Source organism: Ictidomys tridecemlineatus, chromosome 15 (genome assembly GCF_052094955.1).
Source record: "Ictidomys tridecemlineatus isolate mIctTri1 chromosome 15, mIctTri1.hap1, whole genome shotgun sequence".
Lineage (NCBI taxonomy): Eukaryota > Metazoa > Chordata > Mammalia > Rodentia > Sciuridae > Ictidomys > Ictidomys tridecemlineatus.
Window position 1 is genome coordinate 3,593,436 of NC_135491.1, and position 72,089 is coordinate 3,665,524.

At 45.4% G+C, this 72,089-nt stretch overlaps 2 protein-coding genes and 2 pseudogenes across 3 annotated transcripts; 2 read left to right on the forward strand and 2 right to left on the reverse strand.

Annotated features, from left to right (window-relative positions):
- The first annotated feature begins 9,158 nt into the window (after window positions 1–9,158).
- LOC101971988 (uncharacterized) lies at window positions 9,159–24,618 on the forward strand. Its single transcript, XM_078033040.1, is given in 5 exon segments — window positions 9,159–9,283; window positions 19,622–19,748; window positions 21,005–21,133; window positions 21,679–23,675; window positions 23,678–24,618. Coding segments are annotated over 4 exon segments (2,193 nt in total). The 5' UTR covers window positions 9,159–9,283; window positions 19,622–19,714; the 3' UTR covers window positions 23,711–24,618.
- Window positions 24,619–30,076: 5,458 nt separating this feature from the next.
- LOC101969371 (uncharacterized) lies at window positions 30,077–40,944 on the reverse strand (annotated as a pseudogene). The gene is made up of 4 exons (XR_013431151.1): window positions 37,262–40,944; window positions 34,689–34,815; window positions 34,142–34,273; window positions 30,077–33,612 (listed from the first exon to the last, which is right to left on the reverse strand). The product of XR_013431151.1 is annotated as an uncharacterized LOC101969371 (transcript).
- Window positions 40,945–49,747: 8,803 nt separating this feature from the next.
- Window positions 49,748–50,851, forward strand: LOC144371005 (vomeronasal type-1 receptor 4-like; annotated as a pseudogene).
- An 11,219-nt stretch (window positions 50,852–62,070) lies between these two features.
- Window positions 62,071–72,019, reverse strand: LOC106145614 (uncharacterized). Its single transcript, XM_078033055.1, has 4 exons — window positions 68,362–72,019; window positions 65,504–65,630; window positions 64,970–65,101; window positions 62,071–64,437 (listed from the first exon to the last, which is right to left on the reverse strand). Exons 1-4 carry the CDS (start codon window positions 68,374–68,376, stop codon window positions 63,380–63,382), a joined length of 1,332 nt encoding a protein of 443 aa, XP_077889181.1. The 5' UTR covers window positions 68,377–72,019; the 3' UTR covers window positions 62,071–63,379.
- Window positions 72,020–72,089: the final 70 nt, after the last annotated feature.

Here is a 72,089-nt window from a genome sequence, read left to right on the forward strand (position 1 = left end):
AATGATTGGGTTGTTAGAGTCTTAACCCAATCAGTGATTTAATCCCCTGATAGGGATTAGCTGAGTGGTGACTAAAGTGGTGGGGTGTGGCTGGAGGAGGTGGAAATTGGGACGTAGCTTTGGGTATATACTTGTATCTGGCTAGAGGATTCTTTCTGCTTCCTGATCACCACAGAAGCTGCTTCCCTCTGCCATACTCTCCCACCACGGTATTCAGCCTCTCCTCAAGCCCTGAGGGATGGAGTCAGCCTTCTATGGACTAGGTCCTCTGAAACTTTCCCTCTACAATTGTGCCGGTCGGGTCTTTTTATTCACAGCAGCAAAATAGCAGACTAAACCAAGGAGCGGGGAAAATGAGATGTATTTACAAAATGCCTCAGCACTCTAATAGGAAGCCATGTTTCGGCACTACTGCTGCAGAGAGGGGGAGAGATGAGGAATACATATGGTCCAGATTGGTGGCACATACCTGTAATCCCAGCAACTTGGAGGCTGAGGCAAGAGACCAGTTCAGGTCCAGCCTGGTGACTTAGCAGGTCCCTGTCTCCAAATAGAAGGGGCTGGGGATGTAGCTCAGTGAAAGAACATCCCTGGGTTAAATCTCCAGTACTACAAAAAAGAAAAGAAAGAAAAGCAAGAGAAATGCATACATAGGTTGAATATCCCTTTACTGACTTGAGACTAGATTATTTCAGACTTTGAGTTTTATTTTAAATTTGGAATATTTGCATATATATAATGAAATTATCTTGGGGACAAATGTGTACACTTGAAGGGTTAAACAGTTTGTTCTCTACTTTCCAGGTTGACTTCTAAAGACTGTTGATTGAGGAAGCGGTCCTGGAGGGAAGAAAGAGGAGTCAGGCACCGCTCTTTCTCAGGTTAAGTCACACTCCTTTCCTCCTGACATCACTTTCAGCTTGCTGATCTCCTCTCGGACTCTGCGATCTCTTGCTGGACTTCAACTCCAATTACCTAATGGAAGTGAATTACAAGACATTGAGTTGGTGTGGGGGACCCACACATCTAGTATCAGAAGTGTTTTATGTTGGCTAAAAATGTAGTAACAGAAAATACCTAACACAGGCAATAGGCCCAAACCACCACCCACCTCCTGGCTCTGCCCCTGTCTTGGAGCCTTCTTCTCACCAGGATCCAGACAATGGATGCTGAAGGAGCAGGAAAACACAAGCAGCACAGGCTGCATGGACCAGAGGTGGGGCAGGGTGTGACTGGAGTGTGACAGGAGCTGGGGGGGTCACAGGAGCCTCCATGGAGCGGATGATGTCAGAACAAAGACCTGAGGTGTTGGCCACTTGCAGCCCAGGGGCCACAGAGTGCTAGGAGGGGAACAGGACCCAGTGAAGGCCATGAGGCTGAAGCTGTAATGCCAGATTCATGGAATCCTAATAGACCTCTAGGAGCCGAATTCGATGCAATCACACAACAGTCTTTATTGCCAGCTCAAGCCTGGACTCACAACCGTTCCCAACACAGCGGTCCCAGGGAGCGAGTTCCAGTCCTTTGTTCAGTGAGATTTTATAGGTTTTGGGGGGAGACTCTATCACAATATCACACAGCAAATCATTTCACACCTCGGGAAAGTCAAACAACAACTCTTCACATTAATTAGCACATTCACTGGCGGGAACAAGTTGGGTAAGGGTGATTGGTTAGTACAAGAGGGGGGTTCCTTTGAACTGATTGGTTTAGGCCACGTGGGGTGTACGTGCTGAACTATGTGGTTTCCCAACATGTTATCAACCACCATAAATTACTGGGGATTTATCTGCCATCCCAGGTATTTTCCCTGACTCATGCTGATTGGTGGTTGCTAGGGGTTGCTATGGGTCCTCACCTAGCCTGCCTGAGTCAGGGACACCTGGTTCTGCAGATCTCTCCTGTTTACAGACAAATAACTCAGCCTATGAGTGCTCTGTGGGTTTTTCCCAGGACAAGGGTCACGCCCCCTTCCTTGCACAGGCTTTGCTCTGAGGTAGAGGCTGGTTTCTCCAAAATAGAGTCACATCAGTTTCTCAGAGCAACCTCATGCCAAGAAAGGAAAGAGTCCTGCATGGCTGGAGGTGAGCGAGCATAGGACACAGCAGGAGACAGGGCAGAGGCCCTGGGAAGCAGAGGAGGTAGAACTGAATTTTTACCACATTTTTTTCTCCATACCTCAAAAAAATTCTGGAAACCATGTATTCCCTCCTTTATTAAAGTAAACATCAATATTTTTTGTTTGTTTACCCTAAAACCCTCACAAACAAAGAAAACTGTATTGTCTTTGCAGCTGGAACCTGAAAAATGTACCTATTGCATACTGAAATGAATTGTTAATTAATATCTTTTGAAATAAAGCCATGGGGTATGTAATTTTTCAATTAGTTAAAATTTTCTTTTGATCAACATCAAGATGTTTAAAGGATATTGTATATGTGCATCTTAATAATAAATATGAGTGTAAAAGGAGAGACTTAATTCCTATTTTGAAAATAAGAGAAAAGGAGGGTGTGGTGGCATGTTTCAGGAGGTTGACACAAGAGGATCACAAATTCAAGGCTAGCTGGGTCAATTCATGGACATCCAGAGCAACTTGGAAAGATCCTATCTTAAAATAACAAATAAAAAGAGATGGGGATATAAATAGTGGTACCTCACACCTGGATTCAATCCCCAGTATCTAAATAAATAATGAATAAATAAAAAAGAGAAGAGATTTACTTTCCTCCCTCTGTTGGTCAGAATATTTACCTTTGACAGCTTGTAAATGTGTCTGCTTTCTTTTTCTCCTGAAATGTTTCTCATATATATATATATATATATATATATATATATATATATATATATAGCAGTTGTTGATGGACTTTCATTTTATTTACTCATAAAGTGGTGCTGAGAATTGAACCCAGTGCCTCACACATGGCAGGCAATTGTGCTACTGCTGAGCCCCAGCCCCATCCCCAGTCCCGTCTTAAAATGTGTTTTTAAAACTTGAATAACATTTTTTGGCAACATGGTGGTACAAACCTATAATACCCGAGACTCACGAGGCTGAGGCAGGAGGATCACAAAATCAAAGCTAGCCTGGGCAATTTGGTGATACCCAGAGCAACTTAGCAAGACTTATTTCAAAATAAAAATTGAAAAGGACTGGGAATGTAGCACAATGCTAAAATGCCCTTGGGTTCAATACCCAGTACCAAAACAAACAACAACCTAATGCTTTTGTAGCCTAATGGCCCTTGATTGTCTTTCAGAAGTACTTAAGAGCTCTGCTTTTGCAGTGCAAACAAGGGAGAGAGTTTGCATATCCCTGCATTTTGGGGGTTATTTGATCCAGCTGGAATGAGCCCCTGCTCCAAGGTATAAAACTACACCAGTCAAAAAGGTGTGACTTTGGATTTTTATTGGCTTTTTAAATGTGTGTCTCTACATAAACTAATTAGGTAACAGGTGGCTGCCAACATTACCAAATAAATCAGAATAAAACAACTGTGTTTTGTAGAGTCCTGTATGCTATTACTAAAGACTAATTAGTGTTTATGTGAAAACTAGTATGGAATGGTTTGTACAAAGGGTGAGTTTTCTTTCTCTCTTTTGAATCCCTTAGCAGATTACATTTTATTGCCCGTCACCTACTGATATAACATTTATTCATTAGTAAAGTGTTTGCTTTCTCTACACCCTTTGTAGTTGTTATTGTTTAAATTATATTTTCCTAAAATTCTTGAAATGAAATAAAGAGTATTTTTGTCTGTTTTTGCAGCCTCCTCTTTTAAGGTCTGACAGGACACCCCATTTGGCCAGGGGTCACCCTTCAACTAGGGCAGAGCAATCCTTGCTATGACAGTATCCCATCAACATAAATGCACAGGAGAACTGGCAGGATGAATAATTATGCACAAGAAGAGCAAAACTAAACAAAAAATTGCTGGGCACACACCTATAATTCCAGCAAGTTCATAGCCAGCCTCAGCAATTTAGTGATACCCTAAGCAATTTAGGGAGACCCTGTCTCAAAATTTAAAAATAAATAAATATGGCAGGGATTGTGGCTAAATGGTTAAGTGCCCCTAGGTTCTATTCCTGGTACTGAGAAACTGATGTTGTAAGGGACCGGCGAAAAGTCGGAAGAAGAGACCACAAGAGACTGACTTCATGCAAAACACACAAGGGGATTTTTTAATTTAGGATCCAATTCAGCGCGCTGAGACTCTAGGCCCACTCAAGAATCGAGAGCAGCCCAGAGCCCAGAGCAGGGGTTGAACAATGCTTAAGTACACCTTTTGGGGAGGAGGGGGCGGGGGCTTTGCATACATCACAGTCTCCTTTAACAAATCACCTTACACCGCGGGAAAATCAAACAATCATTCTTAGACTTGATTAGTACATTTATTGGCGGGAACAGGGCTGGCTGGAGTGATAGGTCTTTCCTAAGGAGGGGGTTACATTTAAACTGATTGGTTCGGACCCTGAATATCTACGTGAGGAATTGCACAGGACTCCAGGCCATAATTCAACTAAATGGCCAGTGGGGCCTTGTCCTAACTGCCTCAGGAATTTAACCCATGCTTTGCAGTTTAGAAACGTTACCCTTTCAATGTGACTCCATTTTTGAGAAACCAGATGCCAGATGACCCCCAAGTAGTTTATGGTGGTTGCTAATATGTTGGGAAACCATGTAGTTTAGCACATACACCCCTCATGGCCTAAACAAATCAGTTCAAAGGAATCCCCCTCTTGTACTAACCAATCACCCATCTCCAACTTGTTCCCACCAGTGAATGTGCTATCAATGTTAAGAGTTGTTGATTTTCCCGCAGTATGGAATGATTTGCTGTGTGATGTTGTGATGCATAGAGTATCCCCCCAAAACCTATCAAATCTCACTGAACAAAGGACCGGGACTCACTCCCTGGGACGGCTGCATCGGGAACAATTGTGAGTCCAGGCTGGAGTTTGCAATAAAGACTCTTGTGTGCTTGGCTCCTGGAGGTCTATTGGGGTCCCATGAATCTGGCATAATAGTGCCACCTGTCTGCCCTCAGCACCAGGGACAAGCCTTTCCCAAATTCCCCAGGTCCTGACTGTAACTCAAGGCCAGGGAATCTATGGAAAGGCAGGGGGTAGCTGAGAGTCCCTACATATGCAAGCATCTGCCTCTTGGCCCTTCTCGAGAGGTCCCCGAAAACCTCCCCATGGTTCAATATGACCTTCCTTGAATAGAGTGCCCCAGACATCAGGAAGAAGCTTCAGTGGGTGGAGCGAACAATTGACATAAACCTTACAGTTAGTTGATATTACCTTTCAAGTATATAAAGTCCTGGAGGAACAGAAACTATCTGACTTGATCACAAGAACTGGGGTTTGAGAGGAAGCTTTTGGAACTGGAATTAGACAGGCACACAGGCAATGGTTGAATCCAGAGGCTTCCTTCAGAGCCCTTCCTTCACCCTTCTCAAGATAACCTGCCCCTGCTCCAACCTATTGCTAAGGAAACCGGTCTCAGAGATTGTCCCTCCCAATAGGGAGTTGTTGATTACACCCCAACTTGGCCCCTCTAACCTATATGCTTCTTGCCTTTTGGCCATCCCATTGGAGCATCTCCTAAGCCTAGTCACATACACAGGAAGGAGAGAGGGAGAGGAAGAGAGCAGGAGAACAAAGGAAGCCTAGGACATATAAAAAGGCAAAACACTCTCGCGTCTTGGGATACCAGGATACCAGCTGTGATCCCCTTCTCTGGTGGGAGAAGTCTATGTTACCCCTTTTTAAATAAGCCTTGCTTTATATGCTTGCCTCAGGGTGCTTCTCTAATTATACTTCAATAAGTGAAGAAGCAGGACTTATCACTTTCACAGTGCCTCAGTTTCCCAAAAGGTTCCAATCCTGTGACACCTCCACTGAAAATCAGTTCATGCCTGTGTATTTTTAAATGTGAGGACTTCATCGATCCGATGACTGCTACCCTAAGATAAAAGTCCAGCAAGAGTCTCTGGGCACAATCCACAGTGGGAACTCATTTAAAGTTGATGGTATTGTTATCTTGTTACCAGACTTACTTCCTTTTGTTCAGATACCCTACTTAGGTATACTTTATATATTCCCAAATTCCCCAGGCCCCTTCCCAAATGGTACCCACATCTGCCCCCCTCACCTGCTAACCAGAAGTTTCTGCTTTGACAGTATCAAAACAGAAAAATGTTTTGATTTTGTCATGTCTCTTCTTTTTCTTCCCTTGTGAAAATGTAATTTATGTGAATGTGACTATTTTTTATATACAATCTGGTAATTTTCCACTTTTATGAAATGTATCTTGTCATTATGATTGCTTCTTCTTCCCCTCCCCCACCCCTTTTGTGGTTTTTAGCTTTATAAGCCTGTCCTTACCCTCAATTAGGGTCAATGGGTGGCAAGAGGTTTAGATCTCTGCATCTCAGCCGCCAGCAATAAAGCTTCCTGTCCCACCATAAGACTGACCCAGTGATTTATTACTAATGCGCCACAACAGTATCCTGATAAAGATAAGAATGACTATTTAGGCTTAACAACATCCTGTGCTCCAAACCCTTGAATGCAACCTAGGAAAAGCAAGGTTAAGGCATAGCTTTTTGTGTATGCCAGATTGTCTGATCTCTCCCCTGAGATAAGATTTGTGGTATAATACTTAAATAATCTCACTGAAAAACAGCTACCCCTGCATTTACAAGTGCCATTGGAAAATACCCTCCTTTGCCAACACAAAGTGTTTTGCCATTCTGCTGACGGCCTGCTTAAAAAAAGTGATTAAGAAGCTAGGGGGCGCTGGGGTTGTGGCTCAGTGATAGAGCGCTTGCTTAGCATCTGTGGGGCCCTGGATTGGATCCTCAGCACCCCGTAAAATTAAGGTATTGTGTCCAACTACAACTAAAAAATAAATATTAAAAAAAAAAAGCAGGAGTTAGGGGATGTGATTTAGCAGGACAGCTCTTGCCTAACAGTGTAGAAGGCCCAGGGTTCAATGTCCCCACACCATAAAAAATAAAAATAAAGGGGGGAGGAGAAAGAACAAAATAGCACCATCTTTTAAATACATCAAATTCAATGATACTTTAAATATTAAGATGAACGAGTAGGGAAAACGTACGACTTACTTTCAACCTTTGAATTTATTTCATGCCTCTGTGCATTGCTGTGTTATGCTCGAATTCGGGACCCCCAAAAGACCACCAGAGACCCAAGATTGATGTAAGCAGCAAAGAGGTGTTTACTGCGAGCTAGCTCAGTCCTCCGCGTGCACACAGCAACTGGCGACGCTGAGAGGCCCTGAGCCCAGGGTTTGCAGCAGTTTTATACACTCTTTGGAGAAGGCAGGGACCTCACATACATCATAGCATCTCGTAGCAAATCATCACACACTGCAGGAAAATCAAATAACAACTCTAAAACATGATTAGCACATTCACTGACGGGAACAAGTTGAGGAGGGGTGATTAGTCAATACAAAAGGGGTATTCATTTGAACTGATTGGTTTAAGCCAAGAGGGGTGTACGTACTGAACTACATGGTTTCCCATCATGTTATCAACCACTATAAACTACTGGGGGGTCATCTGACATCCCAGGCATTTCCCTGTCTCAGGCTGATGGGTGGCTGCTAGGGGGTTGCTATGGATCCCCACCTAGCCTGACTGAGTCAGGGACACCTGGTGCAGCAGATCTCTCCTGTTATTTGTAGATAAACACCTTAGCAGGGTGGGAATGTGCCTAGGAGTGCTCTGTGGGTCTTTCCAAGGACAAAGGTGATGTCCCTTCCTTGGACAGGCTTTGCTCTGAGGTAGAGGCTGGTTTTTCAGCTGGTTTTATGCAACATATTTTATTTAGACTTAATAAGGCCAAGGTAAAATATTGCTAGAGACTTATGAGTATATTTGAAACATTATCTATTGACTAGATGACATCAACCTTGATATTCTGACAAACAACAAAAACAAACAACAACAATAACAAAAACAGACCAATGTGACTTTCCTTGTGCTTCAGGATTAAGCGAACTGAGCTACCAGGCAGAGTTGGCCCCATGTCTTTCCCTTGTTCACCCTTTACAAAGTTTTCTTTATTTCAGTATTTTATTGTTATTGTTCTGTCCTTGTGGTTGTTTTGCTGTAGTGAGGCTTGAACCCGGGTGCACTTCTACCACTGAGCCACTTACTCGGCTCTTTTTTAAAATTTTGAGACAGGGTCTTGCTCAATTGCGGTGCACATCAAATTTGCTGAGGCTGATCTTGAATTTGCAATCCTCCTGCCTCAGACTCCAGAGACACTGGGATTAAAGGTATGTGACAGTACCCGGGTTTCTGTTTGGGTTTTTTTGTTGTTGTTGTTTTGTTTTTTAAGTGACTTAAATTCTAAACCTGGGAATTACGGAGATCCAGTGGCCGCTCCTAGGTAATCCTGCCCCCTCACCCGCCCGCGAGATCTGTATGCAGACCTCAGTTTCCTCAGCCTCCGGGGGAGGTCAGGCTTCCAACGCCCAGGAGAAGGGCAGTGATTTTAGAAACATGCACAAAAGAGCCCAGTGCGGTGGTGCACGCCTCTCACCCCAGGGGTTCCCGGAGGCTGAGGCAGGAGGACTGTGAGTTCAAAGCCAGTCTCAGCATTGGTGAGGCTCTAAGCAACTCAGTGACTCCCTGTCTCCAAAGACCACAAGACCTGCCTGGCCAGGTCCCTGCTTCAGGCTGCCCCAGACCAGGCGCGCCCTCCCGCTCGCCCCGCCCCCTGCCCGTCACGCCCACCCCGCCCCCTGCCCGTCACGCCCGCCCCGCCCCCTGCCCCTCACGCCCGCCCCGCCCCCTGCCCCTCACGCCCGCCCCGCCCCCTGCCCCTCACGCCCGCCCCGCCCCCTGCCCCTCACGCCCGCCCCGCCCCCTGCCCCTCACGCCCGCCCCGCCCCCTGCCCCTCACGCCCGCCCCAGGTGCGGTCCCCAGGGCCTCCCACAGGCCCCTTCTTCCGCGTCAGGCTCCGCCCATCGCCGCGGTCTCAGGCACCGCCTCCCGCCAGCCACGCCTCCTATGCGCCACGCCCACCCGCCATGGCGGCCTCCCCGGCCCCGCCCCTCCGTCAAGCCCCGCCCACCAACGCGGCCCCGCCCCGCCTGACTCGCGGATCCACTGGCGATTCCTGACCACGGCTCGGCCCTGCCCGTCACGTCCCGGTCCCGCCCACGCTTCCTCCCGGCTGCGCGCGGGGCCCCCGGCAGACCCGGAAGCGGATCGCGGAGTGAAGGTCACAGCTTGCCTCGTGAGTTCCCTTGCTCTATGATCTCTGCGCTTCACGGTCCCCTGCGCGCCCGTGGCCGGGACGCGGGGCCCAGCAGACCTCTGCGTCCCCGCACCGCGCCCTCCACCCCGAGTCAGTCCCATCTCTGCGGGAGAACCGGGTCGGCCTGAAGCCCGGCGCGGGTCCCACAGGTGTCCAGCCCCGCCGCGTGGACGCTCCGCTTGGCGCCGCTCCCTCCCGCCGACGGTGGCCTTCCCAGCTCGCGGGTCCTCGGCGCTGCCCACCCAGCCCGCCCTGCGCGCTTCTCCGCAGATCCTCCTGGCCACTGAGGTCTACAGCCCAGCCTGTGCCAAGCCGGGCCTGTCCTCCCCTGACCAGACCCTGCCAGTCCTTCTCACCGGGCCCTGTCCTCACCTGACTCTGTCCCCTTCCCCAGGCCCTGCCCTCACCCAGCCCTATCTTCCTGGCCCTGTCCTCCTCCCCCGAACCTGTCCTCCTTAGCCAGATGACTCCCCTGCAGGTCTTCCCTCCATAGTTACCCTGCACTCTGGAGGAGGCGACCTGGGCCTGTGTGGTGACTTCCAGGATTCTCATACCCCAGATTCCCAGGGAATATGTGCTCCTTTGGAGGTGGGCAGAGGGCTCAGAAGAAAGAGATGGACCAGAAATGAGAGCAAAGGGACCCTTAACACAGATGGCAAGGGATTGCAGAGAGAGGGCATAAGAGTGAAAGAAGAAGCCATAAAGCAGCAGAGAGAAGAAATCTAGAATCACAATCTCCACAGAGGTGAAGGACAGCCACTCAGGGAAAAATAAAACCTGGAGGGACCTCTGGCAGAGCCTGGGAGGAGAGAACAGATAATCTGCATGGCAGAGGGGAACTGTGGTACTGGGACAAGAAGAGGGGTAACCTGACAAGGGGAGCCCAGGGAGGAGCACTTCAGGAAGGGATGTGGGTGTTCAGAGCATGGGGACAGGGGCCTGCAGCAGGCAGGCCAGAGGGAGAGAGTGGATGGGGAAGAAAGAGGCAGACATCTGTGGAGATTGGGGACAAAGACTGGGCAGAAAGACTGACTGGAGGTGAAGGGAGTTGCAGGAATGGGGAAGATCAGATGGAGGGAAGGAATAGAGGGAAGAAGGCGAGAAACCAGGAGAGGAGAGGGAAGCAAAGTACGCAGGACCCAGGATGGGGGAAGAAATGAGAGTGGAGGTGAGAATGGAGATGATGAGAGGGAGGGAGGGAAGCAGCAATGAAGATGGGGACCCGGGTGCAGATGGTGACTTGATTAGATGGGCATGGTGAAGCTGAAGTGTAATGATTTCTATGTTTATAATTCAACAAATTAAAATTTGTGCTTAAATTATGTCTTTACATGAGGATAACAATTGCAAAACTGTCTGGATTTGTCTATTTTAAAACTATTGGTACAAATTACTTCCATATTCAGCCAGAAGGCAGGGTCATGACCCATTCAGTTTGGGGTCGTCTCTTCTGTTTTCCTGGGATAGTGTAGTGTGGGTGAGTGTGAGATAACGAAGAAAAACCAGAATTCCTACTCGGGACAACAGGAGGCTCTCAAGGTCAAGGCCCCGACGACAATGTAGGCAGACTGTCTGAAAATTTATAAAAGGGTTGCGGGTTGGGGGTAGCTCAGTGGTAGAGCACACGTCAATTCAATTCCCAGTACCATAAAATATGTGGGGATTTCTTCCCATTCATAAGCAGTTCTCCTTAAGACAACAACTTAGTGTTCTATAATTTAACTGAGATCTGGCTTTCACTGCCTGGAGATAGGATCAGATGCCACCATTTGAAGGTTCAGTATAGAAGCACTGCCCCCCAGTTTAGATGCCAGTCGCGTGATCAGGTTGGAACTTGGACTTTAGTCAACTGGATATACATCCTGGATTCCCATGACCCCTGCTAAGCTTCTATTACTTTTCTAGTTCAACACCCAGTGTGCAGGGAACACTTGATAAAGTTTATCCACTTGTTATAAGGGATACAGATGAACAGCCAGATAGGCTCCGTGTAGTCTTCAACGTTTTTCAGGTAGGGTGGCCTTGTACTTCCTGGGGCTTAGGTGAACATCTCTGCCTATATCTACAATATAGAAGATACTACAGTGTGTTTTAAGTTATAAAATAAAGAATAAACTGTTTGTTTACCTAAGACAGGTGAGGAAATGGATTTTAAACTTCATTTAGGTGTGGAGTAGAAATGTCAGACCTCAGTCCTACCTGCTCTGCTTCCCCAGGGCCTCTGCCCTCATCTCCTGCTGTGTCCTCTGCTTGCTCACTTTCAGCCACATGGCCTCTTTCCTTTCCCTGGCTGGAAGTTGCTCCAGCCTCAGGGCCTTCACTGGGTCCTGTCCCTCTACCTAGCCCTCTACCTGGCCCCTGGGCTGCAGGTGGCCAACACCTCAGGTCTTTGTTCTGACATCACTTGCTCCATGGAGACTCCTGTGACCCCCAGCTCCAGTCACACTCCAGCCACACCCTGCCCCACCTCTGGTCCATGCAGCCTGTGCTGCCTGTGTTTTCCTGCTCCTTTAGCATCCATTGTCTGGATCCTGGTGAGAACAAGGCTCCAAGAGGGGCAGAGCCAGAAGGTGGGTGGTGGGCTGGGCCTGCCCCTCCAGGAGGTGCTCAATGCTGGCTTCCCATGGGTGCTGAGGCATTTTGCAAGCAGTCTGTCCACCTACTGGACATCCCATTGATGGGGTGAGGCTGGTACACAGCCTTAATAAGTAAGGTTGATTCTCTACTGTGTGCAGCATTGAGTACTCAGTCCTTTTATTATTTATTTATTTGTTTATTATGGTGCTGGGGATTGAACATAGGGGCACTTAACCACTTAGGCACATCACATCCCCAGCCCTTTTTATTTTGATACAGGTTCTTGCTAAATTGTTTAGGGCCTCACTATGTTGCTGAATCCTCCTTCCTTAGCCTCCCAAGTCACTGGGATTACAGGCATTCACCACCACATCCAGAGCTGTTTACCTGGCTCTGTGTCCTCCATCCTGAGGGCTGAGATCAGCCTGAGATCCCAGGAGAGGTGAGGGGTGCTATGCTGTGGTTCAGTTTGGTGAGAGCCAGGCTGTGCCCTGAAGGAGCCTAGTGCTGCCCAGCTCCCCACTGCTGCAATCTGTGTGTGGCCTTCACTAGGAGGGAGACCAGGCCCAAAGAAAGGAGTGAGATGTCTCCTCTGGGCCTTCTTCCAGGGGTGTATTGTGCCTGGGTCAGCCTGGAAGGGTGGGCAGCCAGGGACCGTCTTCTCACATGCAGGGGTCCACCTGTGTGTGTGGCTGTAGCACAGGAACGGTGTGATGATTCTGAGCCCTAAACAGTCCGTTTCCTCCTTCCAGGACTGACTTGTAAAGACTCGTGTTACCTGAGGAGACAGCCCTGAAGAGAAGGAGGAAAGGAAAGGAGTCAGGAATGGCTGTCACTGAGGTACAGTGATCTCTCAGGTGGTCCCGAGTCCCCTGTGCAGTGCTGGGCCTGGGAGCTGCTGGCCTCACGTGACTCTGCAGCCTCCTGCCTGTCAGGTGTGCCTGCATCCCCTGGGCCTCCCTTCCCCATCCTCTGCGCTTAGATTCCATCCCACTGAGACCTGGTGGCAGGGAACCCATGAGGAGGCACCACTGTTGTATTCCTGGGAAGGATTTCAAGCCTGGCAGGGTTGAGGGCCTGTGAGGGCTTGTGTGTCAGTCCTGTTGGGCAGCAGGGATCATTAGGGCATAGCTGGATACACTGTCAGCTGCCTCTCGATGTGGGTGAAAAAAGCTGCACTTTGAAATCACATATTAATGCACACAGATGCTTTTAAATGCCAGAAAAGGAGAACTATAAAGGGAAATATGCACTGCTTAATATATCGCTTTTATAGATAATGCAGTGAGACAGTGTTTTGGATTCCAAAATCTCAGTGACTGGGAATAGAAAGATAGTGAGACAGTGATCAAAGATGTTCTACAGTGTCCCCCTTGGAACTGTGGATTGAACAAAGGGGTACTGAACCTCTGAGCTATATTCCCAGTGCTCTCCATACAGGGTCTCACTAGGCTACCCACAGTGGCCTCAAAATTGCAATCCTCCTTCCTCAGCATCCCAAGTAGCTGGGATCACCAACGTGTACCACTGTGCCTGGTGAAGCTTTCTTTTTTCTTTTTCTTTTTTTTTTTTTTTTGTACCAGGGATTGAACTCGGGGAACTCAAATCACTGAACCACATTCCCCAGCCCTTTTTTTACTTGGAGACAGTGTCTTACTAAATTCCTTAGGGCCTTGTTAAGTTGCTAAGAATGGCTTTGAACTTGCCATCCTCCCATCTCAGCCTGAGAGCTGCTGGGATTATAGGTGTGTGCCACTATACCTGTCTTATCTCTCAATCTTATTTATTTCTTCAGTCATTTGTTTGTGGGGTCAGACCCAGGGCCTTGTGCCTGCCAGACAAGCACTTTTAAAACTAACCTACATCCCAGGCTCCCTGATTCAGCTTAAAGTTGCTGATCGTATATATCAGAAGAGGTTCATGTGCAGTTTCTGGATCCCCCCCTCTGTTATCTTTTTATTTTCAGATTTGTGTTGGTTCTCCTCTACACAATATAATTAGGTGTTTTCACTCTTGACAGCGTCCTTTGTTGTACAACAGTGTTTCAGCTGTAAGTCATTACATTTGCCAGTACTTTTGATGCTGTATCCAAGAAATCATAGCTAACTTTACTGTCCTGTGGTTCCCTCTGTGCCTGGTCCTTGAGTGTTTGTGCCAGGAGAGGTGTTGGCTCTGAGGTGTTTTCAGAATCTGTGGACCTGGTCCCGTGCGTTTTGTCCTCTCTGTCAGTGTCATGTGTTGTGCAGTTGACCTTATTAGTTGCTCCACCCTTGTTCCTAGAAATGAATCTCACCTGTCACAGTGTCTAATCCTTTCAGTGTCCTATACATTTAGATTTGCCAGTTTTTTGTTGAGGAATTTTTCATCAGTATTCATTGGAGTTGTTGATCTGTGGTGTTTTTTTCCTTCTCTTTGCCTGAGTTTGACATCAGAATAATGGTGGTCGCATAGAACAATGATTTTTTTTTCGCTTGTTTTTAGTTCCCCCTTTTGCCTTTGATTCATTGACTGATTAAGCAAATGTTATTTAGCTGGGCACAGTGGTGCATGCTGGTATTCCCAATGACACAGGAGGCTGAGGAAGGAGGATGATTTGTGGGTGATTTGTGAGATTCTATCTCAAAAAGAAAAAGGAAAAAAAAAAAAGGTTGGGGAGGTAGCTCAGTGGTAGAATACCCCTGGGACATCCACATAAGAAGTTTTTTTTTTTTTTGAGAGAGAGAGAATTTTTAATATTTATTTTTTAGCTCTTGGCGGACACAACATCTTTGTTGGTATGTGGTGCTGAGGATCGAACCCGGGCTGCACGCATGCCAGGCGAGCGCGCTACCGCTTGAGCCACATCCCCAGCCCCAAGAAGTTATTTAATTTGCATTTATATTTGTGGATTTTCATTTTTCTTGTGCTACTAATTTCTGCATTTATTCTAGATAGAGAAGAAAATTTGAATGGTTGCAAGATGCAAGATGATACTTTTTGCTTGGAGATTGAACCCAGGACCCTGCTCATGTCACCCTGTATCTTGAAGCTTATTGGCTGTATATATCTGTATCTCAGATATCTTGGAAATAGTTGGCCATCATTGTTGTCACATAGGTTCTCCACCTCTCTCTCTCCTCCTCTTCTGGAGTACATATGGGGGTATCCTGTGAGTCCCTTGGGACCTCTCCTTTTTTAATTTTTGAAATGGGGTCTTGCTAAGTTGTTGAGGCTGGCCTCAAGCTTTCTAATCCTCCTGCCTTAGCCTCCCAAGCAGCTGGGCTTATAGGTGTATGCCTTCACACTCTGCCCTTCTTCATTGTCATTCTTTCTTGCTCTGCTTTTCCCTATAGGTTGGTTGGTTGGTTGGTTTTGGTACCAGGGATTGAATCCAAGAGCGCTTAACCCCCGAGTCACATGCCTAACTCTTTCTTTTTATTTTATTTTGAGACAAGGTCTCACTAAGTTGCTTATGGCCTCACCAAGTTGCTGAGACTGACTTTGAACCCAGCTTCATAGTTTCTGTTAATATTCTCATTTTATCCATTTATTGGTTTTCTGATTTTGTGTTTCTGCTTTTATTTCGTTGGAGCACTGTTATAACTCTCAGAATTAATTCTTTGGTCGTTTACATATCTCCAATTTTTTAGTGTCTGTTTGTGGCTATTTAATTTTCTGCTTATGGGGGCCATGTTTTCTTTCTGTTTGTGTAGCTGGTGGTCTTGTGTCTGGCTTCCTTGAGGGAAGTGGTCTGTGCTAGAGGCGGGGGATCTGTCATCTCTGAGCTTTTGTTGCAGTCTTGTAGGAGAAGCTTTGCAGTTTCTACCCAGGGCTCTCCTGTTGCCTCCTGCTGTTCTGTGCCCTCTCTGGTGTCTCAGTCAGCCATCCTCTGGATTTCCACCTTGTCTCCACCAGGGACACTCTAGACATGGTTAATGGGGACTCTCTGTCTTCGTGCCTTTCCCTACCTGATGCCTGTCTCTATTGCTTAGGTTCCTGGAAGGTAGAACACAGTCTTTCAGGCAGTTCCCCCCAAAGTTATGTTAGGTGGATGCTTCCCTGCCCCAGGAGAAATTGAGAGGGTCAAGGCTTCAGTAGGCAGGGACCACAAACTGTCTGTCTGGCCCTGCAGTGAGAATCCCAGCCTCTTACGTGGTTCACCACTGAATCCATGTGGCTTTTAGATCCTTGTTGGTCTATGTCACCATGAGGGAGATCCTGGAAGTCTTGTTTTTTTTTTTTAAATTCTTTTTAGATACACATGACAGTAGAGTGTATATTTTGACATATCATGCAGATATGGAGTGTAACTTCCCTTTCTTGTGGTTGTACTTGATGTGGAGTTTTACACTGGTCACGTATTCATATATGAACATAGGAAAGTGATGTCCGATTCATTCTACTGTCTTTCCCATTCTCATCCCACCTCCTTTCCCTTTGTCTAATCCAGTGAACTACTATTTTTCCCTCCCTCTCATTGTGTGTAAGCATCTGCATATTAGAACATTTGCTTTGGGGGATTAGCTTATTTTACTTAGCATGATAGCCTCTAGGTCCATCTGTTTACTGGCAAATGCCATAATTTCCTTCTTCTTTATGACTGGTATATTCATATATACCACAGCTTATTTATCCATTCACTGTTGAAGGGCACCTAGGTTGGTACCATAGCTTGGCTATTGTGACTTGAGCTGCTATAAACATTAACACGGCCATGTCACTGTAGTATGCTCACTTTAAGTCCTTTGGGTAAATCTTTTAATTTGGTGCTCTGGTATCTTTGCCGAAGGAGGTGCAGGATGTTTTGTATGTGCACATGTGTGTTAATAAGGGCTACTAAGGAAGGAAGTCTGTTTTCCACTGTTACCAGCTCCTGCAGTACAGTATTTCTGTGTTGCAGTCATGTCATCTGTTCTAACAGATCCAGATCTCTGCTATCTTCTTTACCTCTCTTGTTTCCACCTTTTTCCTCTTTATGGCCCATGCTCATGCAGCCTGCCTGATAGTGACGAGACAAAGCCCTGGCTGCTAGTCCATCGCTTCTCTGCCTTTATTTGGAGGAAATGCTGATTGTGCTGTGGGGTAAATTGTTCCTGCTTAATGTCACTTTTTTATTCACATTTACTTTTTGTCCTGATTGTTAAAGATCCATTGATTTCTGAAAGTATGTTTTGCGGTGATACATTTTCTTATTTTACTTAAATTGATATGTAACAGTAGCGTTTCCTAATTGTTATGTCACAATTTTACTAGTCAGGCATAAAATTCTATTGATAATTGCCTAAATATCTAATTTTAAATTGATGAAGTTGTTTTCTTAGTTTTGAATGTGAGTGACTCATAGAGATTAGAGTTCAAATTTCTTTCTTTTTCTTGTTTTTTGTTTGTTACATGTTCTCCCCTATTTGGAGGGGGCAGTACTACGGATTGAGCCCCAAGCCTTGCCCATGCTAAGCAAGCACTCTTATCACTGACTACACCCCCAACCTGTGTAGTCCTGTCTTAATGGCTTAATGGACAGTGTTTGTAAACAAAACTCAGGATGATATATATATTTTTATTGTCCCAAACATGCCAACATGCATGTGAGAACAGTGGTGATGAAAAGTATTGGGACAATTATCACTGAGAGACAAGTCCTGTTATTTCATTTGATTTAAATGTGTGTGTATATATATATATATGAATGCTTGTCTTGCATACATGGATGTGCAAGTGTATGCTGTTTATCAAAGACAGCTGTATGTTTTTACCTGATTTATCGTATTTTCTGTGGTCTTGCATTCTCTGACCCCTCTCGTGTTCACAAGTTGACACTGGTAGGAATGGGAGTCTTATGTGGCTACATGTGCATGCATGCAGAAGTTCACATTGCTCTGCTTGAACTTGCTTCTACGTCCCTCACTTCCCGTACTGTTTATTCTCTTCTGATGCTCTGTACTTAACTATTTAATTCTTCAGGTTTAGTTCCAGTTCTTAGATATTTGGGTCAGGTATTCGTTCTTCCATGCTCAGCTCTTTGATTTGAGCAGAGTTTCTTCAGTGTCTGTGACACAGTTGTTTCCTCAGGAAGATGGGAATGAATCTTTCTTAGGTCGCCATAGGTGTAACTTCACGGAAGGCGTGTTGAACACCCTGTGTGTAGCTGGGATGTGGCTCGGTGATTGAGTGCCGCCCAGTATGCTCAAGGCCCTGGTTCACACACACCCAGCACCACCCACACCCACATACACACACACACACACACACACACACAAGTCATAACAGCCAGCATTTAGAAGCTTCAGGCACTGCTGTTGCTGTTTTCACAGTTTTAGATTCTGACTTTTGGAAGCCCCTGTGGACTATCGTCTCTGAAGACAGGGCTCATGCCATAGCTCACCTAGGTGTTGAGTGCACATCACATGGTGTGGCAGATGTCATAACTAATGCTTCCATGGAGGTCAGCCTGAGTTGGGCTTTTGCTTTGTGTGGGTACTGGGGATCTGTCACAGGGCCTCGTCCACACTAGGCAGGAACTCTGCCACTGAGCCACATCCCGGCCATGTTCTGGCTTTTTATTTATGTGCTTCTTACATTATCCACAAAAATGAGAAATCCACACTGATATACAGTATTCCCTCAGTTTTCAGAAAGAGGCAACGAATGGGTGGATTTGTGAAAAGTTTTTTGGGCTCCCTCTATAACATCCTCTCTCATGTACTCATAGGACTAGGATTCTGGAAAAGCCACAACAGATGGGATTCCTTTCTTTTTATAAACAAGGATCTTCCTTCCTGACCTTGGTGTTACAGGGTATATATACAGGGTATACATACAGGGTATAACCTCTTGTGGAAAAATAAACTGGAACAGAATTAGGGAGACATAATGTTGCTCAAATGTACTTTAATATGTGCGGGGATATAGTAAAAGCAAATTTAAATTTCTCCTACTGTACACCCACCACCCAGAAAGCTTCTGTGACTCCACATGTGTGGGGTTTCCCCACACAACCAGCAAGAAATTCTGCAACAGAAACCAGCTCTGTGTCCTCTGATTCAGTTGAATTCTGACGAGTAGCCTCAGATCCCTCAGGGGGCGGGCCCAGTCCCTCAGGCCCAGTCCCTCAGATGCCTGTGGTTCTGAGTGACAGGTTTGCAGGACTCCCTCCTCAGGTTTGGTTAATTTCCTGGAGCGGCTCACAGCACTGAGTGATACGCTTACTTACCCTGCCACGTACTATCAAGGATGCAGATGAAGAGCTGAACGGAGGGTGCATAAGGCAAGGTGTGGGAGAAGGCACATGGAGCTTCCGTCCCCTCGCTGGGAGATCTCTCCTCTGGGGACCTTCTCATGTTCAGCTAGCCGGAAGGTTCTTCAAATCCTGTCCTTTGGGGGTTTTATGGAGGCATCATTACCAGGCATGATTGGTGATATCATTGGCCATTGGTGCGCCACTGAACCTTCAGCCCCTGTCCCCTCATGAGTGGTCTGGGAGTAAGGCTGGAAGTTCTAATCCACAAATCCTGCCTGGATCTTTCCAGTGACCAGTCCCAGTCCTGAAGTGTCTAGGGGTTTGTAGCCTCCCTTATCACTTCAGATATCCCAAGTAATTGTGCATCTGCAAATATAGAGGTCAAGTATGTTTTTCATAGCATCCCAGCTTGGGTCTGGTATGCTCACTCCAGGAAATTTCTTACAGTTCTCTTCTCATCCCATTTTATGTGGAGATGATAACTATCTGCATGTCTTCTTGATGAAACGTATTTTTCATTTTAGGGACAGTTGGCATTCAGGGATGTGGCCATTGAATTCTCCCAGGAGGAGTGGAAGTGCCTGGACCCCACACAGAGGGCTTTGTACAGGGACGTGATGCTGGAGAACTACAGGAACCTGGTCTCCCTGGGTGAGCGTGATCCCTCCTGAGGTTGGATCTGTCTTGTGTACCTTTGCATTTTTCCTTCACTTGCCTCGGGGGAGCTTCTTATTACTTGAGTAAAGTTGAAGCTCTGTTGACCCAGAAATGAAAATCTTCCTAATGCAGAGATGGTTAAACTTTAACCATCTCTCCTCCTCCTCTTCCTCACCACTAGGAATTGGACCCAGGAGCATTTGGCCACTGAGCTATAACCCTATCTTTTTGACTTTTTATTTTGAGACAGCGTCTTACTATGTTGCTGAGGCTGACCTCATACTTAAAATTCTCTGCTTCAGCCTCCCCAGTTACTGGGATGACAGGTATGCACCACCATGGCCAGCTATTTTCTATGACTCTTAACCTATCTTTTTATTTTTTACAGTGCTGGGGATCAAACACACAGCCTTGCACATACTAGGCAAGCACTCTACCACTTTGCCACAGAGCTACAGCCCAACCTTCCCCCCTCCCTCCCTCCCTCCCCCCGACTCTCGTACTAGGGATTGAACTTAGGGGTGTTGTACCACTTAGCTAGATGGTAGTGGTTTTTACTTTTTTGAGACAGGGCCTTGCTAAGTTGCTGAGGCTGTCCTGCCTCAGCCTCCCAATTAGGCACACGTGCACCATTGTGCTGGTCCTTTCTCCTTCATTTCTGTAGATGTTTTGCCTACATAATATGATACATTATTGGGTGGTTACACAGCTCAGGTATGCACAGATGGCAGACTTTTTCTTTTTTTTTATGGTAGTGCTGGGGATGAAACCCTTGGCCTCTCACATGCTTAGCCAGCACTCTGCCACTGACCAATAGCCCAGGCCCTATGGAAGATTTAGCTCTGCTTGCTTCCTTCCACCCACCTGGTACTGGGAATCAAGTCCAGAGCTCTGCACATGCTAGGTCTGCCACTAAGCTACATTCCTAGACACTTTTTTAAGTTTTATTTTGAGACAGGGTCTCACAAAGTTGCCTAGGGTGGCCTCAAACTTGTGATCCTCCTGCCTCAGCCTCTTGAGTAGCTGCAAATAAGCAGTCATTGTGCTGCTTTGCTTTTGATTTATTAGTTTTTGGAAGAGCTAGAGGTCTTATATTAAAGTATTCCCCCAGTTGTCAGAAGGAGGCAACGAGTGGATGGATTTGTGAAATGTTTTTCGGGCTCCCTCTATAACATCCTTTCTCATGTACTCATAGGACTAGGATTCTGGAGAAGCCACAACAGATGGGATTCCTTTCTTTTTATAAACAGGGATCTTCCTTCCTGACCTTGGTGTTATTTCCATGTTGGAAGAAGGGAAAGAGCCCTGGACCTTGAAGAATGAAGTGAAAATAGCAAGAAATCCCGGTGGGTGGGGCTGTGTCAAAGGTGTGAACCCAGGTAAGAGCTCACATGTGCACAGTAGAAGCTTTATCGCCCATTGTTGTCTGAGAAACTCCACGGGTGAAAGATTTCTGTGGGAAAACAAAAGTTTCTATGCTGTGAGCTCTTACAGGAAATTTTCAAACTTCTCCCACTTACAGTTCTATTCTTCAGAGATATAAAAGTTTATCTTTTCACCCACTCAAGGTGTATGTATTATTAATCAAGTTTTTGTTTAATTACTGGGGATTGAACTCAGGGCCTCACATATGGTAGGCAAATGCACTAATACCGAACTACTTTTCTAGGTATTTAAAATTTTTTTTTTCTGAGGCACAGTCTCACTAAATTGCCCAGGCTGGCCTTGAACTTGATATCCTTCTGCCTCAGCCTCCTGAGTCATTGGGATTACAGACCCTCACTCGAATCTGGGGTAAATTTTATGGTTATTCTTAAGTTTTAAAAGTCTGCTTAATACAAATATTACTTTTGCAATAATAGCATCTTTTTCAATATGAATATTTCTTTTGTTAATGAGAAACACGTAACTTTATATCTTGTAGATTTCTCTCCTAAACACACAATTAAAAAATCACCTTCAAAAAGAAACAGCAGTATAGAAGAGAGATTCCAGAAAGCCATGCTGGGAAGGCATGAGCAACACGACGCTGAAGCCTTTTCCTTCAGAGACATCCAGAGAAAGGCACATGGCTTCCAGTTTCCGTGGAGAGATAGTAAAGGAGATTGTAAGGGAGTGCCCATGATCCATAAAGGAAGCCACATGGGTGGAAGAGACGGTGGTGGTGGACAGGATGCAGGGAGCAAGCTTGAGAGTGATTGGCTTGGGCTGGGCTTTCTGCCAGGCCTATCTGCACCCCAGCTGCTTCAGTCTGCAGGGAAAAGTGAGTGTGGTGAAGAGGAGAAGTCTGTGCACAGTGGTTCTTCAGCTTTACCACCTCAAAGCGTTCCTTCCAGTGTCAGAACGCTGGAAGGATACGGGAATGACTTTATTTATTCTTCATTGCTCATTCCCAGGCACAAAGCACACATTAGGGACAAGCCTTACAGATGCCACGAGTGTGGCAAGGTCTTTAGTTACACCTCCTCTCTCGCACATCATCGCAGAATCCACACTGGAGAGAAATTGTACAAGTGTGCTGAGTGTGGCAAGGCTTTCTTCAGGCGCTCCTATCTTTTGGTGCACGAGAGACATCACACGGGAGCAAAACCTTACAAGTGCAATGAGTGTGGTAAGGTCTTCACTCAGAACTCACACCTAACAAGTCATCGCAGAACTCACACCGGAGAGAAGCCGTACAAGTGTGCTGAGTGCGGCAAGGCCTTCAGCGTGCGCTCCAATCTAACCAACCATCAGGTGATCCACACTGGAGAGAAGCCATACAAGTGCAACGAGTGTGGCAAGGTCTTCAGCCAGACCTCGAGCCTCGCGATTCACCGGAGAACTCACACAGGGGAGAAACCATACCGGTGTAACGAGTGTGGCAAGGTCTTCAGCTCTCACTCAAACCTCAACACCCACCAGGTCATCCACACTGGAGAAAAGCCCTACAAGTGTTCTGAGTGTGGCAAGGTCTTCACCCAGAACTCACACCTGGCCAATCACTGGAGGACTCACACGGGGGAGAAGCCGTACAAGTGTACAGAGTGTGGCAAGGCCTTCAGCGTGTACTCAAGCCTGACTACTCACCAGGCAATCCACACCGGGGAGAAGCCGTACAAGTGCAATGAGTGTGGCAAGGTCTTCACCCAGAACTCACACCTGGCAAGTCACCGAGGAGTTCACAGTGGAGAGAAGCCGTACAAGTGTGATGAGTGCGGCAAGGTCTTCAGCCAGACCTCAAACCTCGCCAGGCACTGGAGGGTGCACACTGGGGAGAAGCCCTACAGGTGTGCCGAGTGCGGCAAGGCCTTCAGTGTGCGCTCCAGCCTGACGTCCCATCAAGTGACCCACACTGGAGAGAAGCCATACAAGTGCAATGAGTGTGGCAAGGTCTTCAGCCAGACCTCGAGCCTCGCAATTCACCAGAGGATTCACACAGGGGAGAAACCATACCGGTGTAACGAGTGCGGTAAGGCCTTTAATTCACACTCAAACCTCAACACCCACCAGGTCATCCACACTGGAGAAAAGCCCTACAGGTGTTCTGAGTGTGGCAAGGTCTTCACTCAGAACTCACACCTGGCCAATCATCGTAGAACTCACACCGGGGAGAAGCCATACAAGTGTACAGAGTGTGGCAAGGCCTTCAGCGTGTACTCAAGCCTGACTACTCACCAGGCGATCCACACCGGGGAGAAGCCGTACAAGTGCAATGAGTGTGGCAAGGTCTTCACCCAGAACTCACACCTGGCAAGTCACCGGAGGACTCACACTGGAGAGAAGCCTTACAAGTGTGATAAATGTGGCAAGGCCTTTAGTGTGCGCTCAAGCTTGACTACCCACCAGGCAGTCCATACTGGAGAGAAGCCGTACACATGTAATGAGTGTGGTAAGGTTTTTAGCCGAAGCTCCAACCTTGCAAGTCATCGAAGAACTCACTCTGGACTCAAGCCTTACAAATGAGTGTAACCTGATGACCATGCCTGCAGATGAGGATTCACTTGAAGAAATTCTCTAGTTCTCTATGGATAACCCTGGTCACTACATTTTGTGGAGTAATTCCAAGTCAAAATACGTTAAGACTCAAAGGTGCAAGGACTTTTGGAAATCAACTACTTATCTTCAGGTCAAGAATTACTTTATTCAGCCATGCGACGTCTCATGAGAAGGCTTCTTTGCTATATGTAACTTTTACCCTGGGCTTTAAAGCCTGTCTCACCTTGTGCCTGCCTTCCAGGCCTTTATTATGGTCACTGGGAAAGAAGCATAGGATGGGAGGGCTTACTGCATTAGGTAAGGGTCATTCTGTTCAACTTCTGGGAAGACAAGCTCTGCCTTTCAAGGTAAATATTGTCTAAATTAGCATCTGGAAGAGGCAAAGAGTCGTGTCTTTAAGTGGATACAAGTCGTCAAGCTTCCCGTGTCCTGAGGCCCTTCTGTAGTTTATAGGAAAAATCATTCCACCGACTGTAAAATAAAACAGACCAAGGATGTGCCATCCTGGGGCTCATTTGGGATGAGAGTCACAGGTGAACAGGGACAGACTGTGATAGAATGCAAAAGAATGGGAACCACGTGCTCCATTGAATCACAATGGCTCTCTTAGCAAAGACCGAAGAGTAATTACCCTATTTTTGAAATTGAGAGTTATTAGACTGGAGAATCTAATTAAAAGAACCAGAATGGGGGCTCGGGGCATGGCTCGCTAGAGTACTCGCCTAGCATGTTTAAGGCCCTGGGTTCTAAGCTTGACAAAAAAGAAAAAATAGCATTTCCTTCAGGATTATTTAACTGCTGGTCATACGTTTTGCCACTGCTTTAGTAGAATGTATGATTGATCTGATGTTTTAATTAATAAAATTTAATCTTTTCATTACCACAAGTACTTTGTTTCTTTGATCGACAGTTTTAATTCCTCTCAGTGCAGTCAGTGCTTCATAACAGCAACTAGCCAAAGTTAAGGTTGAGGGATCTAGACTTGGTGTGTGAAGTCAAGTATCATACAGTTTGGGGAGCCTATATTATATTTGCCATTGAGTTATTCTCCTCACACCCTATCTCAGGATACTTATGTACAATGAAAATTCCATATAATTGGTTCATATTTCACCCTAAAATCTGCATCTGTGGATAAATATTCACTATATTATATGGCCCTTCCTTACATGCCAAGTGAGACGACATGCATCTTGATTTATATAAAGTGAAAATACAAATATATTAAAGATGAAAGTGTGGGGAAGAAAAAGTAACACTTTTTAGCCGACATGTAGAGAGAGTACAAGCTCATGAACGTATTTGCAACATCACCAGTCCATCAGGGGTCACGTGTTAACATTTTCTACCTTTGCCATGCAGACTCCAGTCTGCAGAGATTGTAGAAAAGAGCAACTCCAGTGTGTCTTTGGTGGCATGAGTTAGAAACCTGTAATTGTTTCTGGAAATTAACATTGGGACACAGGTTCTCAAGATATGTTCAACAAGTGTGCTTTGCCATTGTGACTATTACTGAATCATGAGTTAGCACTTCATTGAGGGCAATGAATCACAAACTGGCTCTTCAGAGACCAGATACTTCCCATGAAAGACCTGATAGTCTTTCTTACAGCTTAATATGGTAATGAGTACATTTGCAATTAATATCAGGTCAGAGTTAATTTTTATCTGAAGTAGAAGTATGGACAATACAAATTTACTGCAACTGTAATGCCACGTAAATGAGCCATTAAAAAGTGACTAGTAGATGGGAAGTACTGTGTTGAGAAGCTGTGGGACAGAGTCCTGGCCGTGTTCTAGAGTGCCATAGCTGTTTTTGTCCTAGGTTCCCTGTGTGAAGTGGGCGTCTCACCAATATTTCCTTCACCCTGAGGCAGAAGGCGGGTTTACATGTTTGGGTGGGCCATAGCCAACTGGGACCTATCTGACCTTCTTCAGGAACTGAACATGGCCTAACTCAGCTAAGACACAGCTCAGGTGTCACTGGCCAGCACAGCAAATATGACTGTCCTATGAGGGTATGTGTGCCATGCCATTCTTGTAGGCAAATGTGGGGGGCAAGATATGGGTGAATTCACACTCAGAACAGAGAGATGGCACATGGACATGGAGAAAATCCAAGTAATAATTCAAAGGCCTCAAACCTCTCAAAGATCATTATGATTCATAAGCGAGGACCTGTTGAGGACTTGGTCCAAGTTAGTGAACACAGACTCTAATCCCTCATGTTAAGAAATTATACAAGAAAAACACTTCAGGACCTGAGTGTGGTTCAGTTGTAGAACACTTGCCCACGTGCATGAAGCCCCAGGTTGAGGCCTGAGTAGTTGAGCAGAAAACAAAAAAAATCACTGGGAAATAAAATGCAGATGTTGAATAATTGAAGCACAGAGGTAACTGTGCTTAGCTCTAGGGATGAGTGACTTGCCTTCACAGCCAGACATGATTCCATTCTGAATCTGTCACAGTTGTCACGAGAATAACAGAACAAATCTATACTAAATATGTAATCCTCATTACAAAGTTTGGGAGCGATAAAGGCAAGAAAAATTCACATATGAGATCACTTTTCTCTGCAGTTGAAAATGAGCCATGTAGTGTAATGCTTAAAACCACACCTGAAACCAACACTTTTATGTTACAGTTTGGATCTGGAATGTCCTCCAAAGGCTTACAAGGTCAAGGTTTTCCCCAGCCAGTAGCACCCTTGGGAGATGGTGGGAAACAAGAGGTGAGTCACTGGGGTCATGCCCCAGGAGAGTGTGTCTTGTCCCCAGCCCTTTCCTCTGCTTCTGTCTGCTATCCACCTGCCATGAGGTAGACAGCATTGCTCTCCCATGCCCTTCCAACATGAGGAGCACATCATGGGCCTTGCCACTGACACAAAGCAAGTGGCCAGCCAATCATGGGATGGAACACATGAGTCTGAAACCGTGAGTCAAAACAAATCTTTCTTCCTTGTTCTCAAGTGTTTTGTCACAGCAGAAAACACAATGAATGACCTGGAAAAATTGTTTAACCGTATCTATTATCTACCAAACATTTACAACAATAGTTTCATGGAACTACCATACAAACGTTAGGTAACTTGTCTAAACAGTATTTCAAAAACATTTTCAACAATCATACTGTAGAATGGGACCTACAGGTGCATCAGGAAATGCAAATTTGACATCACAAAAATTGTAAGTTCCTCTATGCCAACCAAGAGCCCATAGAACCAGGAGTAAACACTCAGGGTTGTGCTGGAGTCTGACCCACTTTGATGTTTACTGTTGACACCTTCAAGTCTCACTACTCCCTTTCTATGGTGCCATCTGGGCAAGTTGCTGATAACCCTAAGTGTTCCCTTCTTCGGGCAGCAGCTGGGAGTTCTAAAGATGACCAGGTTCCCTCACTCCAGCACCACCCAGGACCCCCATCAGAGGAGGCAGCCACTTCTGGACAAGTGTAGCAAGTCCACCTTGCGTCCCTGGAAGGCCTCCTTATGCTGTGAACTCTGCAAACACTTCAGTGTTTGGCTTCGCCATTCCTGACAAACCAGCCCAACTGGGTGGGGTTCAGCCCTGAGTTGGGACTGGTCACAAGTGCAAACCAGCAAAAAAGTCAGGGGCAAATACATGAGTTTCCACTTCACATACAAGAGAAATTCCATCCTGGATGTTCATTCTGAAGTGGAAACTCATGAACGTTAACCTTTTCAGTATATCTATCTCACAAGCACTTTAAGAATAAAAAAATATTTTTATCCTTATTCCTTGAATTTTCTTATGTTTCATATTCTTGCTGTATTTCAATTTTCACATTTATGTAAATTAAGGTGAATTCCATGCAGTTTTGTTCAAAATCTCAGGAAGTAAGATTTAGTCTTTTTAAATATTTATTTTTTGTAGTTGTAGTTGGACACAATAACTTTATTTTTATGTGGTGCTGATGATCAAATCGAGGACCTTGCATGTGCAAGAACTGAGCCAGAACCCCAGCCCCATTTAGTCTCTTTTCTATAATTGCAACTTAATAATAATTTCCTTTCAACAATCATGTTCCTTTCTTCATTGGCACAGAAGAAAGAGGCATTCAGAAATATGATACAGTGCATGTTCCATAACAGGGAGGACAGGATGTCAGTCTGAACTACATTTTATATTTTCATTATACACAGTAAGTTTCCTAGTCAGACTGCAGAAGAATAACAGCATTTCTACCAGGGATTGTACCTCTAAGTTTAAGCGGTAGATAGGAAACATATGCAAACATGAATACTCTATGGAAGAAAACTACCAGATATTTCTAGATGGGAACAAACAAATGGGAGAACATCGGGTGTCATGTGCACCATGAAAGGAGTAGTTACGCCATCCTTCCATGAAAGGTCCTCTGGCTGAGTAGGAATGCCAGCCTCAGGAGACTGGCAGCAGAGCTGCCAGGGAATGGCCACAGATGGCCTCTTGGCAGGAACCCCGCTGGAATCTCAATGCCCTTCTCTCCATCTTCCATTCTATACCCATGACCTCTCCAGATGCTGGTAAAGCTCACAGAGCTGATGTTCAGTCATCTCAGAGAGACCTCAGCTCACCATTCTGTATAATCTCAGCCCTCATGCCCCTATGCAGCACTGAGCAGGCCCTGCTTCATCATGCAGAGCTCTAGTCACACCTAGTGACCATCTCCATGTCACAAAATCTAGTCATGCAGAAATACCTCCATTTATGTACCCCTAAACATTTTCACTAGAACAGCAAATTTAGTGAAATATACACTGTGTGACCTGCATTGCAGTGATGGAGAACATGGTGAGACAAATACATATTATGAAATAAACATTTAGATTTAAAAAAAAGCATGCAACATAGTGGCTTATATCATATACTCTGAAAGTAAGATATTATCCCTCAGGAAAAATACTCTTCTGGTAAAACTGTTTAATCATACAGATCACTCATTTCCAAACATCTTCACTGCAGTACTACACACATGTATTAGGCAGTTAACCTAAGCAATATTTCCAAAAGATTTTCAATAACCTCACTGTGCAATGGCAGCTGTGTGACAGGAGAAGGAATACGGAAAACCATGAGCATGAAGAAATTGCAGCCTCCCAAACAAGAAAGGAGAACCAAGAAAACATTCAGGGACCACAGAGCTTGACTTTTTATTTTATTTTTTTTAGTTTTAGATTGGTACAATATTTTTATTTATTTTTATGTGGTGCTGAGGATCAAACTCAGGGCCTCAACCATGGAAGACAAGAGATCTCCCACTAGGCTACAACCCCAGCCCCTGACTAGCCTTTGATACTGGACTGTGCATACCCCATCCTTGTCACCACTGTCCCTCCTCTCCCCCTGGCTAAGGAGATGATAAGTTCCTCAGCAGCAGCTGAAGTCTGAAGCACACCCAGGTGCCCATACCGCAGCCTCACTGTCACAACACAAGCCTGACACCATTCCCTGAACTCTGGGACTACATCTGCAACAGCTTAGATCTACCACACCCCCACCAAGCCTCATTGTGTGATACAAAACTTCAGGCTCTGGTGTTGGCATCCTTGATAAACCAACCAGAATGTGGAAAGTGTTAAGGCAGTTCAGCTCAGTGGTCAGAAGTGCAAGTTAACAACCATAAGGATAATAAAACAAACTTAACAAATCCCATTATGTATGCTAACAAATTATTCACACAGAAGTCAAAAAAGAGATATTATTTTACCTTTAATGCCCACTTTTATATACTCTATTTTTATTTTTGCTTTATGGAAAAAGGTGCATTCTGTATGTCTTACTTGGCCAACAATAGAAAGGCATTTAGAAACACACTAATAATGCTGGTGGATGCTGGTAATCCCAAGGACTATTAAGATTGATGGTGGATGACCCACGTTCAAGACCAGGGTAGGCCACTCAAGCAAACACTTATCCCAAGATTGAAATAAATATAAAATCAAATCAAATAAAGGGACTAGAGATATCCTTCAGATGTCGGTAGAGAGGCCTTGGGCTTAATGCCCAGTACTGGGGGAGGGAGGAAAGGAAAAGGAAGTATGAGATGCACATTCATCAACAATGACGAAGGCTCTCGGGTGTCCATGTCTGATGCCGTGCTTCTGGGATACTTCCTACCCACATACTTACCCTAGAACAGAGCATGGAATAACTCAGGTGCAAAGCATGATTATCTGTTCCCAAGATTATATGTTGTTTGATCCACCAGGGAAATAAAAAAAAAAAAACCTGTTATAAATCTCTTTGAACCTTAGGAATCTAATGGTGCATGTTAAGTTTCCAGTATAAAGAACCAACTGAGGTGGAATAAACTGTTGTAGAAGAAACACAATCCACTCATACTTATGTGAAAAATTAGATTTTATTAACTACCATATGAAATCTATGGTACACTCTGAATAAATCAGCAGCAAATGTAACCTCAGCAGGTAAAGGTGGATCCTCATGAAGCATGTGCTGTTGTGGTTCTTTAGGTTCATCTCTTCTCTCTGATAACTTTTCAGTTCCAAGAATGAGACCAATAGTCACCAACTGTGCTAAACAGCTATGGCCATTAAATGCAGCAGTGGCCACCATTTCCCTGCATTCTTCCTGGACATAATCAGGCCCTAGGAACACACTCCTCTCCTCCGATAAAAAGCCCAGTCCCTGCAGTCTTGGCTGTCCCACTTCAGGCAGTGTGTAGAGTGTTCCTTACCCCATCCCACTATGGACAATATGGACAAGGGTGCACAGACCACCCCAGGCAGGATAACTGATATCTCAATTCTACATCCTCATCAGTCCCGTTGAAATATTTCTTGGTGCAGGCAATACTGAATTTTAATAGGCAGTGTCCTCCTACTCCAGGAGCAAGAACAACAGGGATCTTCGTTTCACGAAGTAAGACCTTTACTCCTATGGGTTCCTTTCTGGACACAGCTGTGAAAGACCCATAAGGAAGGCACAGAACCCAAGACGAGCAGGATACTTTCCAAGAAATCTCAAAGAATGAGACACTTTACAACATGAAGATAACTGGGCCTTTTCAAATGTCCCTGCACCTTTGATATGTCCTGAGTTATAAAACATTATATGATTTTTCCACAGTATGCGAGGCCAGAAGCTAATCTTTGATAATCAGACTTATTTATCCTTCCTATATATGTTCTGACATAGAGGATTGTGTGAGAATTGGTGAAATAAGATAACACAGTACATTTGTTAAGAGTCCTTCGTAGTGTATGGACTCACTGGTGAATCCTGAGGACACTACCTTGATGAAAGAACTATCCAGGGTCACAATGTCTGATTTTGCCAGAATAAATCCCCTCAGGCAACAAAAACAAATGTTTGGGGAAAAAAAAACAAACCCCAGCACATTCCTTACAACTGGATGGTATTCTCTGGGTCATGTACTGTTCCAGATTTTAAAGCTTAGATTTAAGATCAGGGCATGACTTTTGCACAGCTTCCTCAAAGGTGTCTCTTTGATGCCCAGTGGTTCCGAGGCATGAAAGTCTGTCCTATGTGCTGTGATGGTGATGGATGTTGCTCTTTAGTATGGACTCTGACCACTGCTTGAATTCATAATTGTGAATTCAATTGTGGCAGGGAGTGCCACACTCGCTGCATTCAAGCTCTACCCCTAGGACGTCTTCTCACATATTGTGCAAGCTGTGAACTGTGCCAGAAGAGCTTGGCACCTGCAGACATTTCCATGGTTTCTCTCCAGTGCGAAAAAACTGATGTCCACTGAGACATGAGCACTGAAGATAGGCTAGGCCAAAGTCATTATGCTTTTGTGCCTTACCTGACGTGTACAGAGGGTTGAGTGCATAGTAAAGATTTGCCATCTTGGTACATTTATGAGTTTTTTGGTCCAGCAGGAATCCTGATGACAGACTTTTACCTTAGGGCCTGCTTGCATCCAACGTTTAGGTGAGGTTCCTCTTCAACACAAACTAACTGAGGGTTTCTAAGCCTTAAATGAGACCTAAAGGCTCTGTATAGTCATTATACGTGGAAGATAGTTTCTCCACTAGGTAATAAAGTGGTCTTACATGGCTTGTATGCTGAGACTTTGCCTAATACATTTGTGGCTTTTCTCTGAGATCTTGACAATCTGCGTGATAGGAAATGTCAGTGAACACCTTCACATGCCCTCTTGGTGTGCATCACATGATTGGCAGGGCCAGATACACCCTACAGGCTTTGCCACATTCATCACATCCATAGGGTTTCCCTACAGCCTAAGTGCCTGATATGTGGAAGCCAATCTGACTGAAGACCTCAAAACATTCCTGGTACTTTTTTTTTCTCCTTATGGAGTGTGGGGATTGAACCCAGGGACTCAACAGTCTAGGCAATCTTTCTACCACTGAGCTACATCCCCAGCTCTTTATTTTATTTTGAGACAGTCACATCATGTTGGCCAGGCAGGATTTGCATCGAGCATCTTCCTGCCTCCTTGTGACGTAGTTGGGAACACAAGTGAGGCCCTTGCACAGTGATTACATGTTGAAGCCTTCTCTCCAGTATAGATCCTCCAGTGTCGTCTCAGGGATAATTCAGACTGAAGACCTTGCCACATAGATTTCACTTGTAAGTCTTCTGTCCACTATGAATTATCTGATGCTCTGTTAGGTATGAGTTGCAACTGAAGATCTTTTCACACTCACTGCATTTGAAAGATTTCTCTCCAATGTGGATTCTTTGATTACTTGCTAGAAATGACTTGTGACTAATAACACTGCCACACTCATTGCATTTTTAAGGTTTCTCCCCAGTACGGATTCTATGATGATAAGCAAGACGTGAACTGCAACAAAAGACCTTACCACATTCACTGCATTTGTAAAACATCTCCCAGTATGAATTATCATCAGCTGTCTTGCTAGGTCTGAGTTGAGGATGGAGACCTTGCCACACTCATTGCATTTGAAAGGTTTCTCTCCAGTGTGAATTCTCTTGTTGTTCAAGGAGTGAAATGTGATTGAAGACCTTCCCTCACTCATTACAACTCTAAGGTTTTTCTCCAGTATGAATTCTACGATGACTTGTAAGGTTTGATTTCTGACTAAAGAACTTGCCACACTCATTGCATTTGAAAGGTTTCTCTCCAGTGTGGATTCTTTGATGACTTATAAGGTTTGATTGTTGATGGAAGACCTTACCACACACATTGCATTCGAAAGGTTTCTCTCCAGTGTGGATTCTCCGATGTTGTGTAACATGTGCAGGCTGACTGAAGCTCTTCCCACACTCTTTACACTTGTAAGGTTTCTCTCCGGTGTGAATTCTACGATGACTTGTAAGGATTGATTCTTTATTGAAGACCTTGCCACACTCATTGCATTTGTACGGTTTCTCCCCCGTGTGGATAATCACATGTTGAATGAGGTATGAATTACGACTAAAGACCTTGCCACACTCATTACATTTGAAAGGTTTCTCTCCAGTGTGAATTCTACGATGACTTGCCAGGTATGAAATCTGACTGAAGACCTTTCCACATGCATCACACTTGTAAGGTTTCTCCCCGGTGTGAATTCTCCGGTGCTTTGCAAGGTAGGATTTGTTACAGAAGACCTTGCCACACTCATCACATCTGAAAGGTTTCTCTCCAGTGTGGATTGTCCGATGTGGTCCAAGGTGTGAACTTTTATTGAACATCTTCCCACACTCATTACACTTGTAAGGTTTCTCTCCAGTATGAATTCTAAGATGACTTGTAAGATTCGATTTTTTATTGAAGACTTTGCTACATATATCACAAGTAAATCGTTTCTCTCCAGTATAGACTGTCTGACGTATAGTAGGGTGTGATTCTTGATTAAAGGATTTTTCAAGCTCATTACATTTGTACGGAGCTGCAGGAATGTTTGTTTCCGATTCTTCTACAAATGATAAAGAATATATAAGATCATGTTCATATTTATGAGAAATGTTTGCTTTGACAATAAAAGGAATTCTTTGGTGGGGTAGTAGGAAAGAAACATTGAAAGAGGTAAAATAAGCCAGACTCAAAAATTAAGGGTTAAACTGTTGCTCTCATATATAGAAACTTATCCAAATAAAGGAGAAAAGGCAGTTGAGGAAGTGAATGCATACAATAAAGATACAGAGAAGATGGGGGCGGGGGAGGAATGGGAGGAAAAATGAAATGAATTTAACAAAATCATGTTACGTTACTATATAAAGATACCAAAGGGGATGTCATCGTCATGTATACATAGAGAAAGTTTAGAGGAGGGAGAATAGGGAGAAGGAGCAGAGGAGGAAAAGGAGAAAGTGGAGCTTGAAAGCAAATTCCTTGCATGTAAAGCCCAGGAAATGGACTTCACCTTAGCCCTGACCCCTCCCATTGCCAAAGCGCCCCAACTCTACTTAGTGGGCAGCTGCCTCTCTGCCCATGTGAGCTCTTACCTGCTTTCACACCCTCCACACATGCCCACTCATTTGCAGGCCTGGATATTTCCTCTGGGCCATTCACACTCCAGGGCTCCCTCCCTTGCTCCAACCAGGAGAGGACACTCGGGTCTGAAGGACACATTCCTGCTTGTAAAGAGAAAAGAAGCTGATGCACTGTGGCTTCTCCACAATCCAGCCCTATGTGCACGTGAGGAAGAGGATATTACAGAGGGATACAGAAAATATTTCACTATATCATGTAGGTATCTAGCTCTCTTCCAAGAACCACTGAATCAAAAGGAAAGAAATAGAAAACGGGGAACTGGATATTTTAAGAGTGGGCTGTGGGCTTTATGTTGTGCTTCATCTCTGGAAACACCACTGCAGTATCATGAAGGGGACAGAACATCTGAAGAAAGGGAACAAAGAACAGCTGATATACTGTGGAGCGTCTTTCACAGGCAACAGGACTTCAATCAGTCAATGTAGAGAATCCCAAAGACAAAAGGGAAATGCTACGATATACAGGGCAGATCCCAGCATCAGGGGAAGTCAAGCTCACCCAGGGAGACCAGGTTCCTGTAGGTCTCCAGCATCACGTCCCTGTACAAAGTCCTCTGAGCAGGAAACAGGCACTTCCACTCCTCCTGGGAGAATTCTATGGCCACATCCCTGAATGTCAGCGGACCCTGAAATTAAAACAGACTTCACAATTGGGCACTGGGGACAGTTACAGTCTTGATGCAAAATGTGAACCATAGTACCCAGGCATGGTGGCACATGCTTGTATCCCAGCTATCCCCAGGCTGAGGTGGGAACATTGTAAATTAGAGGTGGGATTGGGAAACATAGCAAGATCCTCTCTGAGAATAAAGAACATAGGAGTAGAGATATAATGTCACAGGGGAACTAGGTTCAATCCCATTACTGCAAAGAAGAAAACTAAAGTGAAATGAGAAGGGAGGAGAAGTGTAAGCATGCAACTGATTCAAGTGAGAAGAGCTGCACTGTGAGGCTGTAAATACACATTTGGTATCTGTCTGTCTGCTGATGTGGAGCTCACCTGGAATCCCTGGAGAGCTAAGAAAGAGTTCTGTGCTAGTGATACGACAGGTGCCAAAGCCCCCTAGAGAGCTTCACAACGAGGCTTCTCCCCACAAAGCCACAGGCAGGAGAGGCTGTTGTAACACAGTCCTGCCATCCACCTCCAGGGAAGGGACAGGGACTGAAGTCCCAACTGATCACCATCACCCAGGATGTAATCAAGCCTGCCTACATAATGGAGCCTCCATAAAATCTCAGCAGGACGGGGTGAAAGGGTGTTCAGATCAACGCGTGGGTGGAGGGTCCTGGAGCGGGGGCGCACCACCCAAAGTCATGTGAGCTCCACGTCCTTTGTCCCACACCTTGGCCTATGCACCTCTTCCATGTGCGTGTTCACCTGTCTCTTCTGAATAGGCGTCACCACAAGGAAAATGCAAGTAAAGTCCTTGACAGTTTTAGGAAGCACTCTAACCACTTTTTGAATGTGAGGGGATGAAGGAAGCCCCATTTATAGAAAGTCGTTCTGAATCACGAGCCATACTTTTGCAGGCCTCTGAAAAGGGGCCCATTTTGTGGGACAGAGACCTCAGCTGGTGGAATCCACCATGTATCTACACAGACAGTGTCTGCATTAGGTGAAATGACAAGTGCCCTCTGAAGAACTGCATTCTTGGCATATGGGCAAAAACCCTCACTTATTTGGGATTACAGAAGCTTTCTGTGTGCAGAGGGTATATAGGGAGAAACTGAGCTTGCTTTCCCTGTGTGTTCATATGTTCTGGTATTTCTGAGAATGTTATATCTCCTAGTTGTGTTTTACTTTAATTTTCCTTAAGACAAGATACTGCCTAAATCTGTATAGATTTCTCCCCTGTAGAACACATAAGAAACATAGTATCAGCCATAGTGTTACACAGCTGTAATCCTGACCCAGGAGGAAGAGGCAGGAGAATCACAAGTTCAATATCACCTCAGCAATGAAGCAAGACTCTAACTATAAAAAAGAAAAAAACAAGACAGCAAGGATTGAGGATATAACTCAATGGTAGAAGGGCCTGATTTCAATTTCTAAGAAAGAAAAAAACAGGAGTCAGGATGCTCAGAGTCACTGTGTTCAGAGACTGTGCTGCAGGACACTGTGCAGACAAAGCAGTCCATAGGAAAAAGAGGTCTGTGCAGAACCAACCGGAAGTTGGGGCTGAAGGTAGACAATTCACATAAAAATTCATAAAATTTAGTTATGGTACTGGACGATGAACCTGGGTGCTTCACCACTGAATAAAACTGCCAGCCCCCCACCCCAACTCCCCGCCTTTTTTTTGTTGTTGTTTTTTGGTTGTGGAAGACTGACACAGGACACTTACCACTAAGCTACTACAGACGTCTATTTTTTCATTTGAGACACATTAGGTCACAAATCTTCACATTCAGTTTCAGAAGCCTATAAGGACCCCAATTTTCCTTCTGTGCACAATGGAATAAATACAGAAGCCAATTGCAGGAGAAAAATTAATACCCCCAAATATGGGAAAATGAAACACCTCATTCTTAACCAACTAATGGTAAACAGGAAAAGGATTCAGAAAATATCTGAAACAAAAGCAAAATAAAAACAAATACACCAAAACTGATGAAATGCAATGAAAAAGAAAAAAAAAAAAAAAAAAAGAAAGACCTTAGGATACTGAAACTTTACAACAAGGAGGAAGGAACCCAGGTCAACTAACCATACACCTCCAGGGGAAAGAGCCAAGTGAAGGCAACAGAAGCACAAGGCAGGAAACAATGAGCACTAGAGGGAGAGAACTGGTGTGGAGGACAGGGACACCACCAAACAGCACACTCACTTTTTTAAAAGATCAAACAAAATGACAGAGGATTCCCAGGGACACACGGGGTGGCATCTCCTCATGGGTTCTCTGCCACCAGGTCACAGTGGGATGGAATCTAAGCACAGAGGATGGGGTAAGGGAGGCCCCAGGGAGTGTAGGCACACTTGACAGCCAGGAGGCCACAGAGTCACGGGAGGCCAGCAGCTCCCAGGCCCAGCACTGCACAGGGGACTCAGGACCACCTGAGAGATCACTGTACCTCAGTGACAGCCATTCCTGACTCCTTTTCTTTCCTCCTCCTCCTCTTCAGGGCTGTTTCCTCAGGTAACATGAGTCTTTACAAGTCAATCCTGGAAGGAGGAAACATACTGTTTAAGGCTCAGAATCATCACACCTTTCCTGTGCCACAGCCACATACACAGGGAGGACCTCCCCATGTGAGAAGACGGTCCCCTTCTGCCCACCCCTTTAGAGTGACCCAGGCATAGTAGTAAACTCCTGCAGGAAGGTGCACAGGTGACTTCGGTTACTCCTCTCTTTGGGCCTGGTCACCCTGCTGCTGAAGCACATACAGGCTGCAGCAGTGGGAAGCTGGGCAGCACTGGGCTCCCTTCAGGGCACAGGATGGCCCTGACCAAACTGAACCACAGCACAGTGCCCCCTCATTCTCCTGGGATCTCAGGCTGATCTCAGCCCCCAGAATGGAAGTCACAGTGCCAGTTACTCAATGCTGCACAGAGAAGAGAATCAGCTATTTTTCAGTATTATTAAAACTGGGTAACATCCTCATCCCTGAATGGCACATCCAGTTAGTAGAATTATTACAAAATGACTCGGGACTCTCATGGAACCCAAGATTAAGTACCCCCATTAGGGGCAAGCCCAGCCCACTACCCACCTTCTAGCTCTGCCCCTCTCTTGGAACCTTGTTCTTACCAGGATCCAGACAGCAGAAGGTGAAGGAACAGATAGAAATATGCAAAGTAGGCTGCATGGACCAGAGGTGAGGCAGGGTGTGGCTGGAGTGTTACAGGAGGTGGGGGACAGTCACAGGAGTCTCCATGCAGCAGGTAACATCAGAACAAAGACCTGAGGTGTTGACCACCTGCAGCCCAGTGTCAAGGAAGCCTAGACAAGGGTCAAGACCCAGTGAAGGCCCTGAGGCTTAAGCAACCTGCTACCAGGAAAAGGAAAGAGGCCTGGGTGGCTGAGAAGCAGAGGCCCTGAGGCAGCAGAACATCCAGGACCCAGGTCTTCCCACATCTTTCCCAAGCCTCAAGAACAGTGTGCACTCTAGTTTCCTCGCCTGTCTAAAAAATACATGTGATCTTTGACTTTGTCCTCTTAAGATATAAAACTTACCAATATGATAGTACATTGTGCTATTTCGATATATGTCAAAGTATTTAGCCAACACCCCCAAGTACAGGATCACCCTACATGAAATGCTGAGGACTACAGGGAAGAAGCACCTTGGGAGCTAAAGAAGTACAGGATGGACCATGAAGGTAGAAAGGCCCACTAACATCCCAGCATGGACTTGAGGACACAACTGGCCACAGAACTCTAATGTTCATAGGAGAAGTCTCCAGGAGAACTATAGGGAAGAATGCTATCAAAGCTGTGATCAAAAAGATGAGGAGAGACAGTGGGCACAGACAGGCTGAGCAGAGGTACAAGGCTTAACTGTGGGGCAGCAATGCCATCAGAGAACAGGCGGTGGGGCCTGGCAGCAGAGGAATTGCCAAAGTGATCAGGGAGGAATCATAATGAATGCAAGGAGAGTTTTAAGATAGGCAGATGTCCTAACAGCTAAGAAGAGAAAAGAGAAGAGGGAGTCATCAACTGGGCAATGTGCTACTGACAGAAAAGAGAAATGAAAAAGGGAAATTGGATACTGCATTTAAGCCAGGCTCAGTGGCACACCTGCAATCCCACCTACTTAGCTTGGGCCAGGAAGATGGAAACCTGGGACACTTACCAGACCCTCTCTCAAAATAAAAACTAAAAGGACGATGTATGTGACTCAGTGATTAAGTCCCCCAGGGTTCAATTCCCAGTACCAAAAAAAAAAACCCTTACATTTTATATATTTTATATGGGATTTTTTGGTACTGGGATATTTGGGATGTGTGTGTGTGTGTGTGTGTGTGTGTGTGTGTGTGTGTGTGTGTGTGTAAAATCTATCTTTCCTTTTCCTTTACTATCTGAGACAGAAGAAAATCCCAACTGTTTCTACTGTCTTACAATCTTTATAAATGCCTCCCCTCTATTCAGCAATATGTGGTTTCCCCTACTGGCAGATTCCTGGTGTCCCACAATCTCAGTACCAATCCTATTTATTTAAGGAAATGTCATCCTATAGATTAGGGGTTTAGGTCCACAACAAAGGCACTCACTTCACATGCTGTAATAGGGAGCTGTTATTCATCGTTGTATGATAATGGGTAAAAGTCATGGTGCCCAAAACCCCCTCCTGGGTTTCAGTTAATCTTCTAGCATATTCTTCCAGGTGTAACTGTATGCATAATAAAGTATTTCCCTAAGTGAAATTACCCCATGCAACAAATTAAAGAGACCCGAGCAGGGATCATGGGAAGCTCTAATTTATAGCTCACCAATGAATTCAGGTCCCAACCCAGGACATACGACTGGCATGGGAAGTGGGGTGTGTATGGAATTATGGTACTAAAACCCTCAACCAGTGGCATTGGATACTATCTCCAGGTAGTGATGCCCAGATCTGGATGCAATTACAGAAACCTAAGATGGTATATGACACAGAACTGTTTGCTGACGGAGACAGATTCCCAGGAATTTAGATGACCACAGTTAAGAGTGCTGTACACAGTGTTGCACTTCAGCTTTCCCTATCCCCTCACCAACACTACACCATCTCTGGAAAACACAAGAGGGTAACCCACAACTGAATGGCTCAAGTCACTGCCTTCTGGCCCAGGAGACTACAAAAGGAAGCTATCCTAATCCCAGAACTGCAGAACACACAAAACGTAGAAACAGCAGTTTTGTCATTCTCTTCTTCAGCTGTATAGTTCAAACAAACAAAAAACTTAACTTACACTTACCTTATTGGAGACAGAAATCAATGTATTACAACGTCATCATCCACACCCAGGGGCCCCATCTTCATTGCTGCTTCCCTCCCTCACTCTGATCATCTCCATTCTCTCCTCCACTCTGATTTCTTCCCCCATCCTGGGTCCTGCTCCCTTGGCTTTTCTCTCCTCTCCTGGTTTCTCCCCTTCTTCCCTCTATTCCTTCCCTCCATCTGATCTTCCCCATTCCTGCAACTCCCTTCACCTCCAGTCAGTCTTTCTGCCCAGTCTTTGTTCCCAATCTCCACAGATGTCTGCCTCTTTCTTCCCCATCCACTCTCTCCCTCTGGCCTGCCTGCTGCAGGCCCCTGTCCGCATGCTCTGGACCCGCACATCACTAGGCCTCTTCCCTGGGCGCCCTGGTCACTAGTTACACCTCTTCTTGTCCCAGCACCAGTTGTCCTCTGCCATCCCTGCAGATAACCCATCCTCTCCTCCCCTGCTCAGCCTGAGGTCCTCCCCATTATGCCCCTTTCCCTAGGTGGCTGTCCTTCACGTCTCTGGAGATGGAGATTCTAGATTTCTCCATTTCCTTTTCTCCTTGTTGGGAGGATTAGGAGACAGGACGCGCCCTCTGTGGAGAACTACCCGCGCTCCGACTGGCTGCGGGCGGCGGGGAGCGAGCGGGGACCCACAGGGCGTCCAGAGGCCCAGGCCAACCCCGGCGGGGACTCGCGCCAGGGCGCAGACCAACGCGACTCTCCCGCGGCGACCGAGCTGACTACAGGTGGACGGCGCGCGGCAGGGACGCAGAGGTCTGTGGGGACCGAGTCCCCGCCACGGACCCGACAGCGACCCAGTAGCGCAAACAGCCCAGAGACAGGGAACTCACTTGCCGGGAGACCACCGGATCCACTTCCGGGTCTCCTGGTGGACGCGCGGGCTCACGGAAGATTGCAAGGGGGAGGAACCTGGAGCTGGTGGGCGGGGCCGGAAGCTTGACGATGGAGAGAGTGGATCTCACAGGTTAAAACCCACCCAATGAGCGGGGTCGGAACGCTTGACGGGCAGGGTGGGAACCATGGAGAGGGCGGGCCTCAGAGGGTAAAACCACCTGGTGACGGGGGTCGGGAAAGCTGACGGACAGGGGCGTGGCGATGGAGAAGGCAGGACTCACTGGGTGAAACCTACCCAGTGGACGGGATTGGAAGGCTGACGGGCAGGGGCGTGGCGATGGAGAGGGCGGGACTCATTGGGTGAAACCCACCCAGTGGGCGGGATTGGAAGGCTGACCGGCAGGGGCGTGGCGATGGAGAGGCCGTGACGCACAGGGTGAAACCCTCCCAGTGGGCGGGATTACAAGGCAGACGGGCAGCGGCGTTGCCTTGGAGAGGGCGGGACTCATTGGGTGAAACCTACCCACTGGGCGGGATTACAAGGCTGACGGGCAGGGGCGTGGCCATGGAGAAGGCGGGACGCGCTGGGTGAAACCCACCCAGTGGGCGGGATTCGAAGGCTGACCTGCAGGGGCTGATGTTGGACCGACCCCCCTTGGTGGAGAAACCCTGCCAGTGAACCCAGGGGTCAGAGTTTCCAATGTGCTGAGAATAGAGAGCCTTTGCTGGGTACAGAAATGCTAGCAGTTGAATTGGGTTGAGGTCAGCCTGCAGGGAAGTGCGGTGGTCCAGGATGTGCTGGACCTGAGCATGAACCCCAAAACGCAGGGTCTTAGTGGGCAAGGGTGTGGGCGAGGCCTGATTATCCTGCTTTCCGCGGTTTTGTGTTTTATTACTGAAAAAGGAGGTGAGACTCCCTGGGACGCTGGGACGCCATGGAAATGTGGGAGGTCACTTCGCCCTTGGGGAGGGCCGGTGGGGTTAATGTTGGGTGATAGGATCTAGTTCAGTTCTTGGTATTACAATTAATTTTAGCAATTGAATTCAAAAACCCTGGGATTATCCATGAAGTCCTTGCGAATCTGAATGTGAAAGGAAAATGTGGCGGGCAGCATGTATAATTTCACCCTGAGGCCCTCAGGATATAAATCCCACCCCCCCACACCTCCACCCACCTCCACCCACCCCCACCCTGCTCTTGTGACTGACATCACATTGTTCCTGGAACTAAGCCAAGGGTTGGGTACTGCCTCTGAGGTGAATGGATGAAAGAACTAGATACTGTGCTCTGATGGAAGTGCACATGGCAGGATGCTAAGCTTGAGGATTTTTTTTTCTTTTTATCACAAGCAAAATTTTGCATTGCATGTATATAGCATATACATAACAACACAGTAAATTTCAGCTCTTCTGAAACCTAGGACACTTAATTACTGAGCCACACCCCCAGGCCTTTTTTTTATTTATTTATTTTGAGACAGTGTCTCACTCAGTTGATTATGGCCTCACTAAACTAATGAGGCTGCCTTTGAACTTTCTATCTGCCTGTCTCAGCATCCTGAGCCACAGGAATTACAGTAGTGAACCACCATACCTAACTATATATGAAATTTTAATATGTCCTAAACCTCAAAAATTCCTGACCTCAAACACTATTGGATATTAACTGCCCCCCACACACACACACAAACACACAGACAACACTGAATCCCAGTTCACATATCTGAGGTTTACCAGAGTCACTTGCAGGATATATGCACTGTAAAAATGTTACAAGGGTTTAGACTTTTCACTTCTGCCTCCAAATATCCAATGGGTGGCTAAAGGCAGGACTGAGACATGTCATCTCTGCCTCCATTTTACATCTAACTCTTTGGCTCCAAGTCACCTTGGATTCCAAACAACATTTGACCAGATAAACATCTTGTGTTGACTCCAGAGTACTTCACAGCAAGAGCCACTTTCTTTATTCAGGAGGAGGCTCCACCTGGCTAATCCTGAGATAATGATGCACTACATTGAGGTGGGAATTTAAAAATAAAGGGAAATATACTGAGTCTCAAAGGAAGTGCCCATGAACTGTTGTGAAACAGACTGGTCCAGCAGCAGCAAGTAGCACTCTTGGAGGACAACTCCAAACTTTATTTTTCACAAACAGGAACAGAAGAGAACAAACTACAAATGCTGAGCACTGATCCTCAGTTTCTCACAACATTTCTACTCTTCAGTCTGGTGTTGTGGCTGAGTGGTAAGGCACTTGCCTAGCTGGACTAGATCCCACAAGCCTGTTGCCATGCCATTTCAAAATAGAGTACTCAGACTCAGATATTTTCAATACAAAATGTAGGGACTTAGGGTTAATTAGGTTTGCTGAAGAAATGATGTAGCAAGGGAAGGGAACTTACTCTTGCCCCAGGCATTCGTTTCTCAGGATAACATTTCTACAATTTCATTTTACAACTGGATCTGGTTTTGCTACCCCAGAACCATGGAAATGCATAAAGCACCCATGAAACAAATTGCAAGGCCCCACTGATATGTGCTTGATTCATGCCCTTCAGCCTTGTAACCTGAGGTCAATACTCAAGCACAAGGAAAACGTGGTATTTGCTTGCTCTGACCTGACTCCACCTCTAGCCCAGGAGCTAGGAACTGTTCCTTTATGAATATTAACATCATCATTCTAGGGGTTAGTCCCATGCTCCAGAAATAGCCAGGCTTCTCCCTTGAATGTATTTGCCTTGCTTTACCCCAGAGGAGACTCCATTTAGAGAGGGCTCCTATTCTTTCTTGAATATGCATTTACCTCCTAAATAAATCACATTGTATGCCTTTGGCATGTGCTGAAATTCTTTTCAGTCATGTGTGCCAAGAACACCCCTGAGACAATTTTCCCCTTTTGTCTGGAAGCTCCTCAGAGCCTTCTCCAAACACATCTCTTCCCCTGTCACAAGACCTCACTTAGAGAGAATCACTTGCTTTTGCAGCCGAGAAAAGCCTTCTCCTATGCAAATCTCCAACCCTTGCTCTCATTACCCTTTTTTAAATTGTGTGTGTGTGTGTGTGTGTGTGTGTGTGTGTGTTTTCTCCCCTGTTAGGGATTGAACTCAAAGTCTTGCACATGTGCTACTTGAGTTAAACCTACAACAACTGGAGCTATAACTCCAGCCCCACTCCCCCTTATTATAAAACCTCATAGTCATTGTCAGCCAGTTTGGGGCATTGAATTCAGAGTTAGCAACAGTATGCAGCTATTTCCTCACTTACATTCTACAGTTGCAACATGTAATGTAGAGTGGGCACTTTACCACTGAGTCACATCCACAAATCTACTTTGTAGTTTATTTAGAGACAGGGTCTCACTGAGTTGCTTAGTGCCTCACAGTTGCCGAGGTTGTCTTGAAATCCCCATCCTCCTGTCTCAGCCTGCTGGGGTTATAGGCATCCACCACTGGGCCTAGTCATTGTCAGCCTCTTGAAGAGAGAGATAAAGAAGCAGGTTCTCTTCTCTTCCCAATGTAGTTCTACTGACTAAAGTTCCTTTCATGTGTTTACCTTATTTTTTGAGGGGGAGGGGGCGGTGACTGCCCTGACCTGGTTTATTGAATCCTCAGAGCCAGGCCTCTGTTTGAGGACCTCAATACTGTAAAGGTAAAATTTCCAAGCTGATTCTAAGCTGCAGAGCCTGAGTTAAAGTGTAAAAGACCAGGCATCCTAAAGTTTCCAAAGTGCAGGGATTGGGTTAAAAAGTAAAAGACTAGGTATTGTTAGAGTCCCTCTGCTACCCCCAAAACCTGTAATCCCTGTAGCTGTTAGGACAATACTGGAACTGCCCAGTAAATATTTCCACTGACTTTCTGGTTGTTTAATAGCTAAGGGTTCCGAGTTGCTTAGCACGTAGGCATTGCAGGACCTAAACCAATCAGTTTGAATGTGTACCCCACTTAGGAGCACCAATCACTCCTGCCCTGATTGTTCCCGCCAATGTATGCACTAATCCTGACTCAGGGTTGTTGTTCAATTTTCCCGCGCCTCATGATGATTTGTTCTGATGTATGCAAAGCCCCCCACCCTCTCCAAAAAGTGTACTTAAGCTCCGCTTGAACTCTGCTCTGGGCTCTGGGCTGCTCTCCCTCCTTGAGTGAGCACAGAGTCCTAGCGCGCTGGAATGGATCCCCAATAAATATCCCCTTTTGCCAATTGCATGCAGTCAGTCTCTTGGGTGGTCTCTCCCTCCGACGTTTCGCCAGACCCTTACAATACCAAGACATATAAAAATTAGTTTTTCCTACTGAAAATGAGGCAAGCAATTCTCTGCCTGTCCTTTTTAGACTTTCACCTTAGAAACTTGAAATTTAATCAATTTTCTCCTGTGCTTAAGATGTATATAAATTCTTTTGAAAACTGAATAGGAGTGTTGTCAGCTTTATGACCCAGAAATGTCTTCAAGGACCAAAAAGCCATCTCTTAAAACATCCCAGTAACTGAGGCAGGGTAGGCACCCCACACTTCAGGCATCGGGCTGAAATTTGCAATCTCTTAGTGCATTACCTATGTTACCCACAACATTCTAGTTTAAAGGTTTATTCAATTACAATATTTTCTTCTTTCTCTCCTACATTGGTGGGGAAGATTTTTTTTTAAGAGAGAGGAGAGAGAGAGAGAGAGAGAGAGAGAGAGAGAGAGAGAGAAAGAGAGAGAGAATTTTAATATTTATTTTTTAGTTTTTGGTGGACCCGACATCTTGTTTGTATGTGGTGCTGGGATCGAACTCAGGCCACATGCATGCCATGCGAGAGCAATACCCCTTGAGCCACATCTCCAGCCCAGTGGGGAAGATTTCTGAGGTGGGAAGCAATTTTGTTCTTAATTATATCTTCCCATGCCACCTGTTGGCAAAAAAAGAGCATGCACTCAATAGTTTACAACTAGTTGGAGGAAAGTGTTCTCGGCTCCCAAGACAAGTGGCCTGCACAGGCAGCTTTCATCCCTCACCCTAACTTGCTGCACTATTAATTTCCAACCTAAGGAAGCCAACCGGGTCACACAGGTCATCCAAAAGATGCAAGGAATGCAAAAACAGAACAATCAGCCCCAGCTGGATGACTCCATTTTCACTGTTCAGTTTGACTTGGGGACTCCCTGCATGTGGTTAGTCTGTAGGAATGATCTCCAGGCTTTTTGATTTAAAAATATCTACTGTTTTGGAAGATTGTGATTTTTAAGCCAGCCTCAGGAATGGTGAGGCGCTTAGCCACTCAGTGTGGACAGCAGTGACAGTGTCTGAGATTGGGGTCCCTGATGACTTCATGGCTACTTGGTGACTGGGAAAGTTTCTGTGCATAGGCATAGTGTGGGAAGTCGTTCTCACACGTGATTGGATACCTCCCTGACTGGGTGTGAGGCACTCAGGCCAGCTGTGTCTGAGCTTATCCCCACCCTTTTCAGGTGCGAGAGCCTGTCCATGTGGGGGTGTGACTGACCATTGATGCTGAAACCAGTCACTGACCCTGACCTTGGAATGCTGTCCCCCTTGACCTTCATTGCATGGAATTTTCCCCTGAATTTTTTGTTCCCCAATAGAAGCCCACTCTCAGGCGTGCTCCCCCCTCTCTCCTGCTGGTCTCTTGTGTAAACCTCCCTACCACATCAGGTGGCTCCAGGCAGGAGCCAGGAAGGGCCCTCTCTTAGCAAGGCAAGAAAAAGGTAAATTGAGTCTATGTGTCTTTCTTTTGATCTCACTAGTTATCTTCTATGTTTGGAACCTCTAGTATGAAGCTAGCATGCTGGTCCCACAGCAGCATAGGATGCCCGGTTGCCATGGAGATGTCCTCCATGCTAGAGTCATACCCCATGTCACATCACCGAAACCCAGGTTTTTCCAAGTGCTGGGGACAGGTTCCGTGTTCACAATGCTCGATCCCCTTATGCCTCCATTCACTACCCATAAGCATATGCTCCAAGTGACCCATCTGTTGGATGCTCTCCAACTGAGCTTTCCTAGTGACAAGCTCCATGGCCAAGGGATGGCTGTGATGACAGCATAAGGTGTCACAATCAGGAGCACTCACCCTGGGTGTGGTCTGCACTCTGCATACCCCAGCCTGCCTGGAGCTGAGGCCACAGGGACACAAGGATAGGCCCTGTTCTGGGTCCCAGCCTCTCCCAGGAGGGGAAGGGAATGGGTAAGGAAGGGAAGGAGACAGAATTAGCAAGATTTGGTGTCAAGAACTTAGGAAAGCATGGAGTCCAATGAGACACACAAACCCTCTTCAAGTCCCTCAGAGATCACTTATCACAACTTTTGGCACATTTCATAGAAACCCTGTCAGCTTCCAGGGATCATGGGAAACCAGCAGCATCTCCCAGACTCCTCAACACTCATTCTGAAGTTACTAACAAGGAACTCATAATTGCTTTAGTAATTAACAAGTGTGGAGAAAGTTTTTCAGCCTTGTCCTGGGCTCCCCAGGCCTGCACTGTCATTGCCTCTCCAGGTGAAGTGATAATTGCAGCCCAGAGGGGAAGTGAGGTCACAGGAGCACAGACCTTTGTCTCAGGGCCCAGCTCCCTCCCTCCCTCCATGCTGGCTGTCAGGACCTCACATTGAGCCCAGCACCTTGCACACAGGAAGCACAGTGAGTGGTTTCAATATCAGTGTCATCAATAAGAAAAGGAAGTCTGGGGATGTGCTCCTGTATGCAGAGGGATTCCGGGATAGAAACAGATTCTGTGGAGAGGTAGACTAAGGAGAGGAATAATTCCTTCAGTAAAAGGAGAAGTGTCCCTGACCTGATGCCTTAAGTTATTTAATAAAATCACCACGGAGGATGTTTGTGGGTGAATAATATCATTGATAGTGAATTCTGATTTGGAAGGGGCTTAAGGACTGAAGTTAGCAACTAACATATTCTTCACATTATTTTAGACAGACCTTAGAATAAATTTTTTTAATTTCCACCATATCCATGTATGTAATGTAAGATGAAGATGGAACTCTTTCTGTGCAGAAGCCAACACCTGGGACTGTTTCTGGGGGAAAAAAAAGTTGCTCTTTTGCAACTTTGATACAATCCACTTAAGTGAGACAGGAATCACGTCTCCTCTGGATGCCTGTGCTGTGATGGCTGAGGCAAGACTCTCTTCCTGCTGGACACACAGAGAAGGTAACATTATAGTGATGACAGTGGTCTTCAGTAACAAATGAATCTGTGTTAATAATCTGTATTAATAATACTTCAACATTAATTACAAACTCGTGACTTTTTATTTATTTCATTTCATTCAGTGTGCAATTCACACGCTGCAGCTTCTACTGACATACCTCTTATAGTGAAATGTCCTCCATAAATCCTAGTTCATTGCCGACAATTTCACTAAAATAGCAGTCAGTGCACAGGAGCTTTTAGTCTGAAATTAGTGAGAACTTCATTTCTATCCTAAAGTACTTTATCAGATATTAGTATTTCCTACTTCATAGTTTAGGAACAAAGTAATATTTTTGAACAATTCATTTATAAATTCCAGTATATTTTTATTCTAGCAATGACAACCAATGGATATTTCTGCTATGGAACTAAATCTTTGTTTAGAGGGGATAGTCTTCCATTCATCTATTATAAATTTTAAAATCACATGATTTCCTAGTATCTGTTTTGGTTCCTCATGTAGAGTTTTTCCTCCTTATGCGTTTTTAGATTTTTCATTAGTGCACTATTGTTACACATAATACTGAGGCTCATTAGGAGAGCGTGGCATACAATTTGCTCCACTTTAGTCCCTACTACTTTTCTTTCCCTTGCCTCCTCCCTCCCCCTGTTCCCTGTGGAACTAACCCTCAGCTCAGTCTTACATTCATTAAATCCAATGTGGACCCAGGGCAATTTCTGGAGGACACATGAGCATGCATCAGATTGGAATTGCTGGCATAGAGGTTTATATCTTAGCCAGTAAGTGGACACCACCAATTTTGCCACATGTTTGCACCAATTTTAACACCCATTGCAGTTCATGAGATCCCTGTCCTATGTCCATCCCTGCCAATCATGGAATTGCCTGCCATTTTATTTTAAATTTAGGTTGGTATGTGCTTATACTATGGGATGGTTTAAATAAAGACAATGAACATTCCCCCATATTTATTAGTCATTGAATGAAATCTTTTTATCTTGAAGTACATATTAGAAAGGCTTGCCTGTTTTTGTCCTATTGTGAATTTTGTAAGACTGTTGGTGCAGGATACATCAAACTCATTCACCCTGTGTATGGAATCTGATGAGAGTTAATTCTCAAGGTAATATGCCCTGACTTGTCATTTAAACCATATGTTTAGGGTGTTTGTGCTGTTTAATATACATTTTCTTACCTAAGACCACAGAAGTAATTTTTTGTGATTTTAAAAACTCCATTCCTTATACTTAAAAGTTTAGGTCAGAAATCCACTGAGATCTGATTTGTTGTTTGGTTTGGATGGCAATTGAAGTTCTTTTGCCAATGAGACTACAAATATCATTCATTTGGAAATGTTAAATGCTAAAAGCTTTCTATGCATTTGCTTCTTCTTTTCATTGCTCCTCACAGGATAGACTCATCTGATCATCCAGGCTCACTTTTTCTATAAAATATACTGCTAATTCTCCCCAGAAACATGTGCATCTTGAGGTCTTTGCAATCCCCCAGGTGCATGCAATAAAAGTTACTCTTGGTGTCAAAAATTATTTTAAGAAGGGGATCTCACTATGTTGCTCAGGCTGGCTTCAAACTCCTGGGCTCCAGTGATTCTCCTGCTTCAGCTCTGCAGGTAGCCTGTGGATACAGGTGCTCACCACTGTGCATGGGTACAGCTATTCTAAAGAAGTCATTTAGCTCAGAGGAACGACTGTTGTCATAATTTAAAGAACAATATGCTGAATGACAAAATGGCCTCCAGCTACATGGCTATAGGCATGACATTCTTATCACAGACTGCTGTTGGAATTCTGGGAAATTTCTCTCTGCTTTATTATCATTTGGTTCTTTCCTGCAATGAGTGTACATTGAGGTCCAGAGATTTGATTCTCAGGCACCTGACCATAGCCAACTCCTTGTTGATTCTCAGTAGAGGAATTCCCCAGACAATGACAGCTTTTGGGTGGAAATATTTTTTTCAGTAATTTTGGATGCAAACTCATCCTATACATGCAGCGAGTGGGCAAGAGTGTTTCCATTTTCATCACCTGCCTCTTGAGCATCTTCCAGAACATCACCATCAGCCCCATGAACTCCTATTGGAAGGATCTCAAAGGAAAAGCTCCAAAGTACATTGGCTTCTCCATTTCCCACTATTGGATCCTGTATATGGTGGTAAATTCCATTTTTCCTCTCTATGTATTTAACAAATGGAGTAGTGAAAATCTGACAGAGAAAAGAGATCATGGGTACTGTACTTCTGCAGTCTGAGATAAAATCATAGCAGCATTGTTTGTATTTCCTGAAGTTGTCTTTTCCGTGCTCATGATCTGGTCCAGTGGCTCCATGGTTCTCCTTCTGTACAGGCACAAGCAGAGGGTTCAGCACATTCACAGCATCAAAGTTCCCCCCAGATCTTACCCTGAGTCCACAGCCACCCAGAGAATCCTTGTCCTGGTGGGACCTTTGTGACTTTCCACACCCTCTCCTCTGTATTAAATTTGTATATTGCTCTATTTTCCAATCCAGTTTGGTGGTTGGTGAAAACCAATGACCTAATTTCACTATGTTTCCCCACTGTCAGCCCCTTTATTCTCATGAGCCGTGAGTCTACTATATCCACTTTATCCAGGCTCTGCTTTGTTTGAATAACAATTCCGTCTTGCTGGGTGCTGTGGCACATGCATGAAATCCCAGCAACTCAGGGAGCTTAGACAGGAGCATTCCACATTGGAGGCCAGTCTAACAAGTTAGTAAGACCCTGTCTCAAATTGAAAAAGAAAAAGAGCTGGGATGAAGCTCAGTGGTAAATCACCCCAGGGTTCAGTCCCCAGTTTCAAAATACAAGTCAAAAGTTGCCTCATTGTATCATAAGTACATAATTGCATGTTTTTGCACAATGTTCAAGGGTTTCATTGTTCTTCATACTGAAAAGAGCAATAAAGAAATGGATGGAAGAGTCACTTGACTTTCTAACTCTAAAGGACACAGGGGACCTCAGCTGGCTGATTGTGGGACCCATGTGGCCGTGGTGGAGGGGAACAGAGCTGGTAGTCCTCACCCCATGCAGAGCATCCTGTAGAAAGCCATTGTATTTCTGTTACTGGACGCAAACGAAATGGATGAGTTCACAGTCTTTCCAGGTCAGTTGGATTACATGGTTGACCAAGTGCTACACTCTGGAAAGGTAGCCTAGAGCAAATGCAGTGGAGAAATAAGTGTGGACCTTTTCAGAGGATAATTCTCCTTAGCATCGCCAGTAAGTTTATAACTCCCAGAAAAGTTTTGTTCCAAATCCTCTTTGTTGGATACCTGTTAAAACAGAGCTTGGGAAGACAGATTCAGCATCAACTCCTGGAATAAAGGAGAGGATTTTTTCTGCATACTGAAATAAAGATAATATTCTCTCAGGGGCAAGGAGCAAGGAAGATTTGTTAGCAGCTCTCCTTAAAATGTTTGTTTCCCTTCATTAAGGGATTCTCAAGTGTGATGCAAACTCCTTTCCTATGTAGTGTCCACCTGGGCCACTCCACACACCCTGACCTCCATTGTGGAAGAAAAGAAATTTGGTGGGAGCACAGTCCTCCTGCTGCCTGCTGAGCCTCAAGGAAGGAAGTGCCTGGTTTCTCAGTCGCACCTCTTCTGCTAAGATCTGTTCAAGGGTTGCAGCACAATCTGACACTTTCACATGTTGTGAAAATGCCCACAGCTGTCTTTCAAAACCGGCGGATAGATGGGCATGTCTTACCTACAACCTTAAAAGGTAGCACTTACCACTCTCCACATCAGAATACAGTCATGTATTTAGGCTAAGTTATAGCCTTAGGAGAACCAATTCATCTACAAACAGTGAGGTTGCTGGTGCAGGTAGGGATGTTAGTAAGATCAGAGAAGTTCCCACAGGTGGAGAACTGCAAAGGGGAGGGGAAGATCCATGAGGCTTCCGGGGTGAAAGCATCATGGAGGGACATTGGGGACAAATGATTATTATAAGAGGATATTTGTTTATGTGCCCTACACTGTCCTAATATCCCTGTCCCTGACTGTCACCCAAATGATATCTTCTGAGAAGGTCATGATTCATTGAGCTTTTCCTGTGAAAATGAACCCTTCTGGGAACATTTGAAGGAGTTTGAATTTGAATTTTCTATTTCTTTATAAAACTGAATGAGAGTATTTCTACAGATGATTTTAGTTTGGATAACACCAACTTGGTAAAATGTTTTTCTAAGCTTTACATTTTAAAAGACTATATACTAGAAGAACATGAATACATCTAATGTACAGAGAAACCAGTAAGGTTAGTGTCACAATTACAGAGATTTCCTTATACTATGCTTCACTTTCAAAGTAAAATTAAGGATCCATAGTCTATGATAACAATAATTATAGATCTGTATAGATTAGCAGTACTAGCAAAAACAAACAGATAGCCTTAAATCTCTTATACATTTAGAAAATGATCAGATATAGACTTAGTTCTTATACAAATAAACATATTTAGTTTCAGATATATACTTATCTCTAGTCACAATATTAGGTTATTCATGAAAACCAAGCCTGGAAACTTTGTCATCTTTTTCTCTGCCAAGGAAAGATCCTAAAGCAATGACACTCAACATTTAACACCTCTCAAGTCTGGTGCAAATGAGTGGAAAGTCTGGCATGTACAAAAACGGCAATAGTCTTTCTCCTCAGGGTGCACTCAATGGGTTGGGGCACCGGCTGTTGTTGAGCCTGCTCTCTCTCTTACATTATCATAATGCCACCCACTTTAAGCAAGTTCGCCCACTGTCACTTGTGCTCAGAGCATGATTTTGGGACCTTCTTCTTACAGGAGCTATTGCTATTCAATGGAGGAGGTCTTCTCCATCCTGAGTATTAGGGTTAATTTAAGATCCCTTGCAGAGACTGCCAGCAAAGCCTAGGTTGACTTTTGTTTCTGTTCCCCTAGGCATATACTGTAAAGGTAAAATTTCTAAGCTGATTCTAAGCTGCAAAAGCTTGAGTTAAAGTGTAAAAGATTGGGCATTGTAAAGCTTCTAAATGGCAAGGCCTGGGCTAAAAAGTAAAGGCTAGGTATTGTTAAAATTCTTCTGCTACCCTCGGAACCTGTAATCTCTGTAGCTGTTAGGACAATGCTGGAACTGCCCAGTAAATATCTCCATTGATTCCCTGGCTGTTTAATACCTAAGGGCTCTAGGTAGCTTGGCATGTAAGCATCTAGGCTCCAAAACCAATCAGTTTAAATGTGTACCCCACTTAGAAATGACCAATCACCCCTGCCCAGATTGTTCCCGCCAATGAATGTGCTAATCATGTCTCAGAGTTGTTCAATTTTCCCGCGCCTCATGATGATTTGTTCTGATGTATGCAAAGCCCACCGCCCTCTCCAGAAAGTGTACTTAAGCTCTGCTTGACCTCTGCTCTGGGCTCTGGGCTACTCTCCCTTCCTGAGTGAGCCTTGAGCCCCAGAATGCTGGTGCAATAAATCCCCTTTTGCCAATTGCATGGAGCCAGTCTCTTGTGTGGTCTCTTTCTCCGACGCTCCGCCGGACCCTTACAATACCATAAAGGCATTACCTACTAGTTGTGAGGGTGTATATTTGTTCACCCTGTACATTGAAATTTCTTGTTTGTGTGTTTAATATCCAGAGTACTCTGTCCAGTGAAGCCCACATGGACCATACGTAGACTGTTCAGAACTCCTCTCTGCAGAATCAGAGGGCTAAGACACAGGCACCTGCACACATGTGAACTCCAGAAGGCACCTGGATTTTAGCTCTGTGGGCAATAGGCAGGGCTGCACACATAAGAGTTCCCTGACAGATGGATTATCCTGTTAGATCTTAAATGTGCAGATCATTTTTGTCTTCATATTATAATCCAACAGGGTGGAAACCCATTGCCATGTCCCTTGTGAATGTCCACCTTCACCCCCTGAAAAACATAAGAGGGTTAATCACCAGGCAATCAGAACAGTGGGCCTCAATCAAGGTTTTTCAAACAAAAAGTCCTCCCCATGGGATGGAACATTCCAGTCAACCCCTTTGTCCCTGTGTGGTGGGGAAATGAAAGTGGGGTGGACCCAAATGGAAGTTATAGAAAAATTCAGACTCAAGTGCTTAAGGGCAGAGCCAATTAGAAAGCACAGGCCAATCAATAGCCCTGTTACCCCCCCACACCTGTTCAGCAGAGAGTCTAACAATGGGCTAAACACTTTTTAATACCTGATCAATATGGACTCTGATCAAAGCCTTCAACCAGAAGCCACAAATCCCAGGACTAGTACAAAACCCCACCAGGTTCCCCTGACATCATGGGAGTTCCATATTTCTCCTCTCATTCAAACAAGTCTCACTCCTTTTACTTACACACTCCGCTACCACCTGTGGATTTCACTCTTTGAACTCATGGGACAGGGACACAGAAAGAACTCAGCAAGGCCTACAGCTCCCTCAGACCCATCCACCTGCACAAGTGGTATGTGAGCTCTGTTTTCAAACTGGGGTTTTATTCCCTTGGGCACAAAGGGGCTGGTAGAGAGGGCAGAGGCCAGGTGCTCCTTGACCATGTCTCTGCAGCACAGGCAGATTTCCTGGGGGCTTTCCCCCAGCTCAGGACTGGTGTCCCTGACCCACAGCAGGATGAACTGGGACTTCCTTGGGCCCAACTGAGAAACAGTGCTGTTACCTTTGGGATGTCCAGTTGAAGTCCACATCCTTGGTTTCCCCAAAACAAGGACTGAGCAAGACACAGAAATAACAGGACAGGACAGATCTATTGAAGGTACAGATAGTACTGTTAGGTAGAGCAGAGCCTTTTGAGCATCTTCCAGAACATCATGATCAATCCCATGAACTCCTGGTAGAAGGATCTCAAAGGAAAAGCCACAAAGTACATTGGCTTCTCCATCTCCCTCTGCTGGATCCTGTACATTGTGGTGAATTCATTTTTCCTCTCTATGTGCTTAGCATATGGAGTAGCAAAAACCTGACATAGATTTTGGGTACTGTACTTCTGCAGGTTGTGACAAAATACCAAATTCATTATATGCAGCATTGTTTGTATTTCCTGAGGTTGTCTTTTCCATGCTCATGATCTATTCCAGTGGCTCCATGGTTCTCCTTCTGTACAGGCACAAGCAATGGGTTCAGCACAATCACAGCATCAAAGTTTCCCCCAGATCCTGCCCTGAGTCCAGAGCCACCCAGAGAATCCTTCTCCTGATGGGCTCCTTTGTGACTTTCCACACCCACTCCTCCATACTAAATGTTAATGTTGCTCTGTTTCCCAACCCCACAGGGTGGTTGGTGAACATCAATGGCCTAATATCGGTGTGTTTTCCCACTGCCAGCCTCTTTATTCTCATGAGCTCTGAGCCATTCTACTTACTTTATCCAGGCTCTGTTTTGTCTGCATAAAAAATGCAAAGTCCTGCTGGGTGCTGTGGCATGTGCATGAAATCCCAGCAATACAGGAAGCTGAGAGAGGAGCATTCCAGGTTCAAGGCCAGCCTCAACAACTTAGCAAGACTCTGTCTCAAAACTGAAAAAGAAAAGGGGTTGGGATGAAGCTCAGTGGCGCTTAATGGTAAAGCACCCCCAGGTTCAGTCCTCAGTACCAAAATATATGTCAAAAGTTGCCTAATTGTATCATATAACATCATTTCATGTTTTTCTACAATGTTCAAGAATTTAATTGTTCTTCATACTGAAAACATCAATAGAGAACGGATAGAAGAGACACCTGACTTTCCAACCCTAAAGGGCACCTTCAGCTGGCTGAAGGTGGGACCCACATGGTCATGAAGGAGGGGAATAGATCTGATGTGATGCAAACTTCTTTCCTATGCAGCCTCCACCTGGGCCACTGCACACTGAGAGCCATAGCCAAGTAGCAATGACACATGGCATTTTGGGTTGAAAGGTGACCCTGCTCAGGGATTAGGGTGGCTCCGGGTTTAGGGTGGGCCTTGCTGGGAATAGGGCGGCTCCAGGATTAGGGTGAATCCTGCTGGGATTAGGGCATATCCTGCTGCCTCAGGCGCCGGCTCCTTTGGAGTTCCCACTGAGTTTTCCCGGGGTTCTGAGAGAATTGGTACACAGAGCCCAGTGGAGGGAGTGTATTTCCCAGGTAGTGTGTGTAGAGAGTGGGTGAGAGTTGGGGAATAAAGAGTTGCTGTTTGAATCTACAAGGCTTTTGTGGTGGCTCAGTTACTTTGTGCCCAGCCAGACTGCGGCACATTGGGTGGAAGAAAGCAGAGCTGGTAGGAGCACAATGCTCCTGCTCCAGCTATGCCACAAGTAAGGAAGGACATGGTTTCTCATCTAGGAATCATACCTCTTCAGCTGGGATCTATACAAGAGTTTCACATTTTGTGAAAATATTCACATCTAGGTTTAAAACAGGTAGAAACATGGACAAGTCTTACCTACATCTTAAAAAGTAGCATTTATTACTCTTTAAATAAAAATAAATGTATGTATTTAAGCTAGGTTGTATTCTCAGGAGAACCAATTCGCCTATAAAGAGAGAAGTCTCTGGTGCAGGCAGAGACAGACATGGGAAAGATCACAGCAGGTCCCAGAGGTGGAGAACAGAAAAGGGCAAGGGGAAGATACATGAGGCTTCCTGGGCAACAGCATCATGGAGGGACTTTCAGGAAAAGCATTTATAATAGGACATTAATTTATTTGCGCTCCATTGCCCTAATATCTGTGTCCCTGCCTGTCACCCATATGCTATCTTCTCAGAAGGCCACGAGTTGCTGGGCTTTCTCTGTGAAAATAGACCCTTTTTGAAATGTTTGAAGGAGCTTGGGTTTTAAGGCTTTGCTTATTTAAGGCAAAGTCTAATTTTATGGAAAAGCCAACCCCTCAGGTATTATCACAAATTCCTAGGGAATGGTCAACACTTAGAGGCTGTGGAAGAGATGTGGTAAATGCTAGATTAAAACTAGACCCAGCTAGTAGCTGGGTTATGTGTGGCATGAATAGACTTCCCTCCCCGCCAAAAAATAAAAACTTTCTCGTGATGAGAATGCAGAGGATATAAAGGGAGGCCCAGGGATGAGGAGAGAGGTGGAGCTGGCCCTGCACATCCTGGGGAATGCTCACTCTGGAACCTGCCTGGAGGCTTGCTGAGAGGCCCAGGCCTCACCTTCCTCCAGTGGCTGCCTCAGCACTCCCTCACCTGTGAGCCTTGGCACTCAAGGGCATTTACTAAAAACACCCAGGGCCACTGTTAACAGTGAAGTGTTGAGGGAGGGACAGAGCACGGCTGTGTGATGGACAAGAGTGAGCACAGGACACAGAGAAATGGATGACAGATGTGAGATGGTGGAGCAGTGAGCCTGGAGGGCCAGGTCTAAAGATGATGGAGGGGAGAGAGGGGGAAAGGCAGAAGCATGTCACCTGTTGCTCCAAGGTTAAGGCCAATGCCAGGCTATGACTACAAAGGGAAGAGTGGTCCAGGAAGGCACAGGCATAAACCCACTGGGTTCCAGGTGGGTGGATGGCAAGGTGACAGGAACAAGGGAGTGATGGCAACACAAGACATTGGCAATGGGGGCCAATGGTCAGTGGGAAGCATGTGGAGACCTGCTGTGGGCAAAGATCAGGAGAGGAGGAGCCCACCTTGGTGGACAGTGACTGAGGTGGATCCACAATGTAAGCAAAGGAGGTGGAGCCTGGGGAGGGGACAGACATGGGGAGGGAGGAAGGATGTGCACAGGAAGGGAGGGAGCCTGAGGGAGAGGAGCCTGGTTGTGAGTGCATTGAAGCACCCAGGAGCAAGGGGCAGGGCTGCAGGGAGGTGGATGGTGGTCAGGGGCAGCATGCACTTCACAGAGGAGCGGAGGTACCAGGAGGTTGAGCACTGTGGATTTGAGGGTGTCAGGCAGAGGACACAAGGAACAGGCTGACACTAGATTTGGGAGTGGATACAGAGAAGGGGAAGGAAGACAGGTGACAGAGTTTGCAGGAGCCACTGAAGGCGAGGAGGATTGTGGTCAGACTGTGGTCCTTGGAACAGGGAAAAAAGGTTTCTGTTTTGTCCTGGTTTTTGTTGTTGGGGTTGTTTCTTTGTTTTCAAAAAGGTGACAGAATGTGGGTCCAGGGAATATATTTTAGAAAGGGTGGGAGGAAGTGAAGGACAATGAAGGCTTATGGATTTCCAAAGGTCACAGCAATGGAGGGATGGAGGATGTAGCCAGACGTGTAAGGGAGTGAACCTCAAGGGTCTCCTTTCCTCCCAGAGCCTGACTCTGCAGCACACACTGTTCACTTTAGCTTGGCACCTGTTGCATACATTGTGGCCCAGCAGACATCCAGGGCAGAGGAGAAGCTTCCAATAGCTCAGGCATCTGGACAGATACCAGAAGATGCTTTACTCCTGGCTGCAAAAGACTATTTTAAAAATGGTGCCCTACCTGAGTCTCCGCTCCCTTCCTGGGCTCACTGTAGAGCTGTCAGGATGACCCATGTAAGCAATCCACTGTGGACCATTTACTTTCTTCTCAGGCTAGACCTCCACATCCACAGATGCATGCACTCAGGCTGACAGGAGGATCAAATGTCCTTGGAGCCAGTGGATCACCAGGCCAGTCTGCACCACAGCTCAAAGAAGTCCTGCAGTCATGACTTTCCCAAAGGATTCCCAAGCAGCAGCTTCAGTACCCAATCACTGGTCCTCCTGTCTACAGAACAGCTCCCCTAAAGCCCACAGACATCTGAACCCCAGGGTGCTGGAGGACCTTGGCCTGCACATAATGCCAAGGATTCCCACAGGGTCCTCTGACCCTGACCCTCTGGCACTCACCTGAGTGCGCCCACCCAGACTAACCCACAAGTCCCTGTTAGTCCTCTGGACCCTGCTTCCTCTGCTGCTTATGGACACTGTGAACAGTTTCCATTGCCTAGAGCTCAGCACATACTCTCAGAGCCGGGCCTTCCAGAGGACCAGAGTGAGGACCTGGCCACCTGCTCACCACAGCTCATCTAGTGGCTGTGATTAAGAAGAGTCCACAGCAGAAACCACCTTTCTTGGGTCACCTTCAGGGCTGTCCCTAGAGTGCAGAACCACAGGAGTGGACTTGCTGTCCACCCATCCTGTCATCTAAGTTAGGGTTGCTGGTGGACAGTGGCCACTGCAGTGCTGTCCAGGTGCAGTGTAATTGGGAGGCAACATTGTCCTGGACAGCCATCACCTCTGTATCTAAAGCTCTGCAGGATACTGGGCCTGAGGGTCCTAGAGCAGGTTTAGGGCTGTAGGTCTGTGGTTTTATTCTGGGTGGGGCCACAGAGGGAGGTGGTTAACAGTACTATCAGGGATGTGTAGCATCTGCTGAGAGGTTTTATCTTGAATGCAGGAGGAGTGCTGTCCAATGATCTTATCATCTTCATGCCCTAATGAGTTTTTTCTCCATTAGTTGGTTCTTGTTGTGAATGATATTGCTCATCAAAGAGTGAATGCACCTTGTATTTCCAAGGTAATAGTCACTTGGCTGGGTGCATTATAGCTTTTAAATTTATATTTGATTATTAAAAGCAATCTATATTTACAGAACAAATAAGCCTATAGTTAGGATTTCTCATACCTTTTATGTGCATATAAAGTCCATGATTGTTACATTTTTCCATTATTATGGTCTATATCACAGTTAAAAAACTATATATAGATAATTATGGGCTAAGATCCATACTTTACATTGGAGTTCACTTTTTGGAATTGGAAAATTCATAGTGTTATAGATCCATTTTACTACATCATACTGAAGTTGCAGCAACCTAAAGATCCCTTCTGCATTATCCATCTATCCCTTCCTTCCTCCAAACCACTAACAACCATTGATTGATCTTTTCATGGTGTGTCTAAAATTGCCTATTTCTCAATATCAAGTAGATAAGAGCTCTGTAGTGTGTAGTCTTTCAGATTGCCTTCTTTCATTTGGAAATTTGCACTACATCTCAAAGCTCTAGAAAAAGAAGAACAAATCAGCAGCAAAAACAGTAGAAGGCAAGAAATTATTAAAATTAGAGCTGAAATCAATGAAATTGAAACAGAAGAAACAATTGAAAAAATTGACAAAACAAAAGGTTGGTTCTTTGAAAAAATAAATAAAATTGATAGACCCTTAGCTACACTAACAAAAAGAAGGCAAGAGAAAACTCAAATCACCAGCATACATGATGAAAAAGGTAATATCACTACAGACACTACCGAAATACAGAGGATAATCAAAAATTATTTTGAAAACTTATCCTTCAAAAAATAGAAGACATTGAAGGCATGGACAAACTTCTTAAGTCATACGATTTGCCCAGATTGAATCAGGAAGACATCAGCTCACCCTCTTGCACTGATTAAGCCCCCTTGCTCCTGTGCAGGTGTGAAGAGGCCTTCCTCTATCACTGCAGAGCTCCTAGTGACATCTAGTGACCACCTCTATGTCACAAAATCCAGTCTCGATAAAGCACATTCATTTGTATACCCCTGAACATATCTTGGAACAAATCAAAGGAATATATGCTGTAATCTGCATAAAGTGATGGAGGAAATGATGAGGAAAAATAATTATGAAATAAAAATAAACCATGTAACATATTTGTTTATATCATATTCTGAAAGTAAGATATTATCCCTCGGGAAAAATACTCTTCTGGTAAAACTGTTTAATCATATGGATCACTTATCATCATTTCCAAACATCTTCACTGCAGTATTATACACATGTATTAGGCGGTTGATCTAGGGAGATTTTTCAAAACATTTCCAACAACCTCACTGTGCAATGGCAGCTGTGTGACAGGAGATGGAATACAGAAAACCATGAGCATAAAGAAATTGGAGCCTCCCAAACAACAAGCAAGGAGAACCAAGGTGAAACATTCAGGGACCACAGAGCTTGACTAGCCTTTGATGCTGGACTGTGCATACCCCATCCTTGTCACCACTGTCACTCCTTTCCCCCTGGCTAAGGAGATGATAAATTCCTCAGCAGCAGCTAAAGTCTGAAGCACACCCAGGTGCCCACATTCAAGCCTCACTGTCACAACACAAGCCAGGCACTATTCCCTGTCCTCATGGACCTCAAGAACAGCCTAGGTCTACCACCACCACCACCACCCCACCAAGCCTCGTTGTGTGATGGACATTTCAGGCTATAGTATTGGCATCCTTGATGAACTATCCTGATGTGGGTGGTGCTTAAGGCAGTTCTGGTCAGGTGGTAAGAAGTTAACACTCATGAGGACCAGAGTACAAACTTAACAAAACCCACTATGTATGCGAAGAAATTCTGTGGCATTCATCTTTAATGCTCATCTGATTACATACCCTTACTCTATTTCTATTTTTGCTTTATGGAAAAAAGTGCATTCTGTGTGTCTTACTTGCCCAATGAGAGACACATTTAGAAATACACTAATGTGGTGTATGCTGGTAATCCCAAGGTCTAGTCAGATTGAGGGTGGATGATCCATGTTCAAGCCCAGCAGTAACTCAGCAAGGACTTATCCCAGGATTGAAATAAATAGAACAAAATAAAATAAATAAAGGGGCTAGGGATGTCCCTCAGTGGTAGAGAGGCCTTGTGCTTAATGCCCAGTACTAGGGGAGGGAAGAGAAGAAAAGGAAGTATGAGAGATGCACATTCATCAACAATGACGCAGGCTCTTGGATGTCCATATCTGACACCAAGCTTCTGGGAGCCTTTCATCCTACCCACATACTTACCCTAGGGCAGAGCACGGAATAACTCAAGTACAAAACATGTTTATCTGTTCCCAAGATTATATGTTGTTTGATCGACCAGGGAAATTAAAAAAAAAACCTGTTATAAATCTCTTTGAACCTTAGGAATCTAATGGTGCATGTTAAATTTCCAATATAAAGAACCAACTGAGGTGAAACAAAACTGTTGTAGAAGAAACACAATCCACTCATACTTATGTGAAAGATTAGATTTTATTAATTACCATATGAAATCTATGGTACACTCTGAATAAATCAGCAGCAAATGTAACCTCATCAGGTAAAGGTGGATCCTCATGAAGCATGTGCTGTTGTGGTTCTTTAGTTCATCTCTTCTCTCTGATAACTTTTCAGTTCCAAGAATGAGACCAATTAGTCACCCAGCTATGGCCATTAAATGCAGCAGTGGCCACCATTTCCCTGCATTCTTCCTGGACATAATCAGGCCCTAAGAACACACTCCTCTCCTCCGATAAAAAGCCCATTCTCTGCAGTCTTGGCTGTCCCACTTCAGGCAGTGTGTAGAGTGTTCCTTACTCCATCCCACTATGGACAATATGGACAAGGGTGCACAGACCACACCAGGCAGGATAACTGATATCTCAATTCCACATCCTCATCAGTCCCTTTGAAATATTTCTTGGTGCAGGCAATACTGAATTTTAATAGGCAGTGTCCTCCTACTCCAGGAGCAAGGACAACAGGGATCTTCGTTTCACGAAGTAAGACCTTTACTCCTATGGATTCCTTTCAGGACACAGCCGTGAAAGACCCATAAGGAAGGCACAGAACCCAAGACGAGCAGGATACTTTCCAAGAAATCTCAAAGAATGAGACACTTTACAACATGAAGATAACTGGGCCTTATCAAATGTCCCTGCACCTTTGATATGTCCTGAGTTATAAAACATTATGTAATTTTTCCACAGTATGCGAGGCCAGAAACTAATCTTTTTCCTGCCTCCTTGGACGCGGTTGGGATGACAAGTGAGGCCCTTGCACACTGATTACATGTCGAAGCCTTCTCTCCAGTATAGATCCTCCAGTGTCGTCTCAGGGATGATTCAGACTTAAGACCTTGCCACATAGATTTCACTTGTAAGTCTTCTGTCCACTATGAATTATCTGATGCTCTGTTAGGTATGAGTTGCAACTGAAGATCTTTTCACACTCACTGCATTTGAAAGATTTCTCTCCAATGTGGATTCTTTGATTACCAGCTAGGGATGACTTGTGACTAAAAACACTGCCACACTCATTGCATTTTTAAGGTTTCTCCCCACTATGGATTCTATGATGATACGTAAGACGTGAACTGCAACTGAAGACCTTACCACATTCATTGCATTTGTAAGAAATCTCCCAGTATGAATTATCATCAGCTGTCTTGCTAGGTCTGAGTTGAGGATGGAGACCTTGCCACACTCATTGCATTTGAAAGGTTTCTCTCCAGTGTGAATTCTCTTGTTGTGCAAAGTGTGAAATGTGATTGAAGACCTTCCCTCACTCGTTATGACTGTAAGGTTTTTCTCTAGTATGAATTCTAAGATGAATTGTAAGGTTTGATCTCTGACTAAAGACCTTACCGCAATCATTGCATTTGAAAGGTTTCTCTCCAGTGTGGATTCTTTGATGACTTATAAGGGCTGATTTTTGATGGAAGACCTTGCCGCACTCATTGCATTTGAAAGGTTTCTCTCCAGTGTGGATTCTTTGATGACTTATAAGGACTGATTTTTGTTGGAAGACCTTGCCGCACTCATTGCATTCAAAAGGTTTCTCTCCAGTGTGGATTCTCCGATGTTGTGTAACATGTGCAGTCTGACTGAAGCTCTTCCCACACTCTTTACACTTGTAAGGTTTCTCTCCGGTGTGAATTCTACGATGATTTGTAAGGATTGATTCTTTATTGAAGACCTTGCCGCACTCATTGCATTTGTACGGTTTCTCCCCAGTGTGGATTATCACATGTTGAATGAGGTATGAGTTACGACTAAAGACCTTGCCACACTCATTACATTTGAAAGGTTTCTCTCCAGTATGGATTCTACGATGACTTGCCAGGTGTGAACTCTGACTGAAGACCTTGCCACATGCATCACACTTGTAAGGTTTCTCCCCAGTGTGAATTCTCCGGTGGTTTGCAAGGTAGGATTTGTTACGGAAGACCTTGCCACACTCATCACATCTGAAAGGTTTCTCTCCAGTGTGGATTCTCCAATGTTGTACAAGGTATGAACTGTTATTGAACATCTTCCCACACTCATTACACTTGTAAGGTTTCTCTCCAGTGTGGATTCTCCGATGTTTTCCAAGGTGTGAACTTCTACTGAACATCTTCCCACACTCATTACACTTGTAAGGTTTCTCTCCAGTATGAATTCTAAGATGACTTGTAAGATAAGATTTTTTATTGAAGACTTTGCTACATATTTCACAAGTAAATTGTTTCTCTCCAGTACAGATTTTCTGATGTATAGTAGGGTGTGATTCTTGATTAAAGGATTTTTCAAGCTCATTACATTTGTACGGAGCTGTAGGAATGTTTGTTTCCGGTTCTTCTACAAATGATAAAGAATATATAAGATCATGTTCATATTTATGAGAAATGTTTGCTTTGACAATAAAAGGAATTCTTTGATGGGGTAGTAGGAAAGAAACATTGAAAGAGGTAAAATAAGCCAGACTCAAAAATTAAGGGTTAAACTGTTGCTCTCATATATAGAAACTAGTCAAAAATAAAGGAGAAAAGGCAGTTGAGGAAGTGACTGGATACAATAAAGATACAGAGAAGATCACGGGGGGAGGGGAGAATGGGAGGAAAAATGAAATGAATTTAACAAAATCATGTTACATTACTATATAAAGATACCAAAGGGGATGTCATCCTCATGTATACATAGAGAAAGTTTAGAGGAGGGAGAATAGGGATAAGGAGAAGAGGAGGAAAAGAAGAAAGTGGAGCTTGAAACCAAATTCCTTACATGTAAAGCCCAGGAAATGGACTTCACCTTAGCCCTGACCCCTCCCATTGCCAAAGCGCCCAAACTCTACTTAGTGGGCAGCTGCCTCTCTTCCCCTGTGAGCTCTTACCTGCTTTCACACACTCCACAAATGCCCAATCATTTGCAGGCCTGGATATTTCCTCTGGGCCATTCACAGTCCAGGGCTCCCTCCCTTGCTCCAACCAGGAGAGGACACTCGGGTCTGAAGGACACATTCCTGCTTGTAAAGAGAAAAGAAGCTGATGCACTGTGGCTTCTCCACAATCCAGCCCTATGTGCACGTGAGGAAGAGGATATTACAGAGGGATACAGAAAATATTTCACTATATCATGTAGGTATCTAGCTCTCTTCCAAGAACCACTGAATCAAAAGCACAGAAACAGAAATATTTTAAGAGTGGGCTGTGGGCTTTATGTTGTGCTTCAGCTCTGGAAACACCACTGCAGTATCATGAAGGGGGCAGAACATCTGAAGAAAGGGAACAAAGTACAGCGGATATACTGTGGAGCGTCTTTCACAGGCAACAGGACTTCAATAAGTCAATGTAGAGAATCCCAAAGACAAAAGGGAAATGCTACGATATACAGGGCAGATCCCAGCATCAGGGGAAGTCAAGCTCACCCAGGGAGACCAGGTTCCTGTAGGTCTCCAGCATCACGTCCCTGTACAAAGCCCTCTGAGCAGAAACCAGGCACTTCCACTCCTCCTGGGAGAATTCTATGGCCACATCCCTGAATGTCAGTGGACCCTGAAATTAAAACAGGCTTCACAATGGGGCACTGGGGACAGTTACAATCTTCATCCAAAATGTAAACCACAGAACCCAGGCATGGTGGCACATGCTTGTATCCCAGCTATCCCCAGGCTGAGGTGGGAACATTGTAAATCGGAGGTGGGACTGGGAAACATAGCAAGATCCTCTCTGAGAATGAAGAACATAGGAGTAGGGATGTAATGGCAGAGGGGGTCTAGGTTCAACCCCATTACTGCAAAGAAGTAAACAAAGAGAAATGAGAAGGGAGGAGAAGTGTAAGCATGCAACTGATTCAAGTGAGAAGAGCTGCACTGTGAGGCTGTAAACACACATTTGGTATCTGTCTGTCTGCTGATGTGGAGCTCACCTGGAATCCATGGAGAGCTAAGAAAGAGTTGTGTGCTAGTGACACGACAGGTGCCAAAGCCCCCTAGAGAGCTTCACGACGAGGCTTCTCCCCACAAAGCCACAGGCAGGAGAGGCAGTTGTAACACAGTCCTGCCATCCACCTCCAGGGAAGAGAGAGGGACTAAAGTCCCAACTGATCACCATCACCCAGGATGTAATCAAGCCTGCCTACATAAAGGAGCCTCCATAAAATCTCAACAGGACGGGGTGAAAGGGTGTTCAGATCAACGCGTGGGTGGAGGGTCCTGGAGGGTGGCGCACCACCCAAAGTCATGTGAGCTCCACGTCCTTTGTCCCACACCTTGGCCTATGCACCTCTTCCATGTGCGTGTTCACCTGTCTCTTCTGAACAGGTGTTACCACAAGGCAAATGAAAGTAAAGTCCTTGACAGTTTTAGGAAGCAGTCTAACCACTTTTTGAATGTGAGGGGATGAAGGAAGCCCCATTTATAGAAAGTCATTCTGAATCATGGGCCATACTTTTGCAGGCCTCTGAAAAGGGGCCCATTTTGTGGGACAGAGACCTCAGCTGGTGGGATCCACCATGTATCTACACAGTGTCTGAATTAGGTGAAATGACAAGTGCCCTCTGAAGAACTGCATTCTTGGCATAAGGGCAAAAACCCTCACTTATTTGGGATCACAGAAGCTTTCTGTGTGCAGAGGGTATATAGGGAGAAACTGAGCTTGCTTTCCCCGTGTTTTCATATATTCTGGTATTTCTGAGAATGTTATACCTCCTAGTTGTGTTTTATTTTCATTTTCCTAAGACAAGATACTGCCTAAATCTGTACAGATTTCTCCCCTGCAGGAAACACAAGAAACATAGTACCAGCCACAGTGGTACACAGCTGTAATCCTGACCCAGGAGGAAGAGGCAAGAGAATTACAAGTTCAATATCACCTCAGCAATGAAGCAAGACTCTAACTATAAAAAAGAAAAAAACAAGACAACAAGGATTGAGGATATAACTCAATGGTAGAAGGGCCTAATTTCAATTTCTAAGAAAGAAAGAAACAGGAGTCAGGATGCTCAGAGTCACTGTGTTCAGAGACTGTGCTGCAGGACACTGTGCAGCCAAAGCAGTCCATAGGAAAAAGAGGTCTGTGCAGAACCAACTGGAAGTTGGGGCTGAAGGTAGACAATTCACATAAAAATTCATAAAATTTAGTTATGGTACTGGACAATGAACCCGGGTGCTTCACCACTGAACAAAACTGCCAGCCCCGCCCCCCAACTCCCTGCCTTTTTTTTTTTGTTTGTTTTTTGGTTGTGGAAGACTGACACCAGGACAGTTACCACTAAGGTACTACACATGTCTATTTTTTCATTTGAGACACATTAGGTCACAAATCTTAACATTCAGTTTCAGAAGCTAAAAACGATCCCAATTTTCTTTCTGTGCACAATGGAATAAATACAGAAGCCAATTGCAGAAGAAAAATAAACACCCCAAAATAAGGGAAAATGAAACACCTCATTCTTAACCAACCAATGGTAAACAGGAAAAGGATTCAGAAAATATCTGAAACAAAAGCAAAATTAAAAAAAAAATACACCAAAACTGATGAAATGCAGTGAAGAAGAAAAAAAAAACAAAAGAAAGACCTTAGGGTAGTGAAACTTTACAACAAGGAGGAAGGAACCCAGTCAACTAACCATACACCTCCAGGGGAAAGAGCCAACTGAAGGCAACAGAAGCACAAGGCAGGAAACAATGAGCACTAGAGCGAGAGAACTGGTGTGGAGGGCAGGGACACCACCAAACAGCACATTCACTTTTTTAAAAGATTAAACAAAATGACAGAGGATTCACAGGGCCATACCTGGTGGTACCTCCTTATGGGTTCCCTTCTGCAGCAAAATAAGGGGGGGGGGACGATGACAACACAACTTGTGTACATTGATACAGGAGTAGAAGCGGTTTATTGTAGGGCAACAGAGATATTTATACATTTTGAACAGCTTATCTTAATTAGCATAAACTAGATACATCAGTCAACCAATAAGGAATCTCCACATTTAATGGCTAGCTTTTGTTACTTCTCAAACCACTCCCTCTGGCATTTTGCCAGGCACCATCCAGACTTGTTTATGAACTCTGACATTCTCCTGGCAAAATACCAGGTGTTATTTTGACTTGTTTACAGACTCCAACAACATTGGGATGGAATCTAAGCACAGAGGATGGGGTAAGGAAGGCCCCAGGGAGTGCAGGCACACTTGACAGCCAGGAGGCCACAGAGTCACGGGAGGCCAGCAGCTCCCAGGCCCAGCACTACACAGGGGACTCAGGACCACCTGAGATCACTGTACCTCAGTGACAGCCATTCCTGACCCCTTTTCTTTCCTCCTCCTCTTCAGGGCTGTTTCCTCAGGTAACACGAGTCTTTACAAGTCAATCCTGGAAGGAGGAAACGTACTGTTTAAGGCTCAGAATCATCACACCTTTCCTGTGCCACAGCCACATACACAGGGAGGACCTCCCCATGTGAGAAGACGGTCCCCTTCTGCCCACCCCTTTAGAGTGACCCAGGCACAGTAGTAAACTCCTGTAGGAAGGGGCGCAGGAGACTTCTGTTACTCCTCTCTTTGGGCCTGGTCTCCGTGCTGGTGAAGCACACACAGGCTGCAGCAGTGGGGAGCTGGGCAGCACTGGGCTCCCTTCAGGGCATAGCTTGGCCCTGACCAACCTGAAGCACAGCACAGTGCCCCCTCACCTCTCCTGGGATCTCAGACTGATCTCAGTCCCCAGGATGGAGGTCATAGAGCCAGTTACTCAATGCTGCACAGAGAAGAGAATCAGCTATTTTTCATTATTATTAAAACTGGGTAACATCCTCACCCCTGAATGGCACATCCAGTTTTTAGAATTATTGCAAAATGACTCGGGACTCTCATGGAACCCAGGATTAAGTACCCCCATTAGGGGCAAGCCCAGCCCACTATCCACCTTCTAGCTCTGCCCCTCTCTTGGAACCTTGTTCTTACCAGGATCCAGACAGCAGAAGGTGAAGGAACAGATAGAAATATGCAAAGTAGGCTGCATGGACCAGAGGCGGGGCAGAGTATGGCTAGAGTGTTACAGGAGCTGGGGGGAGGTTACAGGAGTCTCCATGCAGCAGGTAACATCAGAACAAAGACCTGAGGTGTTGACCACCTGCAGACCGGTGTCAAGGAAACCTAGACAAGGGTCAAGACCCAGTGAAGGCCCTGAGGCTTAAGCAACCTGCTACCAGGAAAAGGAAAGAGGCCTGGGTGGCTGAGAAGCAGAGGCCCTGAGGCAGCAGAACAACCAGGACCCAGGTCTTCCTACATCTTTCTGAAGCTTCAAGAACAGTGTGGACTCTAGTTTCCTTGCCTGTCTAAAAAAATACATGTGATCTCTGTCTTTCTCCTCTTAAGATATAAAACTTACCAATATGATAGTACATTGTACTATTTCGATATATGTCAAAGTATTTAGCCAACACCCCCAAGTACAGAATCACCCTACATGAAATGCTGAGGACTACAGGGGAGAGGCACCTTGGGAGCTAAAGAAGTACAGGATGGACCATGAAGGTAGAAAGGCCCACTAACATCCCAGCATGGACTTGAGGACACAACTGGCCACAGAACTCTAATGTTCATAGAAGAAGTCTCCAGGAGAACTATAAGGAAGAATGCTATCAAAGCTGTGATCAAAAAGATGAGGAGAGACAGTGGGCACAGACAGGCTGAGCAGAGGTACAAGGCTCAACTGTGGGGCAGCAATGCCATCAGAGAACAGGGGGTGGGGCCTGGCAGGAGAGGAATTGCCAAAGTGATCAGGGAGGAATCATAATGAATGCAAGGAGAGTTTTAAGATAGGCAGATGTTCTAACAGCTAAGAAGAGAAAAGAGAAGAGGGAGTCACCAACTGGGCAATGTGCCTAGAAAAGAGAAATGAAAAAGGGAAATTGGATACTGCATTTAAGCCAGGCACAGTGGCACACCTGCAATCCCACCTACTTAGCTTGGGCCAGGAAGATGGAAACCTGGGACACTTAGCCACACCCTCTCCCAAAATAAAAATTAAAAGGAGGAAGTATGTGACTCATGGTTAAGTCCCCCAGGGTTCAATTCCCAGTACCAAAAAAAAAAAACCCTTACATTTTATATATTCTATATGGGTTTTTTGGTACTGGGATATTTGGGATGTGTGTATGGGGGTGTGTGTGTAAAATCTATCTTTCCTTTTCCTTTACTATCTGAGACAGAAGAAAATCCCAACTGTTTCTACTGTCTTACAATCATTACACAATGCCTCCCCTCTATTCAGCAATATGTGGTTTCCCCTACTGGCAGATCCCTGGTGTCCCACAATCTCAGTACCAATCCTATTTATTTAAGGAAATGTCATCCTATAGATTAGGGGTTTAGGTCCACAACAAAGGCACTCACTTCACATGCTGCAATAGGGAGCTGTCATTCATCGTTGTATGATAATGGATAAAAGTCATGGTGCCCAAAACCCCCTCCTGGGTTTCAGTTAATCTTCTAGCATATTCTTCCAGGTGTAACTGTATGCATAATAAAGTATTTCCCTAAGTGAAATTACCCCATGCAGCAAATTAAAAAGACCCGAGCAGGGATCATGGGAAGTTCCAATTTATATCCCACCAATGAAATCAGGTCCCAACCCAGGACATGTGACTGGCATGGGAAGTGGGGTGTGTATGGAATTATGGTACTAAAACCCTCAACCAGTGGCATTGGATACTATCTCCAGGTAGTGATGCCCAGATCTGGATGCAATTACAGAAACCTAAGATGGTATATGACACAGAACTGTTTGCTGACGGAGACAGATTCCCAGGAATTTAGATGACCACAGTTAAGAGTGCTGTACACAGTGTTGCACTTCAGCTTTCCCTATCCCCTCACCAACACTACACCATCTCTGGAAAACACAAGAGGGTAACCCACAACTGAATGGCTCAAGTCACTGCCTTCTGGCCCAGGAGACTACAAAAGGAAGCTATCCTAATCCCAGAACAGCAGAACACACAAAACTTAAAAACAGCAGTTTTGTCATTCCCTTCTTCAGCTGTATAGTTCAAACAAACAAACAAACAAAAAACTTAACTTACACTTACCTTATTGGAGACAGAAATCAATGTATTACAACGTCATCATCCACACCCAGGGGCCCCATCTTCATTGCTGCTTCCCTCCCTCACTCTGATCATCTCCATTCTCACCTCCACTCTGATTTCTTCCCCCATCCTGGGTCCTGCTCCCTTGGCTTTTCTCTCCTCTCCTGGTTTCTCCTCTTCTTCCCTCTATTCCTTCCCTCCATCTTCCCCATTCCTGCAACTCCCTTCACCTCCAGTCAGTCTTTCTGCCCAGTCTTTGTCCCCAATCTCCACAGATGTCTGCCTCTTTCTTCCCCATCCACTCTCTCCCTCTGGCCTGCCTGCTGCAGGCCCCTGTCCGCATGCTCTGGACCCGCACATCACTAGGCCTCTTCCCTGGGCGCCCTGGTCACTAGTTACACCTCTTCTTGTCCCAGCACCAGTTGTCCTCTGCCATCCCTGCAGATAACCCATCCTCTCCTCCCCTGCTCAGCCTGAGGTCCTCCCCATTATGCCCCTTTCCCTAGGTGGCTGTCCTTCACGTCTCTGGAGATGGAGATTCTAGATTTCCCCATTTCCTTTTCCCCTTGTTGGGAGGATTAGGAGACAGGACGCGCCCTCTGTGGAGAACTACCCGCGCTCGGACTGGCTGCGGGCGGCGGGGAGCGAGCGGGGACCCACAGGGCGTCCAGAGGCCCAGGCCAACCCCGGCGGGGACTCGCGCCAGGGCGCAGACCAACGCGACTCTCCCGCGGCGACCGAGCTGACTACAGGTGGACGGCGCGCGGCAGGGACGCAGAGGTCTGTGGGGACCGAGTCCCCGCCACGGACCCGACAGCGACCCAGTAGCGCAAACAGCCCAGAGACAGGGAACTCACTTGTAGGGAGACAACCGGATCCACTTCCGGGTCTCCTGGTGGACGCGAGGGCTCACGGAAGATTGCA

Bases quoted from the DNA above. Each gene is read 5' to 3' on its own strand.
- LOC106145614 (XM_078033055.1), bottom strand. The intron at 65,102-65,503 runs GTGAGCTTGACT...TCTCTTTACAAG, and splicing joins CAGGAACCTGGTCTCCCTGG to CAGGAATGTGTCCTTCAGAC. The intron at 64,438-64,969 runs GTAAGAGCTCAC...TATCATTTGTAG, and splicing joins TGTGGAGTGTGTGAAAGCAG to AAGAACCGGAAACAAACATT.